The sequence below is a fragment of the Eleutherodactylus coqui genome, chromosome 8, assembly GCF_035609145.1.
Source record: "Eleutherodactylus coqui strain aEleCoq1 chromosome 8, aEleCoq1.hap1, whole genome shotgun sequence".
NCBI classification, from domain to species: Eukaryota; Metazoa; Chordata; class Amphibia; order Anura; family Eleutherodactylidae; genus Eleutherodactylus; species Eleutherodactylus coqui.
The window spans coordinates 163,912,788-163,984,876 of NC_089844.1; the positions used below are offsets into that span (position 1 = coordinate 163,912,788).

The 72,089-nt window shown below is 46.1% G+C and overlaps 1 protein-coding gene across 1 annotated transcript; it reads right to left on the reverse strand.

Annotated features, from left to right (window-relative positions):
• Nucleotides 1-10,843: 10,843 nt before the first annotated feature.
• Nucleotides 10,844-46,054, reverse strand: LOC136577989 (uncharacterized). Its single transcript, XM_066577900.1, has 9 exons — nt 46,015-46,054; nt 45,837-45,932; nt 45,004-45,032; nt 43,511-43,883; nt 41,422-41,727; nt 40,634-40,975; nt 35,681-35,989; nt 10,979-11,326; nt 10,844-10,893 (listed from the first exon to the last, which is right to left on the reverse strand). The coding sequence occupies exons 1-9, from the start codon at nt 46,052-46,054 to the stop codon at nt 10,844-10,846; spliced, it is 1,893 nt and encodes a 630-aa protein (XP_066433997.1).
• Between the last annotated feature and the right edge of the window lie 26,035 nt (nt 46,055-72,089).

The window sequence follows — 72,089 nt, forward strand, 5'->3', positions numbered from 1 at the left end:
CTAGTCCGGGTCCAGTGAGGGTGTGTGACTATGACTAGTCAGTGTGCTGTGAGGGTGTGTGACTATGACTAGTCCATGTCCAGTGAGGGGTGTGACTATGACTAGTCAGGGTCCAGTGAGGGGGTGTGACTATGACTAGTCAGTGTGCTGTGAGGGTGTGTGACTATGACTAGTCAGGGTCCAGTGAGGGGGTGTGACTATGACTAGTCAGGGTCCAGTGAGGGGGTGTGACTATGACTAGTCAGTGTCCAGTGAGGGGGTGTGACTATGACTAGTCCATGTCCAGTGAGGGGTGTGACTATGAATAGTCAGGGTCCAGTGAGGGGGTGTGACTATGACTAGTCAGTGTCCAGTGAGGGGGTGTGACTATGACTAGTCCGGGTCCAGTGAGGGTGTGTGACTATGACTAGTCAGTGTGCTGTGAGGGTGTGTGACTATGACTAGTCCATGTCCAGTGAGGGGTGTGACTATGACTAGTCAGGGTCCAGTGAGGGGGTGTGACTATGACTAGTCAGGGTCCAGTGAGGGGTGTGACTATGACTAGTCAGTGTGCTGTGAGGGTGTGTGACTATGACTAGTCCATGTCCAGTGAGGGGTGTGACTATGACTATTCAGGATCCAGTGAGGGGGTGTGACTATGACTAGTCCGGGTCCAGTGAGGGTGTGTGACTATGACTAGTCAGTGTGCTGTGAGGGTGTGTGACTATGACTAGTCCATGTCCAGTGAGGGGTGTGACTATGACTAGTCAGGGTCCAGTGAGGGGGTGTGACTATGACTAGTCAGTGTGCTGTGAGGGTGTGTGACTATGACTAGTCCATGTCCAGTGAGGGGGTGTGACTATGACTAGTCAGGTCCAGTGAGGGGGTGTGATTATGACTAGTCAGGGTCCAGTGAGGGGGTGTGACTATGACTAGTGAGGGTCCAGTGAGAGGGTGTGACTATGACTAGTCAGGGTCCAGTGAGGGGGTGTGACTATGACTAGTCAGTGTGCTGTGAGGGTGTGTGACTATGACTAGTCCATGTCCAGTGAGGGGGTGTGACTATGACTAGTCAGGGTCCAGTGAGGGGGTGTGACTATGACTAGTCAGTGTGCTGTGAGGGTGTGTGACTATGACTAGTCAGGGTCCAGTGAGGGGGTGTGACTATGACTAGTCCATGTCCAGTGAGGGGTGTGACTATGACTAGTCAGGGTCCAGTGAGGGGGTGTGACTATGACTAGTCAGGGTCCAGTGAGGGGGTGTGACTATGACTAGTCAGGGTCCAGTGAGGGGGTGTGACTATGACTAGTCCATGTCCAGTGAGGGGTGTGACTATGACTAGTCAGGGTCCAGTGAGGGGTGTGACTATGACTAGTCAGGGTCCAGTGAGGGGGTGTGACTATGACTAGTCATGGTCCAGTGAGGGGGTGTGACTATGACTAGTCATGGTCCAGTGAGGGGGTGTGACTATGACTAGTCATGGTCCAGTGAGGGGGTGTGACTATGACTAGTCCGGGTCCAGTGAGGGTGTGTGACTATGACTAGTCAGTGTGCTGTGAGGGTGTGTGACTATGACTAGTCCATGTCCAGTGAGGGGTGTGACTATGACTAGTCAGGGTCCAGTGAGGGGGTGTGACTATGACTAGTCAGTGTGCTGTGAGGGTGTGTGACTATGACTAGTCAGGGTCCAGTGAGGGGGTGTGACTATGACTAGTCAGGGTCCAGTGAGGGGGTGTGACTATGACTAGTCAGTGTCCAGTGAGGGGGTGTGACTATGACTAGTCCATGTCCAGTGAGGGGTGTGACTATGAATAGTCAGGGTCCAGTGAGGGGGTGTGACTATGACTAGTCAGTGTCCAGTGAGGGGGTGTGACTATGACTAGTCCGGGTCCAGTGAGGGTGTCTGACTATGACTAGTCAGTGTGCTGTGAGGGTGTGTGACTATGACTAGTCCATGTCCAGTGAGGGGTGTGACTATGACTAGTCAGGGTCCAGTGAGGGGGTGTGACTATGACTAGTCAGGGTCCAGTGAGGGGTGTGACTATGACTAGTCAGTGTGCTGTGAGGGTGTGTGACTATGACTAGTCCATGTCCAGTGAGGGGTGTGACTATGACTATTCAGGATCCAGTGAGGGGGTGTGACTATGACTAGTCCGGGTCCAGTGAGGGTGTGTGACTATGACTAGTCAGTGTGCTGTGAGGGTGTGTGACTATGACTAGTCCATGTCCAGTGAGGGGTGTGACTATGACTAGTCAGGGTCCAGTGAGGGGGTGTGACTATGACTAGTCAGTGTGCTGTGACGGTGTGTGACTATGACTAGTCCATGTCCAGTGAGGGGGTGTGACTATGACTAGTCAGGGTCCAGTGAGGGGGTGTGATTATGACTAGTCAGGGTCCAGTGAGGGGGTGTGACTATGACTAGTGAGGGTCCAGTGAGAGGGTGTGACTATGACTAGTCAGTGTGCTGTGAGGGTGTGTGACTATGACTAGTCCATGTCCAGTGAGGGGTGTGACTATGACTAGTCAGTGTGCTGTGAGGGTGTGTGACTATGACTAGTCAGTGTGCTGTGAGGGTGTGTGACTATGACTAGTCCATGTCCAGTGAGGGGGTGTGACTATGACTAGTCAGGGTCCAGTGAGGGGGTGTGACTATGACTAGTCAGGGTCCAGTGAGGGGGTGTGACTATGACTAGTCAGGGTCCAGTGAGGGGGTGTGACTATGACTAGTCAGTGTGCTGTGAGGGTGTGTGACTGACTAGTCCATGTCCAGTGAGGGGTGTGACTATGACTAGTCAGGGTCCAGTGAGGGGGTGTGACTATGACTAGTCAGTGTGCTGTGAGAGTGTGTGACTATGACTAGTCAGGGTCCAGTGAGGGGGTGTGACTATAACTAGTCCATGTCCAGTGAGGGGTGTGACTATGACTAGTCAGGGTCCAGTGAGGGGGTGTGACTATGACTAGTCCGGGTCCAGTGAGGGGGTGTGACTATGACTAGTCAGTGTGCTGTGAGGGTGTGTGACTATGACTAGTCCATGTCCAGTGAGGGGTGTGACTATGACTAGTCAGGGTCCAGTGAGGGGGTGTGACTATGACTAGTCAGTGTGCTGTGAGGGTGTGTGACTATGACTAGTCCATGTCCAGTGAGGATGTGTGACTATGACTAGTCCATGTCCAGTGAGGGGTGTGACTATGACTAGTCAGGGTCCAGTGAGGGGTGTGACTATGATTAGTCAGGGTCCAGGGAGGGGTGTGACTATGATTAGTCAGGGTCCAGAGAGGGGGTGTGACTATGACTAGTCCGGGTCCAGTGAGGGGGTGTGACTATGTCTAGTCCGGGTCCAGTGAGGGGGTGTGACTATGACTAGTCCGGGTCCAGTGAGGGGATGTGACTATGACTAGTCAGGGTCCAGTGAGGGGGTGTGACTATGACTAGTCAGTGTGCTGTGAGGGTGTGTGACTATGACTAGTCCATGTCCAGTGAGGGGTGTGACTATGATTAGTCAGGGTCCAGGGAGGGTGTGATTGTGACAAGTCAGGGTCAGTGTTTTTATCACTGTTAAAGACCCTAATAAAAAAAAGAACTTTTATTCAAAACCCACTAAAATCAATGACTCAAAAAATTACCCCATAAATAACAGGATAAAGGCTAAGCAATAGCGGAAGTCAGTGGTTAATTATGGGTAATTCCACACATCCGTGGGACACATGACATATATGATGCTCTTTACACCTGTGGTATTCCGAATTAACCAGTCACCTAGTTCACATTGCTGAACCCCGGGCCAGGTATGCCCAATGCCCCAGTGTAGGTTTTATTCTGAAACCCTGATGCATTTCAGAATAAGCACATTTTAGGGTGTGTTTACGGGTTGCAGAAATGCATAATTTCCACAGCAGATCCTCAGGTTAGCGGTACAGTATCGTTACAGCAGAAAATCTGCAGCACTTTTTTCCCTACTTATTAACGGGATTTGCTATAATTGCTCTCTTTGATAGGAAACTTTTCCGCTGTGGAAAATCCGCAGTGTTTCTGCAATGACTGAAGCCACCAGTAAAGTTTGACTCGCAAGAGAGCTCAAAGACAAAGAGGTGCCCACCGCCAGGCTCTTCCCACCCGCAGCATGCTGCCAGTCAGCTCCTCTCCATGCTTGTGTACAGGGAGAGAGCTGTCAGTCAACATGCTGCAGGTGGGGAGACGCTGGCGTGACCCACCTCTTCGGGAGGTCCGTTACGAGCCAAAATTTAATGTTTATTCTAAAATGTCGCAGCTCTTTAGAACCTATACCCGGGGACAATGGGTATAGCTGTCGGGGTTCCCTTTATCAGCGGACCCCTCTAGTATTTAGCTTTGACCCCTCTAATATTTAGCTTTGACCCCTCTAGTATTTAGCTTTGACCCCTCTAGTATTTAGCTTTGACCCCTCTAGTATTTAGCTTTGACACCTCTAGTATTTAGCTTTGACACCTCTAGTATTTAGCTTTGACCCCTCTAGTATTTAGCTTTGACACCTCTAGTATTTAGCTTTGACCCCTCTAGTATTTAGCTTTGACACCTCTAGTATTTAGCTTTGACCCCTCTAGTATTTAGCTTTGACCCCTCTAGTATTTAGCTTTGACACCTCTAGTATTTAGCTTTGACCCCTCTAGTATTTAGCTTTGACCCCTCTAGTATTTAGCTTTGACCCCTCTAATATTTAGCTTTGACCCCTCTAGTATTTAGCTTTGACCCCTCTAGTATTTAGCTTTGACCCCTCTAGTATTTAGCTTTGACACCTCTAGTATTTAGCTTTGACACCTCTAGTATTTAGCTTTGACCCCTCTAGTATTTAGCTTTGACACCTCTAGTATTTAGCTTTGACCCCTCTAGTATTTAGCTTTGACACCTCTAGTATTTAGCTTTGACACCTCTAGTATTTAGCTTTGACCCCTCTAGTATTTAGCTTTGACACCTCTAGTATTTAGCTTTGACCCCTCTAGTATTTAGCTTTGACCCCTCTAGTATTTAGCTTTGACACCTCTAGTATTTAGCTTTGACCCCTCTAGTATTTAGCTTTGACCCCTCTAGTATTTAGCTTTGACACCTCTAGTATTTAGCTTTGACCCCTCTAGTATTTAGCTTTGACCCCTCTAATATTCAGCTTTGACCCCTCTAGTATTTAGCTTTGACCCCTCTAGTATTTAGCTTTGACCCCTCTAGTATTTAGCTTTGACACCTCTAGTATTTAGCTTTGACCCCTCTAGTATTTAGCTTTGACACCTCTAGTATTTAGCTTTGACCCCTCTAGTATTTAGCTTTGACACCTCTAGTATTTAGCTTTGACACCTCTAGTATTTAGCTTTGACCCCTCTAGTATTTAGCTTTGACACCTCTAGTATTTAGCTTTGACCCCTCTAGTATTTAGCTTTGACCCCTCTAGTATTTAGCTTTGACCCCTCTAGTATTTAGCTTTGACCCCTCTAGTATTTAGCTTTGACCCCTCTAGTATTTAGCTTTGACACCTCTAGTATTTAGCTTTGACCCCTCTAGTATTTAGCTTTGACCCCTCTAATATTCAGCTTTGACCCCTCTAGTATTTAGCTTTGACCCCTCTAGTATTTAGCTTTGACCCCTCTAGTATTTAGCTTTGACCCCTCTAGTATTTAGCCCTTATCCTGGGATATGGTGTTTTATTTGTGCGGTTATTGTTACAAGTCGTTGATTTTAATGGGTTTTGAGTGAACGGTCTGCTTTATCATTAATTGTTTTTCCCGGTCTCCCCGCAGTGTTTTACCGCTGTTTGAAAATACAGAAAACACGTATGGCTGCTAGTGAACTGCGCATGCCTGCGTCTTACACACTGGCGGTCGTGCGCTGTATGACTCTTTTATTTTAAATGTCCTGCTCTATTTCATAGCGTGGTTGCGTCTAATACGCTGCCCATACAAATGTATAAATGTATAAGGGCTCACGCTGCGCGGTACCTGCAGAAATAGAGCATGCTGGGATCTATATCTCATGTGTACCTACCGGCACATGTACATGGATCAATGAAAGTTCACTGACTTTCATTGACTCCATTCATTGCGTATCACGCAGCCGTGCATCACATGCGTAATACGCGGTGAAAACACGATCGTGGACAGTAGATTTGTTATGGATTTCATTTGCAGATTATCGTCATTTTCACAACAGAATTGAAAAACTGCAGCTGATTTAGGGCTTTTACCCGCTAGCGTTTTTTTCAATGGGGTTTTCTCATGTTAAAATCGCATTGCCTGCTCCATCGTCTGTATCGGCGTGGACAACGCCGTCAAGGGGATCAACTAGCAGGGACAGCACTCCATGCGGAAGCTCGGCTGGGGTGACTAGTGTGGAACAAGCGGCTGGCAAGACGGTGGCAGGTCAGACGGAAAAGGATGCTGACGGGGTACGTTTGGTTGACAGGGCAAAAAGGGCAGGTTTACGTTTGCTTTGAGGGGCCGTTAGGGGCAAAAAAAGAGTTGTAGGAGAAAATATGTCAGGACGAGTATAAGGAAATATTCTCTCTTCTGCCTTTAGAAAAATTTAATTTGGACAAAGGAAAGAGGCTGAATATAAAAAAGAGGAAGAAGACTTCCGGTTCCGGTGCCATGGGATAAGCAGCAGAGCAGAAGAGCCTCTGCTCCAGAAATCACCCTCCACACAGCTGCTGTCGGCTACCCGCACCGTTCAGCTGCTCCGCTAACTCAGCGGGGATCTGAGAGGCTTCGGTGTAGAGAAAGTGACAGCGGCGCTAACCCCTTCAGCCCTGCTGACTGACAGCCGCCCGCGCGGCAACCCCGACGTACCGCCACTGCTCCTGCTCAGTAACTCCAGCAATAGAGCAATACAGTGTAGATTGCATGAGGAAAAATTGCAGGGCTTGAAAGAGGAGGAGGACAAGGCCTGGGGGGGATAAATTTTGCCAGTGGAGCACATTTTTTGTCGGTTGGCATCAGCTACGGCTGGGATACGTTCACACCACCATTTATTTGTCTGTGGATGTGTCACAAATGTGTTTTGGCGGTATGGCGACCTTTTTAAGAAAGTGTAATGGGAGATCGGTGATGATCGAGGAAGTCAGTGACACTTTTGATTGGCAGTTATTTACAGGCACGGCAGGGGGTACAGGTTTTGGGGCATATTTTCAGGGACAGTAGTGTGTGGGCAATTGCCAGGAGACTGGAAAACAACTGGTTTAGTGCGAAATTTGGTGTTATTGGAATTTTTTCCAATACTCGTAGCAATTGCAATCTGGAGAAGTCATTTTCGGAATAAAAAGGTACGGTTCCATTGCGATAACAAGGGGGTGGTGCAAACGATTAATAGTTTGACGGCATTCTCCCCTCAAGTGGTGAATTTGTTGCACCATCTGGTGCTGGAGGCATTGTCGTTAAATATGTGGCTGGTGGCGGTGCATGTTTTGGGGGTCGATAATTATCGGATAATTTGTGGATGCTCTCTCTCAATTTCAGTGGGAGTGTTACAGGCTGTTGGCCCTGCAGGCAGAAGAGGAAGGGAGGACATGCCTGTCTCAACTATGGAACGTGGTAAGCAAGCAGTGGGGCACTTGATTAGTGGGTCACTGGCTCCGGATACTATGGCAGCATATGAGACGGCATGGCTAGAATAAGAAAGGTGGTTATCGCAGTTCGGGGATGTTAGCTCGGAGGAGGATAGAGTTGGGGCGTTATTGGGGTGGTCAGGAGAGGGGTCAGTGGGCAAACTTTCTGTTGTTTGGATGAATCGTTTTATGGCAAGAGTAGCTTTTGGGTGCAAGTTGAGGGATATGGGGGATATATAAGAATTTTTTGGTTAGGCAAGTGCTAAGAGATTTTAGGAGGGGAAAAGGTCGGAAGGATACAGAGGCTGGTTTCGTTTAGGCTCCTGGAAAAATTGGGTTCAGCGGTGGGAATGGTCTGTGAAAATAATTTTGAAAGGGTTTTGTTCAAAGTTGCCTTTCCGTTGGCCTTTTTTGGAGCATTGAGCAGAGGATCTTATAATGGTAGGTAGGCATTTAGAGGTTTATATATGCCATTCTAAGATGGATCAGTGTGGTAAAGGAAAAAGGATAGAGCTAGGAGGGGTTGCGGGGATGGTGATGTGCCTTATAAAAGCTTAGGAGAACTACAAGAGGGTTATTGGGGGTGAGCACAGGGCCATTTTTTAGACATGAAGATGGGCAATTTGTCGAGGTTTTAGTCCACGGTGAAAACGGCTGGTAGGAGTATGAAAATAGAAGGGGTGAAGAGGATTGGTAGGTGGGAATGGGGGCGTTACAAGTCTTACGTGAGACCACATTTACTATGAAAAAAAAGGGGGGGTTTATTTGGATGGAGTGACTAATCATATGGTTTTGTTTTAATTACAGATCATAGCTCAGCTTTAGTTTGGATACTGGGACACTCTTATGTTTATTGGAGGGCAGTAAGGGCAAGGGTTTGGCCTGATGGGAGGCAGCTGAGGTTCAGGAGGGATACGGCGGTTATACGATGGATAGGCGTGAGAGGGATGGCTTGGTGCAAGGTCTTGCAGGATGTGCAGAGGTAGGTGAGCTTGGACAGGGTGCTGGACATTCCGGTTTTGCATGCTTGGGGTAACAATTTAGGCATGAGACCTTTTAAGGACTTGTCGTGAGATATTCAATATGACATTCTTAGATTGATGACGTCATATCGGGGTCTAATAATAGTATGGTTGGAGATAGTTCCTTGTAACATTTGGCAGTATGCTCAATCAATCAAGGGTTTGGACAAGGCCTATATAAAATTGAACAGAGGTGTCACGTTTTGTGGGACGAAATGGGGGAGTGGAAGTTAGGCACGTGGAGCTGGAATCAGGAAAAGGGAATTAATGGGGAAGTGATGAAGTCCATTTGCCCTCCTCTGGATCAACAAGAGGGGGTAAGGGGGGTTGAAACCGTCTGAACTAGATGGACATTGTCTTCATTCAGCCTGGAATACTATGTTACTATGACCTCGGCATAATTTTGTGATTATTGGTGATTCAGGAGGGGATTGAAAGTGCGCTAGTTTTGTGGGGTGCGGCGCCGGCTTGAGGGGGTCAAGCCAAGCTTACTTTGGCGGTTAAAGGGGGGTCCTTGGAGTAAGCAGAAAAGTGGGGTGGAGGGGAAGGCAGGGGCTGGATAGCTACCTTACCCCCTTTATTGTTGATTAGGTGGTTCTATAGCCTCTGGCTTTGACAGGGCTGAGCCCTGCAAAAGACGGTTGGTGTGTCTAGCCTGGGTATGGCTAGTGGGTCTCGGGAGGTAGGCAACGAGAGACAAGTTGGCGAGTTTTGGTTCTCCTGAGTCAGTTGGCTTCCGGCGGGAGACATTGTTTGGGAAATAGGGTCTCCCGAGTCAGTTGGCGAGTGGCGGGAGGGATTACAAATATTTTCCTGGTTGGTGAGGTGACAGAATTATCTGGGGTTCCAAAGATCTCCCTTCTTTTGGGGGTGATTTGGAATTGTTGTATTCGTGTTAATGTTATGTATGTAATAAAATGGCTGCTGTGGCCAATTAATCCAAAATAAGAAGTGTCTGTGGTTAATTAGTTAAGGTTAAAGGAGGGAGAGTTTAGTTGCAGTAGGGAGGACTCTGTTATACTCGAGTCATGATCTCATTGAGATTCCTCCCTGGTGGTTTTCTGAGAGCCCAATAAGGGTGCTTTAACACATAGTGAAAAAATCCACTATAGACAAATGTGCTGCACAAGTTGCATGTCTTACAAGTGGGTTTTGCATTGTAAAGGATGAAATCCACAGCAATGTTGCAACAATATCCACATATAGGACATGCAGATTGTTTCTGGCATGTGGGAAAACACCCTTAGGGGTGCGGCTACTTATGATAAGGGTTGTTAGGACATGACTATTAAAGATGTGTACATTCACTAGCGGATGATTTGTTGCAGACATTTCTCCCTGCAGTGCTGGCCCCATTGAAATCAATGAATGAAGATTGCAAAGCAGCCTAGGAATCCACCAGAGAGAGGAGAGGGGGCGGAGCAACAGGGGATCTCTTACATATCTTCCATATTTGGAGAGATAGGGGCGGGGGTTGAGGTCTTTCCCAGGGCTTCCTGTTGAATGGGGGCGAGGGAACGGGCCTTGAGAATGGGGCTCTATAGCCAAGTAAGGGGGCCGGGCTAGAGGGTGGGTCCCACTAGCCCAGCCCCTTCACTTGGCTATAGAGGGATCACTATGATAACCCCTCTAGCCCCACCCCTGCTCTCGGGGAAGCCCTTATGCCCTGCTCCCCATCTCTCCACCAACATGGGGAGATATGTAAGAGATTCCCTGTTGCTCCACCCCCCTCTCCTCTCAATTGGGGATTCCAAGGCTGCTTACGTGATAGTCTCCTATTGATTTCAATGGGGCTGGTTCTGCTGCCGCCGGCCCCGTTGACAGCGATGAGCAGTATCACAGATTTTTCTTACTGCTGGGAGGCTAAAGTGAATAAATCACAAATGAGAATGAAAATCATTGGTTTCATAATCATGCGTTTTCAATCGCTCTGGCATTGCATGAAAGTCTATTGCCAGTGGGTAAGAGCCCTCACAGATATTTCTGCAACAAGTCTGCCACGTGTGAACATACTCCTATAATCCTGTCCCAGTAAGGGTGACTACCCACTACAGTTCATTTTCACTGCAAAATTTGCAGCGTTTTTTTCTGCAGGGGTCTATGGGACTTGTTAATGTTAAAATCGCAATTTACCGTGAACTCGCGATTTTGCGCGATCACGATTTTAACATTAAAAGTCCCATAGACCCTTGGAGAAAGAAAAACGCTGCGAATTTCGCAGTGAAAAAAAACTGTAGTGGGTAGTCGCCCTTTTTAGGCTGCAGCTTCCTGACATTACATTATCCTGCTTTGTACATCATGATCACTACGTCAGAGAAATGCTGATGTTCTAGAATATATTCATAGATGGAAATAATCAGGATGATCCGGACTTCCATTTGACCTCCCTCTATGATGCAGTGTCTGATACTCACCAGCTATCTGCAGCGCTCCCGTACTCTTCTGCATCGGGTGCTCAAGACTCGGATGTTCCACCTGGAAGATGAATTCTGCACCCTGATGCGATTCCACAGAGGGGGTGAAGATCAGGCACGACTTATAGGAGTATGTATTATTGGGCTGTCTGCCTAACTCATGGTGGGAGATCCTGTACGCCCCATCTCCAGCTATGTGATGTGTGTCTCCGGATTGTCTGTCCTTCTTGATCCACGTCCCACTTATTACATCTGGAAAGCAGTTGGAGACGGTACATTCCAGCGAGGCCTCAGAGTTATTATATAGGCGTGGTACCTGTATGTTCACTACAGGACGATACGGGTAATCTGCAGGGAGTGAAGGATTCAGTGTTACATGATCTGGTCACAGATATATAATATAATATAATATATACAGAAATACTAATACATTGCACAGGAAATGATGAATTAAATCCACAAAATAACTATACAGTGGATCCACAGACAGAGGACAATGACTACAGTAGATTCCACATTGCTGCTCCCTCTCATCACAGGTTGTAGAAGATCAGAGAGGAGCAACCTGCACCCGGATATCAGGCTGAACCCCAAAAGGTAGGTGATTACCACACAGCCACATACTTTTGAACACTCCTTTACAGCGTGGCTACAAACCACTGACTACTCCTATACGGTACAGCCACATACCACTGAACACTCCTATACAGCACAGCTACATACCACTGAACACTCCTATACAGCACAGCTACATACCACTGAACACTCCTATACAGCACAGCTACATACCGCTGAACACTCCTATACAGCACAGCTACATACCGCTGAACACTCCAAACGGCACAGCTACATACTGCTGAACACTCCTACACAGCACAGCTACATACCACTGAACACTCCTATACAGCACAGCTACATACCACTGAACACTCCTATACAGCACAGCTACATACCGCTGAACACTCCTATACAGCAAGGCTACATGCCTCTGAACACTCCTATACAGCACAGCTACATACCACTGAACACTCCTATACAGCACAGCTACATACCGCTGAACACTCCTATACAGCAAGGCTACATGCCTCTGAACACTCCTATACAGCAAGGCTACATGCCTCTGAACACTCCTATATAGCACAGCTACATACCGCTGAACACTCCTATATAGCACAGCTACATACCGCTGAACACTCCAAACGGCACAGCTACAAGCCACTGAACACTCCTACAGCACAGCTACATACCACTGAACACTCCTATACAGCACAGCTACATACCACTGAACACTCCTATACAGCAAGGCTACATGCCTCTGAACACTCCTATACAGCAAGGCTACATGCCTCTGAACACTCCTATACAGCACGGCTACATGCCTCTGAACACTCCTATATAGCACAGCTACATACCGCTGAACACTCCAACCGGCACAGCTACAAGCCACTGAACACTCCTACAGCACAGCTACATACCACTGAACACTCCTATACAGCACAGCTACATACCACTGAACACTCCTATACAGCACAGCTACATACCGCTGAACACTCCTATACAGCAAGGCTACATGCCTCTGAACACTCCTATACAGCACAGCTACATACCACTAAACACTCCTATACAGCACAGCTACATACCACTGAACACTCCTATACAGCACAGCTACATACCACTGAACACTCCTATACAGCACAGCTACATACCGCTGAACACTCCTATACAGCAAGGCTACATGCCTCTGAACACTCCTATACAGCACAGCTACATACCACTAAACACTCCTATACAGCACAGCTACATACCACTGAACACTCCTATACAGCACAGCTACATGCCGCTGAACACTCCTATACAGCAAGGCTACATGCCTCTGAACACTCCTATACAGCACAGCTACATACCGCTGAAAACTCTTATACAGCACAGTTACATACAACTAAACTCTCCTATACAGCACAGCTACATACAACTGAACTCTCCTATACAGCACAGCTACATACCGCTGAACACTCCTATACAGCACAGCTACATACCACTGAACACTCCTATACAGCACAGCTACATACCGCTGAACACTCCTATACAGCAAGGCTACATGCCTCTGAACACTCCTATACAGCAAGGCTACATACCACTAAACACTCCTATACAGCACAGCTACATACCACTGAACACTCCTATACAGCACAGCTACATGCCGCTGAACACTCCTATACAGCAAGGCTACATGCCTCTGAACACTCCTATACAGCACAGCTACATACCGCTGAACACTCCTATACAGCACAGCTACATACCGCTGAACACTCCTATACAGCACAGCTACATACCTCTGAGCACTCCTATACAGCACAGCTACATACCATAGTAACATAGTATGTTAGGCCGAATGAAAACAATGTCCATCTAGTTCAGCCTGTTTCAACCCCTTCCTTGTTGGTCCATAGGCAGGCAATTCCATCCTGACTCCATAATGGCAGCCAGAGTCATCCCTGCATCAACATTTAAGATCATCAACCCCGCTGGTCACCTAATGTCTATATCCTGTAATATCATAGTGCTGTAGAAAGACATCTAGTTCCCTCTTAAACTCCTATGGATTTTGCCATTACCACGTCCTCAGGCAGAGAGTTCCACAGTCTCACTGCTCTTACAGTAAAGAACCCTTTTCTATGTTGGTGATGAAACCAGCTTTCTTCTAGACGTAGCGGATGTCCTCTTGTTACTGACGCAGTCCTGGTATAAACAGATCATGGGAGAGATCCTTGTATCGTCCCCTAATGTATTTATACAGGTTATGTGAGCGCCTCTTAACCATTTTTTTCCAGGGTGAATAATCCCAATTTGGATAGCCTCTCTGGGTATTCCAGCCCCGTCATTCCATGTATTAGTTTAGTTGCTCTTCTTTGAACCCCCTCCAGTACTGTAGCATCTTTCCTGAGCACCGGTGTTCAGAACTGTACGCAGTATTCCATGTGAGGCCTGACAAGTGCCTTATATAATGGGAGGATAATGTTCTCGTCCTTTGCCCCTAAACTTTTTTTAATGCACCCCAGGACTTTATTTGCTTTTGCGGCAGCTGACTGGCATTGGTTACTGCAGTTAAATCTACAGTCCACTAGTATCCCCAGGTCTTTTTCCATATCCCTTTTCCCTAGCGGTACCCCATTAAGTGTATATTGGTGACATCCGTTCCTCCTGCCCATGTGTATAATCTTACATTTATCAACATTGAACTTTATTTGCCATTTTTCTACCCAAGCCCCCAGCTTGTCCAGGTGCTTTTATAGCTGTACATTGTCCTTCTTTATATTATTTACCTTGTATACTTTTGTATCATGGAGCATAGAGCTCATCCTAATGGGGATGTACAATTTACTTCTGGAAGTAGTGAAGATTGACTAGATCACACTCCAAACACGCCTCCGCCCGTTCACAACTGCTTGCGCGCCACCGCCGTACGGCTGAACATTCCTATTCAGCACAGCGACATACCGTTAAACATTCTTATTCAGCACAGCTACATACCGCTGAACACGCCTATACAGCACAGCTACATACCACTAAACACTTCTATACAGCACAGCTACATACCGCTGAACGCTTCTATACAGCACAGCTACATACCGCTGAACACTTCTATACAGCACAGCTACATACCGCTGAACACTTCTATACAGCACAGCTACATACCGCTGAACACTTCTATACAGCACAGCTACATACCGCTGAACACTTCTATACAGCACAGCTACATACCGCTGAACACTTCTATACAGCACAGCTACATACCGCTGAACACTTCTATACAGCACAGCTACATACCGCTGAACACTTCTATACAGCACAGCTACATACCGCTGAACACTTCTATACAGCACAGCCACATACCGCTGAACACTCCTATACAACACAGCTATATACCACTAAAAACTTCTACACAGCACACTACATACCGCTGAACACTCCTATACAGCACAGCTACATACCGCTGAACACTCCTATACAGCACAGCTACATACCGCTGAACACTCCTATACAGCACAGCTACATACCACTGAACACTTCTATACAGCACAGCTACATACCGCTGAACGCTGCTATACAGCACAGCTACATACCGCTGAACACTTCTATACAGCACAGCTACATACCGCTGAACACTTCTATACAGCACAGCTACATACCGCTGAACACTTCTATACAGCACAGCTACATACCGCTGAACACTTCTATACAGCACAGCTACATACCGCTGAACACTCCTATACAGCACAGCTATATACCACTAAAAATGTAAACACAGCACAGCTACATACCGCTGAACACTCCTATACAGCACAGCTACATACCGCTGAACACTCCTATACAGCTTAGCTACAAACCACTGAACACTCCTATACAGCACAGCTACATACCGCTGAACGCTCCTATACAGAACAGCTATACACCGTTGAACACTCATATACAGCAGAGCCACATACCGCTGAACACTCCTATACAGCACAGCTACATACCGCTGAACACTTCTATACAGCACAGCTACATACCACTGAACACTTCTATACAGCACAGCTACATACCGCTGAACGCTTCTATACAGCACAGCTACATACCACTGAACACTTCTATACAGTACAGCTACATACCGCTGAACACTCCTATACAGCACAGCTACATACCGCTGAACACTTCTATACAGCACAGCTACATACCGCTGAACACTCCTATACAGCACAGCTACATACCACTAAACACTTCTATACAGCACAGCTACATACCGCTGAACACTTCTATACAGCACAGCTACATACCGCTGAACACTTCTATACAGCACAGCTACATACCGCTGAACACTCCTATATAGCACAGCTATAAACCACCAAAAACTTCTACATAGCACAGCTACATACCGCTGAACACTCCTACACAGCACAGCTACATACCGCTGAACACTCCTATACAGCACAGCTACAAACCGCTCAACACTCCTATACAGCACAGCCACATACCGCTAAACACTCCTATACAGCACAGCTACATACCGCTGAACACTCCTATACAGCACAGCTACATAAAGTTGAACACTCCTATACAGCACAGCTACATACCGCTAAACACTCGTATACAGCACAGCTACATACCGCTGAACACTCCTATACAGCACAGCCACATACCGCTAAACACTCCTATACAGCACAGATACATACCGCTGAACACTCCTATACAACACAGCTACATACCACTGAACACTCCTATACAACACAGCTACATACCACTGAACACTCGTATACAGCACAGCTAAATACCGCTGAACACTCCTATACAACACAGCTGCATACCGCTAAACACTCGTATACAGCACAGCTACATACCGCTGAACACTCCTATACAGCACAGCCACATACCGCTAAACACTCCTATACAGCACAGATACATACCGCTGAACACTCCTATACGGCACAGCTACATACCGCTGAACACTCCTATACAACACAGCTACATACCACTGAACACTCGTATACAGCACAGCTACATACCGCTGAACACTCCTATACAACACAGCTACATACCGCTAAACACTCGTATACAGCACAGCTACATACCGCTGAACACTCCTATACAGCACAGCCACATACTGCTAAACACTCCTATACAGCACAGATACATACCGCTGAACACTCCTATACGGCACAGCTACATACCGCTGAACACTCCTATACGGCACAGCTACATAAAGTTGAACACTCCTATACAGCACAGCTACATACCGCTGAACACTCCTATACAGCACAGCTACATACCGCTGAACACTCCTATACAGCACAGCTACATACCGCTGAACACTCCTATACAGCACAGCTACATACCACTGAACACTTCTATACAGCACAGCTACATACCGCTGAACGCTGCTATACAGCACAGCTACATACCGCTGAACACTTCTATACAGCACAGCTACATACCGCTGAACACTTCTATACAGCACAGCTACATACCGCTGAACACTTCTATACAGCACAGCTACATACCGCTGAACACTTCTATACAGCACAGCTACATACCGCTGAACACTCCTATACAGCACAGCTATATACCACTAAAAACTTAAACACAGCACAGCTACATACCGCTGAACACTCCTATACAGCACAGCTACATACCGCTGAACACTCCTATACAGCTTAGCTACAAACCACTGAACACTCCTATACAGCACAGCTACATACCGCTGAACGCTCCTATACAGAACAGCTATACACCGTTGAACACTCATATACAGCAGAGCCACATACCGCTGAACACTCCTATACAGCACAGCTACATACCGCTGAACACTTCTATACAGCACAGCTACATACCGCTGAACACTTCTATACAGCACAGCTACATACCGCTGAACGCTTCTATACAGCACAGCTACATACCACTGAACACTTCTATACAGTACAGCTACATACCGCTGAACACTCCTATACAGCACAGCTACATACCACTGAACACTTCTATACAGCACAGCTACATACCGCTGAACACTCCTATACAGCACAGCTACATACCACTGAACACTTCTATACAGCACAGCTACATACCGCTGAACACTTCTATACAGCACAGCTACATACCGCTGAACACTTCTATACAGCACAGCTACATACCGCTGAACACTCCTATATAGCACAGCTATAAACCACCAAAAACTTCTACATAGCACAGCTACATACCGCGAAACACTCCTACACGGCACAGCTACATACCGCTGAACACTCCTATACAGCACAGCTACAAACCGCTGAACACTCCTATACAGCACAGCCACATACCGCTAAACACTCCTATACAGCACAGCTACATACCGCTGAACACTCCTATACAGCACAGCTACATAAAGTTGAACACTCCTATACAGCACAGCTACATACCGCTAAACACTCCTATACAGCACAGCCACATACCGCTAAACACTCCTATACAGCACAGATACATACCGCTGAACACTCCTATACAGCACAGCTACATACCGCTGAACACTCCTATACAACACAGCTACATACCGCTAAACACTCGTATACAGCACAGCTACATACCGCTGAACACTCCTATACAGCACAGCCACATACTGCTAAACACTCCTATACAGCACAGATACATACCGCTGAACACTCCTATGCGGCACAGCTACATACCGCTGAACACTCCTATACGGCACAGCTACATAAAGTTGAACACTCCTATACAGCACAGCTACATACCGCTGAACACTCCTATACAGCACAGCCACATACCGCTAAACACTCCTATACAGCACAGCTACATACCGCTGAAGACTCCTATATAGCACAGCTACATAAAGTTGAACACTCCTATACGGCACAAGTAAATGCTGCTAAACACTCCTATACAGCACAGCTACATACCGCTAAACACTCCTATACAGTACAGCTACATACCGCTGAACACTCCAATACAGCACAGCCACATACCGCTAAACACTCCTATACAGCACAGGTACATACTGCTGAACACTCCTATACAGCACAGCTACAAACCGCTGAACACTCCTATACAGCATAGCTACAAACCGCTGAACACTCCTATACAGCACAGCTAAGTAAAAAGAGAGAAAAAGGCCCTCAGCGCTCACACCATAGACACTGAAGAGTATACATGTGAAATTCTCAAGAGTATTTATGGTGTGAGCGCTGAGGGCCTTTTTCTCTCTTTTTACCTACTTCTCCTCCTTCATGCTATGATTGGAGTACCCCTCTAGCCGCTTTCTCATATTTATATGAGATTGTCCTCAGCACCTACGAACTTCTGTCCTCCATCAGAGATTGGGATCATTCACCAACTATATCCCGGAGTATCCTTCAAGTGAGCGCTTTTCCTCTATCTTCCTATACAGCACAGCTACATACCGCTGAACACTCCTATACAGCACAGCCACATACCGCTAAGCACTCCTATACAGCACAGCTACATACCGCTAAGCACTCCTATACAACACAGCTACATACTGCTGAACACTTCTATACAGCACAGCTACATATCGCTGAACACTCCTATACAACACAGCTACATACCGCTGAACACTCCTATAAAGCACAGCCACATACCGCTAAGCACTCCTATACAGCACAGCTACATACCGCTAAACACTCCTATACAGCACAGCTACATACCGCTGAACACTCCTATACAGCACAGCTACATACCGCTAAACACTCCTATACAGCACAGCTACATACCGCTAAACACTCCTATACAACACAGCTACATACCGCTAAACACTCCTATACAACACAGCTACATACCGCTAAACACTCCTATACAGCACAGCTACATACCGCTGAACACTCCTATACAGCACAGCTACATACCGCTAAACACTCCTATACAGCACAGCTACATACCGCTGAACACTCCTATACAGCACAGCTACATACCGCTGAACACTCCTTTACAGCACAGCTACAAACCGCTGAACAATCCTTTACAGCACAGCTACATACCGCTGAACACTCTACAGCACAGCTACATACCTCTGAGCACTCCTATACAGCACAGCTACATACCTCTGAGCACTCCTATACAGCACAGCTACATGCCGCTGAAACCTCTTATATAGCACAGCTACATAAAACTGAACACTCCTATACAACACAGCTACATACAGCTGAACACTCCTATCTATACAGCACAGCTACATACTGCTGAACACTCCTATACAGCACAGCTACAGACTACTGAACACTCCTATACAGCACAGCTACAGACCACTGAACACTCCTATACAGCACAGCTATATACCGCTGAACACTCCTATACAGCACAGCTACATACCGCTGAACACTCCTATACAGCACAGCTACATACCACTGAACACTCCTATACAGCACAGCTACATACCGCTGAACGCTCCTATACAGCACAGCCACATACCGCTGAACACTCCTATACAACACAGCTACATACCGCTGAACACTCCTATACAGCACAGCTACATACCGCTGAACACTCCTATACATCACAGCTATATACCGCTGAACACTCCTATACAGCACAGCTACATACCGCTAAACACTCCTATACAGCACAGCTACATACCGCTGAACACTCCTATACAGCACAGCTAAGTAAAAAGAGAGAAAAAGGCCCTCAGCGCTCACACCATAGACACTGAAGAGTATACATGTGAAATTCTCAAGAGTATTTATGGTGTGAGCGCTGAGGGCCTTTTTCTCTCTTTTTACCTACTTCTCCTCCTTCATGCTATGATTGGAGTACCCCTCTAGCCGCTCTCTCATATTTATATGAGATTGTCCTCAGCACCTACGAACTTCTGTCCTCCATCAGAGATTGGGATCATTCACCAACTATATCCCGGAGTATCCTTCAAGTGAGCGCTTTTCCTCTATCTTCCTATACTGCACAGCTACATACCGCTGAACACTCCTATACAGCACAGCCACATACCGCTAAGCACTCCTATACAGCACAGCTACATACCGCTAAACACTCCTATACAGCACAGCTACATACCGCTGAACACTTCTATACAGCACAGCTACATACCGCTGAACACTCCTATACAGCACAGCTACATACTGCTGAACACTTCTATACAGCACAGCTACATACCGCTGAACACTCCTATACAGCACAGCTACATACCGCTGAACACTCCTATACAGCACAGCCACATACCGCTAAGCACTCCTATACAGCACAGCTACATACCGCTAAACACTCCTATACAGCACAGCTACATACCGCTGAACACTCCTATACAGCACAGCCACATACCGCTAAGCACTCCTATACAGCACAGCTACATACCGCTAAACACTCCTATACAGCACAGCTACATACCGCTGAACACTTGTATACAGCACAGCTACATACCGCTGAACACTCCTATACAGCACAGCCACATACCGCTAAGCACTCCTATACAGCACAGCTACATACCGCTAAACACTCCTATACAGCACAGCTACATACCGCTGAACACTTGTATACAGCACAGCTACATACCGCTGAACACTCCTATACAGCACAGCTACATACTGCTGAACACTTCTATACAGCACAGCTACATACCGCTGAACACTCCTATACAACACAGCTACATACTGCTGAACACTCCTATACAGCACAGCCACATACCGCTAAGCACTCCTATACAACACAGCTACATACTGCTGAACACTTCTATACAGCACAGCTACATACCGCTGAACACTCCTATACAACACAGCTACATACCGCTGAACACTCCTATACAGCACAGCCACATACCGCTAAGCACTCCTATACAGCACAGCTACATACCGCTAAACACTCCTATACAGCACAGCTACATACCGCTGAACACTCCTATACAGCACAGCTACATACCGCTAAACACTCCTATACAGCACAGCTACATACCGCTAAACACTCCTATACAACACAGCTACATACCGCTAAACACTCCTATACAGCACAGCTACATACCGCTGAACACTCCTATACAGCACAGCTACATACCGCTAAACACTCCTATACAGCACAGCTACATACCGCTAAACACTCCTATACAACACAGCTACATACCGCTAAACACTCCTATACAGCACAGCTACATACCGCTGAACACTCCTATACAGCACAGCTACATACTGCTGAACACTCCTTTACAGCACAGATACATACCGCTAAACACTCCTATACAGCACAGCCACATACCGCTAAACACTCCTATACAGTACAGCTACATACCGCTGAACACTCCTATACAGCACAGCTACATACCGCTAAACACTTCTATACAGCACAGCTACATACCGCTGAACACTCCTATACAGCACAGCTACCTACCGCTGAACACTCCTATACAGCACAGCTACATACCGCTGAACACTCCTTTACAGCACAGCTACAAACCGCTGAACACTCCTTTACAGCACAGCTACATACCGCTGAACACTCTACAGCACAGCTACATACCTCTGAGCACTCCTATACAGCACAGCTACATGCCGCTGAAACCTCTTATATAGCACAGCTACATAAAACTGAACACTCCTATACAACACAGCTACATACAGCTGAACACTCCTATACAGCACAGCTACAGACTACTGAACACTCCTATACAGCACAGCTACAGACCACTGAACACTCCTATACAGCACAGCTACATACCGCTGAACACTCCTATACAGCACAGCTACATACCGCTGAACACTCCTATACAGCACAGCTACATACCGCTGAACACTCCTATACAGCACAGCTACATACCGCTGAACACTCCTATACAGCACAGCTACATACCGCTGAACGCTCCTATACAGCACAGCCACATACCGCTGAACACTCCTATACAACACAGCTACATACCGCTGAACACTCCTATACAGCACAGCTACATACCGCTGAACACTCCTATACATCACAGCTATATACCGCTGAACACTCCTATACAGCACAGCTACATACCGCTAAACACTCCTATACAGCACAGGTACATACCGCTGAACACTCCTATACAGCACAGCTAAGTAAAAAGAGAGAAAAAGGCCCTCAGCGCTCACACCATAGACACTGAAGAGTATACATGTGAAATTCTCAAGAGTATTTATGGTGTGAGCGCTGAGGGCCTTTTTCTCTCTTTTTACCTACTTCTCCTCCTTCATGCTATGATTGGAGTACCCCTCTAGCCGCTCTCTCATATTTATATGAGATTGTCCTCAGCACCTACGAACTTCTGTCCTCCATCAGAGATTGGGATCATTCACCAACTATATCCCGGAGTATCCTTCAAGTGAGCGCTTTTCCTCTATCTTCCTATACTGCACAGCTACATACCGCTGAACACTCCTATACAGCACAGCCACATACCGCTAAGCACTCCTATACAGCACAGCTACATACCGCTAAACACTCCTATACAGCACAGCTACATACCGCTGAACACTTCTATACAGCACAGCTACATACCGCTGAACACTCCTATACAGCACAGCTACATACTGCTGAACACTTCTATACAGCACAGCTACATACCGCTGAACACTCCTATACAGCACAGCTACATACCGCTGAACACTCCTATACAGCACAGCCACATACCGCTAAGCACTCCTATACAGCACAGCTACATACCGCTAAACACTCCTATACAGCACAGCTACATACCGCTGAACACTCCTATACAGCACAGCCACATACCGCTAAGCACTCCTATACAGCACAGCTACATACCGCTAAACACTCCTATACAGCACAGCTACATACCGCTGAACACTTGTATACAGCACAGCTACAAACCGCTGAACACTCCTATACAGCACAGCTACATACCGCTAAACACTCCTATACAGCACAGCTACATACCGCTGAACACTTGTATACAGCACAGCTACATACCGCTGAACACTCCTATACAGCACAGCTACATACTGCTGAACACTTCTATACAGCACAGCTACATACCGCTGAACACTCCTATACAACACAGCTACATACTGCTGAACACTCCTATACAGCACAGCCACATACCGCTAAGCACTCCTATACAACACAGCTACATACTGCTGAACACTTCTATACAGCACAGCTACATACCGCTGAACACTCCTATACAACACAGCTACATACCGCTGAACACTCCTATACAGCACAGCCACATACAGCTAAGCACTCCTATACAGCACAGCTACATACCGCTAAACACTCCTATACAGCACAGCTACATACCGCTGAACACTCCTATACAGCACAGCTACATACCGCTAAACACTCCTATACAGCACAGCTACATACTGCTGAACACTCCTTTACAGCACAGCCACATACCGCTAAACACTCCTATACAGTACAGCTACATACCGCTGAACACTCCTATACAGCACAGCTACATACCGCTAAACACTCCTATACAGCACAGCTACATACCGCTGAACACTCCTATACAGCACAGCTACCTACCGCTGAACACTCCTATACAGCACAGCTACATACCGCTGAACACTCCTTTACAGCACAGCTACAAACCGCTGAACACTCCTTTACAGCACAGCTACATACCGCTGAACACTCTACAGCACAGCTACATACCTCTGAGCACTCCTATACAGCACAGCTACATACCGCTAAGCACTCCTATACAGCACAGCTACATACCGCTAAGCACTCCTATACAACACAGCTACATACCGCTCTCTCATATTTATATGAGATTGTCCTCAGCACCTACGAACTTCTGTCCTCCATCAGAGATTGGGATCATTCACCAACTATATCCCGGAGTATCCTTCAAGTGAGCGCTTTTCCTCTATCTTCCTATACAGCACAGCTACATACCGCTGAACACTCCTATACAGCACAGCCACATACCGCTAAGCACTCCTATACAGCACAGCTACATACCGCTAAGCACTCCTATACAGCACAGCTACATACCGCTGAACACTTCTATACAGCACAGCTACATACCGCTGAACACTCCTATACAGCACAGCTACATACCGCTGAACACTTCTATACAGCACAGCTACATACCGCTGAACACTCCTATACAGCACAGCTACATACCGCTGAACACTCCTATACAGCACAGCCACATACCGCTAAGCACTCCTATACAGCACAGCTACATACCGCTAAACACTCCTATACAGCACAGCTACATACCGCTGAACACTCCTATACAGCACAGCCACATACCGCTAAGCACTCCTATACAGCACAGCTACATACCGCTAAACACTCCTATACAGCACAGCTACATACCGCTGAACACTTGTATACAGCACAGCTACATACCGCTGAACACTCCTATACAGCACAGCCACATACCGCTAAGCACTCCTATACAGCACAGCTACATACCGCTAAACACTCCTATACAGCACAGCTACATACCGCTGAACACTCCTATACAGCACAGCTACATACCGCTGAACACTCCTATACAGCACAGCTACATACTGCTGAACACTTCTATACAGCACAGCTACATACCGCTGAACACTCCTATACAGCACAGCCACATACCGCTAAGCACTCCTATACAGCACAGCTACATACCGCTAAACACTCCTATACAGCACAGCTACATACCGCTGAACACTCCTATACAGCACAGCCACATACCGCTAAGCACTCCTATACAGCACAGCTACATACCGCTAAACACTCCTATACAGCACAGCTACATACCGCTGAACACTTGTATACAGCACAGCTACATACCGCTGAACACTCCTATACAGCACAGCCACATACCGCTAAGCACTCCTATACAGCACAGCTACATACCGCTAAACACTCCTATACAGCACAGCTACATACCGCTGAACACTTGTATACAGCACAGCTACATACCGCTGAACACTCCTATACAGCACAGCTACATACTGCTGAACACTTCTATACAGCACAGCTACATACCGCTGAACACTCCTATACAACACAGCTACATACTGCTGAACACTCCTATACAGCACAGCCACATACCGCTAAGCACTCCTATACAACACAGCTACATACTGCTGAACAGTTCTATACAGCACAGCTACATACCGCTGAACACTCCTATACAGCACAGCCACATACCGCTAAGCACTCCTATACAGCACAGCTACATACCGCTAAACACTCCTATACAGCACAGCTACATACCGCTGAACACTTGTATACAGCACAGCTACATACCGCTGAACACTCCTATACAGCACAGCTACATACTGCTGAACACTTCTATACAGCACAGCTACATACCGCTGAACACTCCTATACAACACAGCTACATACTGCTGAACACTCCTATACAGCACAGCCACATACCGCTAAGCACTCCTATACAACACAGCTACATACTGCTGAACACTTCTATACAGCACAGCTACATACCGCTGAACACTCCTATACAACACAGCTACATACCGCTGAACACTCCTATACAGCACAGCCACATACAGCTAAGCACTCCTATACAGCACAGCTACATACCGCTAAACACTCCTATACAGCACAGCTACATACCGCTGAACACTCCTATACAGCACAGCTACATACCGCTAAACACTCCTATACAGCACAGCTACATACTGCTGAACACTCCTTTACAGCACAGCCACATACCGCTAAACACTCCTATACAGTACAGCTACATACCGCTGAACACTCCTATACAGCACAGCTACATACCGCTAAACACTCCTATACAGCACAGCTACATACCGCTGAACACTCCTATACAGCACAGCTACCTACCGCTGAACACTCCTATACAGCACAGCTACATACCGCTGAACACTCCTTTACAGCACAGCTACAAACCGCTGAACACTCCTTTACAGCACAGCTACATACCGCTGAACACTCTACAGCACAGCTACATACCTCTGAGCACTCCTATACAGCACAGCTACATACCGCTAAGCACTCCTATACAGCACAGCTACATACCGCTAAGCACTCCTATACAACACAGCTACATACCGCTCTCTCATATTTATATGAGATTGTCCTCAGCACCTACGAACTTCTGTCCTCCATCAGAGATTGGGATCATTCACCAACTATATCCCGGAGTATCCTTCAAGTGAGCGCTTTTCCTCTATCTTCCTATACAGCACAGCTACATACCGCTGAACACTCCTATACAGCACAGCCACATACCGCTAAGCACTCCTATACAGCACAGCTACATACCGCTAAGCACTCCTATACAACACAGCTACATACCGCTGAACACTCCTATACAGCACAGCTACATACCGCTGAACACTCCTATACAGCACAGCTACATACTGCTGAACACTCCTATACAGCACAGCTACATACCGCTAAACACTCCTATACAGCACAGCCACATACCGCTAAACACTCCTATACAGTACAGCTACATACCGCTGAACACTCCTATACAGCACAGCTACATACCGCTAAACACTCCTATACAGCACAGCTACATACCGCTGAACACTCCTATACAGCACAGCTACATACCGCTGAACACTCCTATACAGCACAGCTACATACCGCTGAACACTCCTATACAGCACAGCTACATACCGCTGAACACTCCTTTACAGCACAGCTACATACCGCTGAACACTCCTTTACAGCACAGCTACAAACCGCTGAACACTCCTTTACAGCACAGCTACATACCGCTGAACACTCTACAGCACAGCTACATACCTCTGAGCACTCCTATACAGCACAGCTACATGCCGCTGAAACCTCTTATATAGCACAGCTACATAAAACTGAACACTCCTATACAACACAGCTACATACAGCTGAACACTCCTATACAGCACAGCCACATACCGCTAAGCACTCCTATACAGCACAGCTACATACCGCTGAACACTCCTATACAGCACAGCTACATACTGCTGAACACTCCTATACAGCACAGCTACATACCGCTAAACACTCCTATACAGCACAGCCACATACCGCTAAACACTCCTATACAGTACAGCTACATACCGCTGAACACTCCTATACAGCACAGCTACATACCGCTAAACACTCCTATACAGCACAGCTACATACCGCTGAACACTCCTATACAGCACAGCTACATACCGCTGAACACTCCTATACAGCACAGCTACATACCGCTGAACACTCCTATACAGCACAGCTACATACCGCTGAACACTCCTTTACAGCACAGCTACATACCGCTGAACACTCCTTTACAGCACAGCTACAAACCGCTGAACACTCCTTTACAGCACAGCTACATACCGCTGAACACTCTACAGCACAGCTACATACCTCTGAGCACTCCTATACAGCACAGCTACATGCCGCTGAAACCTCTTATATAGCACAGCTACATAAAACTGAACACTCCTATACAACACAGCTACATACCGCTGATCACTCCTATACAGCACAGCTACAGACTACTGAACACTCCTATACAGCACAGCTACAGACCACTGAACACTCCTATACAACACAGCTACATACCGCTGAACACTCCTATACAGCACAGCTACATACCGCTAAACACTCCTATACAACACAGCTACATACCGCTGAACACTCCTATACAGGACAGCTACATACTGCTGAACACCCCAATACAACCTGCTGAGGAATATTAACAGTTTACATCCCAGGATAAGTATTAGCTGAGCGGTTCAGGATGATTACATCAGTTCGGTCATTAATACAGCCCTGATGGGGTTCTGTGCAAAGGAATGGACCATTTACCACAAGGACGGACCAGGATCTTGTAGCATATTGGCCTGCTACAACAGGTAATAGCGATATACATGCAACACAACCTGATTACCTGTGTGATAGTAAGCAGGTACTATATAATATTTCTAGTCTCCCTTGATCAGCTGATCATGGATTGCCTTGGTTGTTCTGGTGCTGTACTCCTGTATCCCACATGATACTGTGATACTAGAGCACCACCAGTCTAGTTATAGCAGTTATTCTCGCCACACTGACGAATTTATTGTTATAGCTCATCTAGTAATATACTTGTGGGAGGAAACCTGTTTTTTCGGGTCCAATCCCTTTCGCTCTGGCATTATCTTGTGTGGACGCTTCATTAACGATCTCTTACTAATTTGGGATCGTGGCAGGGGCGTCCTTGCCGGATTTGCTAGAATATGTTAATAACTCCTACAACCTGAAATTTAAGGACAGTTGTAGTGGCCCGGGAGGTCCTACAGGATGGTCACATAGTCACTGGTCCTTAAACTCCCGTTTATGTACTCCTTAGGAGATACGAGTAATTATTAGGAAATTATAGTACCAGTGTCTCTGGTGTTGCAATGCGCCACACAGCTTTGCTACATGCACGTCACACACACAGCTGTGGTACATGGGTGTGTGACAGAGACACACACAGGTATGCTACATGCCATGCGCCTGACAGACACAGCTCTGCTACATGACATGACTATCACATACACAGCTTTGGTACATGACATGTGCATGGTACAATCACAGCTCTGCTACTTTATATGCGCATGACAGATACAGCTGTGCCACAGTACATGCGCATGTTACAAACTCAGCTCTGCTACATGACATCCATCCATGCTGACTATACACATTACACACACAGCACATTAGACGAACAGCCACTCACAGCTCTACTACATTTATGCTGACTGCACACATGACACTCACAGCTCTGGGAATACAGTGATGAGCCTCTCGTCATGTGATCCCTGACTCCACCCACACAGGTGATCACATGGCGGTGATGTCATTACAGGTCCTGTACTTTCTGTTGACTTATCCAGTATACAGTACGCATATTAACACATTCTGCCGCAGTTCTCCGGCGCGGCCGATTCACCCAATCAGCTGGCTGGAATCGGCACACGTGACTACACAGCGTGCACGCGGATTGCCTGCAGCAGCCGTGTGCACTACACAGTACAGTTTAGCAGCCGTGCACTACACACTACACTTAAGCAGCACGGGGTTAGGGTTTAGGGTTAGGTTTAGGGTTAGGTTTACGGTTAGGTTTAGGGTTAGTGTTTAGGGTTAGGGTTGGGGTTAGGGTTAAGCTTTAGGGTTAAGGTTTAGGGTTAGTGTTTAGGGTTAGGTTTAGGGTTGGGGTTAGGGTTAGGTTTAGTGAACCCTAACCCTAAACCTAACCCCGTGCTGCTTAAGTGGAGTGTGTAGTGCACGGCTGCTTAACTGTACTGTGTAGTGCACACGGCTGCTGCAGGCAATCCGCGTGCACGCTGTGTAGTCACGTGTGCCGATTCCAGCCAGCTGATTGGGTGAATCGGCCGCACCGGAGAACTGCGGCAGAATGTGTTAATATGCATACAGTACTACCAAACTCCAGAATGGCTCCTCCCACAGCAGTGAGGTCACTGCAGGTCTTTCAGCCTGCCGGATCTCTGTGGAGATGGTAGGTCAGTGTCTCCTGTCAGTTCAGCAAATCCAGCAACCGGATTGGTTCTAATTCACAATTCCAGCAACCTGATTGGTGAATAGTGCTGAAGTGGTGCTGAAAATAAATATATGCTGTCAGGACTGCTGAGGTGTGTCTGACAATAAAGATTTAGTTGTATTCTCAGTGTTAGGACCTGCCATAACAGTGAGACAGGGTGGGGCTAAGATGGCACCAGGGGTGGGGCTATGACATCACTGGGGCGGGGCTATGACTGCATGGGGGTGGGGGGGCGAGCTAGGAGACTCACTAACTCATAAACAGACAAGTGGCTGTTAGTAGTTTGATTTCTGGTATTGCCTGCCAGAAAGACTGTCTTTCCCCTTTCTTCTCAGACAATAACCTATTCTACCCGGCAACATCTGTCTCCGGATTGGTTGCTGTCATTAGAAACCCCTGATTGGTAGAGGGGGATGCAAGCCGGGGAAGAAGAGCAGGGCGAGGCAGGATGTTAGGAGGAGTTACAGAGTGAGCGCGGGGAAAATAGACAGGAAGAGAAGTTGTTAGTGTTAGGAGGAGGCAGACAGTAGTCGTCTGAAGGTAGATGAGGAGGGAGATGTACAGCCGAGCTGCAGGATCCAACGCTGATCGGAGAGGAGGAGGAGCGCTTACAAGCTTCTAAAGACAGGTGCAGTGTAGAGGAGAGGAACTTGGCATCTTTACTACACAACAGTGACTGTTACTGGCTCCTGTTAAACCAAAGTCAGGGAAAGTACAGTTGACCCAGGTCTCAATTATTACCGAGCCTGCATAATAATAACCCTTAGGGAAAACAACCCTCAGATAACTTAGCCTGATGGGATTCGGTTCTAGAGTAACCTTAAACAGAGAGAGAGAGCTTTGAAGAGAATACTGCTTTCTTTCTTGAACAACATCCAATTGTCCAATTTCTGATTGGCTCCTTGTTGTTTTAAATAGTGGGCATAACTCTACCCCTCCATCACAGCCTCCATATACTGTTCTCCCTGTGTGCTGTCCTCCCAATCCTGCATTACATATTTGTCCTTTCCTCTTCACCGTGCTGTGTAATACTAGGTTAGTTAGCAGAGGCCACCATGACAGGGTTAACGGGAAAGTGCAAGGAAAGGGTTAACAAAGGACAGGGAGAGGGGTGGAGCTACATAGTGTGGGGGAGGGGGGACACTGGGGGTGGAATTTTCAAAAGTGCAGGAACCACAGTCTGAAGACAGGAGTGAAAAAGAGGACACAGAAAGGAGAAGGAAAAGAGACTATTATACTTACCATGGAGATGGAGGCCTTGATGGATCAGTTGCGGGCAGCAGCAGCAGAGCATGGAGTTGGATGGCTGTAGAGGACCATAGAGGAGGCGCTGGGGATAACCGCTAAGTAGCCCTCCGGCATTCAGTTAGCCTTTCTCAAGGCCTCTCCGGGCTGGTTCTCCCCTGCACCACCTGCGAGGAGGATAGCAGGCCTGGGAGGAATTTCATGAGATGGCGCGATGTAGCGTCGAGCACTAGGCCCAACACCGTAAAAAGGGTGGGGCCTAGGGTTCGGAAAACAGCAGGTAGCAGGGGAAGCGTGATGGGTTGCTTACCTGGCGATCCAGTCGGGGTGTAACCCTGTCAAAGGACTGGACCATGGATTGAAGAGGATGCCAGGAGTACAGAGGTTCATTGGGTCCAGTGGTCAGACGTCAGTAACGGTAGATGACAGTCGGCTGGTCCAGTGACACAGGGGAAGGTGTCATCTGCTAGATTGTCAGTGCTGGCTGCAGGAGCAGCGGAATGGCCGCAGTCGGTACGGATTTCAGAGATTTGGCAGGGACGCTGTGTGGAAGAGGAGATGACCCATCGGGGGCAGGGATGGCGGCTGGTGGGATCACAGCTCCTGCACCGCCTGGTGAGTGTAATTCAATGTCTTGTCCGTTTCATTTAGACAGTCGGTTGGTGCTTGCTGGAGATAGTTTAAGTGAGGGTTTTAGAAATAATAGGGCAGGTTTGAACACACGCGGTGTGGGGAATGATTTTAGGGCAGTTTTGGGGTGTATGTGGGAACTGTTGGACAGGCAGGAGATGGGACCTGTCCCACCTCCTATTTCCGAGTGGACATCTACGTTACGTCCTACGTCAAGTAGGGGTAGCATTCCTTATGGAAGTGCGGCGGTGACAACAGAGGGGCTGCAGACACGGGGGGTGTTGGTCGCGGTGCATATGGAAAAAGATGGGGAGGAGTTCTGGTTAGGCGACAGAGCAAAGGGAGAGGTTTATGTGTGTTTTGAGGTTCCGATGGGAGAACATTTAAAAAAGGAGATGAAGGATAATATACATCGAGATGAATACATGGAGGTATTCTCTCTGCTCCCTTTGGAAAAATTCAAGTTAGACAAAGGGAAGAGGACGGAATATAAAAAGAAAGAGGAGGAGAAGACAAGATGGAGCTTGATTCCACAGATGTTTACTAATTGGCTGCAGGCTATCGCCATCTTAGCCAGCATGATCGTCAAAAAGGCGCTGGAAAATTGTTCCCTTCTTTGTTGCTACATGGATTCAATCAGCAAGGCTTATAGAGTGTAGGGGGGGACAGACCTGGCTGCAGCACGACGAGCAGTTCAGGCAGGTGATCAGATGGGATCACAAGGATATAGGCCTTTAGTTGAACCAAGATTGTGTTGGCAGTTTAACGAGAGTCAGTGTGAATTTGGGGGAGGGGGTAAGATTTAAGCACCTTCTCACAATGTAATGCAAGATCACATGGAGCAAACAAATGTCTTACAAAAGGAAAGGTACTAGCCAGCTTTTGAAAAAGGGATGTAGCCGGTGAAGCTAGCAGAGATGAAGACGTTTCTAAATCGATACCCCAATAAAGTTAAAGCAGAGTTAGTGTGGCGAGGTTTCCGTGACGGTTTTAAAATTCCTGCCTCGGGTCATTTCATCCTGTTTTCTACAAAAAACATTCAGTTAGCCCTCAGGTATTCAACAGTCGTTACTGAAAAACTAGGGAAGGAGGTTCTTTTGGGCCGCATGGTGAACCTTTTACGGAATCTCCTCTTTTGGATTTTATAGTTTGACTGTCAGGAGTAGTCCCCAAAAAAGAACCAAATAAGTTTTGGTTGATTCACCATTTATCCTACCCACAGGGGGCATCTGTCAATGACGGTATAGTTCCTGAGCTTCGTTTGGTGGTTTATACCTCATTTGATGCGGCGGTATGTTGGGTAAGAAAATATGGTAGGTAGGCACTGTTGGCAAAAACAGATGTTGAATCATCTTTTCGTTTTTTCCCGTTACACCTCGAGAGTATTCGTTTGTTGGGGAGTTTTTGGGAAGGGAGATAGTTTGCAAACAGATGTCTGACCATGCGTTGTTCTATTTCATGCACATATTTTGAGGCGTTTCGTTTTTTCATGGAATGGATGGTAAAAGACTCAGCAGGGATCGGTTCGATGATCTATTGTTTGGACGATTTTCTATGCATAGGGGCAGCGATTTGTGTGACTCTTCTTGGGACGGTTCAGTGGGTGGCACATCGTTTTGGGGTGCCATTGACACCTGAGAAGACAGAGGATCCTCCCAAATGTCTTAATTTTCTGATTACTATTGATACAGAGATTATGGAAAGCAGGCTGCCAGTGGACAAATTGCAGGCCTTGCAGCAGTAGGTGCTTAGGGCACGGCGGGCTAAAAAGATCACGCTGCGTGACCTGCAATTATTTTTGGGGAAGTTCAATTTTGCCTATCAGAAAATGCCCTTGGGAAGAGTTTTTTGGTAGGCGGTTCATGTATTGGCCAAGCCCCCCCCTCCCATGTTTTATTCTTTTTCACATCATCACCCGGCTTTGGTGTGGATTATGGGCCATTTATACTTTTATTGGGTCGTGGAGAGGACTGATATCCAGCCTAATGGATGACAGTTAGATTTTGCTAGGGGTACGGCAGTTTTAAGGTGGATAGGTATGTGGGGAATGGCGTGGTGTAGGGTGTTGCCAGATTTTTAGCATTTCATTAGTTTTGCCAACGCTCCAAATATTTTGGTATTGCACGTGGGAGGGAACAATTTGGGTAGGAAGCCTTTTCAGGATCTGTCGCGGGACATTCAGTATGATCTAATGCGACTTTTGACATCCTATCCGGGGTTGATAGTCGTGTGGTCAGAGATTGTGCCGCATGAGGTGTGGCACAATGCAAGGTCAATGGGAAGTTTGAACAAAGCCCGGGATGAAGTTAAATCGGGAGGTGTCAAGATTTGTGACTCGGAATAGGGGTGTGGCTGTGTGGCATTTGCAACTGGGATCTCGGCACAGGAATTTTTGGAGGGGTGACAGTGTGCATTTGAATGATGTGGGAATTGACATGTGGTCATTGGTGATCTAAGAGGGGATTGAGAGAGCGGTGGTTTTGTGTGGTGTGGCACAGGCTTGAGGTGGTCAAGTTGTGCTTGCTGTGGCGGGTGGGGGGAGGTCCTTGGAGTTGGCATAAAAGTGGGTTGGGGGTAAGGTGGGGGGGTATCCCCCTCCACTCCGCCTCTTTGATTAATGATTATGGTGGGTCTATCGCCTCTTGGCTCTGACAGGGGGGAGTCCTTGAAGAAATGGTGGAGTCTCTAGTCTTGTAAGGGCTAGTGAGTCTCAGAGTCGGGAGGTGGGCACCTGGAGGCATTTGAGAAATTGGGTCTCCTGAGTCAGTTGGAGTTCGGATGGAGGCATTTCGGATATTTCCCTTAAATGGTGAGGCGACAGATTTTTGGGGGGGCACCAAAGATTTCCCTTCTTTGATGGGGAATGTAAATTATTAATAGTTGGATTGGCTTAATTATATGCTGATTTTTGGAATTTGTTTATTTCAATAAAATGGCTTAGTCTTCATAGAGAAGACTAGCAGATCTCAAGGAATGGGCTATCCGAAGAGGTAATACAACAATCAGCAAAGTTTGGGCACGTGGACACTGTCACAGAAGTCTCAATTAAAGGGATATCCTGGGACTTTGTTAACTATTTCTATTCAACAGGTAATCAATACGTGAATGGCAGGAACCCGCCGCTCAGATCCCTGGCGCCAATCAGCTGATTCCTTGTGCTGCTGTTGCTGTGGTCAGTGGAGGAAGCAGAAATGCTGATCATAGCACAGCGGTTCAGGTTGGTATTGCAGTGCAGCTCCCATTGAATTTAACCGAGCTAGTGTATAAGAAGGAAGCCACATCAGCTGACTGAACAGGATTACTGCACAACACAGGCGGCAAACTCCAATCAGAATAGGAAGCAAGCGTCAGCAGAGACTTTATCTAGAAAGCTGGCAAGAAGCTTTCCCTGTAATGGTGCAGATCCTTCACCCATGACCACTATGGCCCAAGTAGCAACACAATAAGTGTTAGCATGTAGTGGCTCCTAGCTGACCGTGCAGGAATGAAGCATAGCGCTAACGGGCCTAGCCTACGCCAAATCGGTGGTAGGCTTATATATTGCATTGCATTGTCTCCAGGCTCCTTAGCGTCCACCCGGCTTCTTTGACACGGGTTGTTTCTCCCTCTTCCCCTCAGCCAGATATGATCCCCTCCTAAGCTGGATATGATCCCCTCCCGCATGAGTCAGGGCTAAAATCCATTTCATGATTGTAGCGAAAGTCAAAAATGTGCCTCAGCAAAAAGGTGAAGTAATTAAGTTAATTCAATCATTCAATTCTAACTGTGAGTAATACTGAATCTATTTAGCTGCAGTGTAAGCATCTTGTTCTCCATCTGTAATGCGTTATTACACTATGGATAGATATTCCCCATTGTTCCCTTCTCACCTTCATCTCTTATAGCCATCTCTCTTCTCCCAAGATCATCCATGGACTCATGACTCCACATCACTAACACTTTGACGTTCGGGTTTTTCAGATCCTTTCCAGGAATCCTACAATCACTGGTAACGTTGTACGATTCATCCATATTAGTAGTAAATCTTTCTGTTGATGGACAGCGCTGTGTCTCTTGGTCTGATACACAATGCCACATAATCTGGATATCCCGGGGATAGAACCACTCTAGAACCACAGAACATTTCACCTCCTCTTTGTCCAAAGTTACTCTAATAGGTTTTCTGCTCTTTGGTTTACCTAGAAAATAATGGAGATTCCAGAAAACAAAATAAAGTGAAAACACATGAAGTGAGCGCCCGTCATGGACGCCATGTTGTCTTATAATGTTTGTAGGTTAACCCCTTAACAGTCACATTAAGAGTATGCTCACACAACAGAAATGCTGAGGATTTTCCGCTGCAGAAAACTCTATGGAAAAATCCTGCAGCATTTTGGCAAAAGAAACAGAGTCAAAATCCACCATTGGCACCACTTCTGCATCACCTGACCAGCAGCGCTGCGCCAACCAGAGGCCATGTTCTGGGTGAAGGGGTGCACTGACAGCACAAATAATTCCAAGGTGAAGGAGAGCACTGTGGCTGCTGAAATGAGCTGTGATTGCACCACTGATTTAGGCCGGTCTCACGTGACTGGATTTTAATTGCGGATTCCGCCAGTGTATGATCTGCGGTAATCCACTGTTCAATCAAATACATTGAATTACACATTTCCTGCAGAAGCAGAAATCGTCCTAAACTGCTGGGGAAGGTTAAACATTTTGTGCAGATTCATGTCATAATCAGGGCCAGCCTCAGGTAGGACACCTGTGTGGTGACTCCAATAAATGGCACCTCACAAATTTACACATACCAAGAGCAGGCCTTTGTGGAGAGGCAGCGGGGAATAGTACAGAATACACTGATGGTGCAGATTTTGACTGTTTCTTTTGCAGAAATGTTGCAGATTTTTACTGTGAAATCTTCCCCTATGGCAAATCTGCAGCATTTCTGCTACATGTTAACACACCCTTCGGCTGGATTCAGACGAACGTATATCTGCTCGGTTTTCACGCCCAGCCGATATACGTCGTCTCTCTCTGCAGGGGGGAGCCTGTAAGAGCCAGGAGCAGTGCTCTGAGCTCCCACCCCCTCTCTGCCTCCTCTCCGCCCCTCTGCACTATTTGCAATGAGGAGAGGTGGGACGGGGGCGGGGCTAATTCTCGCCACTATGCCCCACCCCCCTCCCGTCTCCTTTCATTGCAAATAGTGCAGAGGGGCGGAGAGGAGGCAGAGAGGGGGTGGGAGCTCAGTTCCTGCTCCTGGCTCTTCCATCCTCCCCCCCCCCCCCCCCCCCTGCAGATGAGAACGACGTATATCGGCTCGGCGTGAAAACCGAGCCGATATACATTCGTGTGAATCCAGCCTACAATTGGAAAAAAAAACACCCAAAAATGTCACTGTTTTATGGTAGATCTTAAATTTATGTCTCAGTAGCCTTAAGTACAGTTTTACCACTTAAGGCCGCCTGCAGACGGCCGGAAATTCCGCAGCGGGATTCCCCACAGAATTTCCGCCCCTGGACGCCTGCATAGGATTGCATTACAATACGCAATCCTATGCAGACGGCCGCGGTTTGTCTGCGCGAAATCACATGCAGCAAACAAACTGCGGCATGCTCTGATTCTGTGCGGGGCTCGCAGAGCCCCGCCCAGAAACCTCACTCACCGGCCGCCGGCTCCGCTTTGCGCTTGCAGAGTCCGCGGTGAGTCCGTGGTGCTTTCTGCAGGCACTCGGGTCGGGTCCTGCTGCGAGAATTCTCGCAGCCGGATCCGACCCGGCCATCTTCAGGCAGCCTAAGCTGGTGGCACACAAACAGATTTGCATTGCGGAATCTAAGGTCGGCGTCCGCGCCGAGGATTTGCAGCTAATATTGTTCAGAACATTCTATGCAAAATTCTTTTTCCTACACATGCGCAGAAATAAATTGTGATTTCCGTGAGCGGAGGAAAAATTGTAGAATGTTCTATTTTCATGTCGGCTTCACACAGATGGCTTCCATTGAAGTCAATGGAAGCTGTCCGACCCGCAACCCATCCGCAATTGACATTGATAGGTCGCTGGTGCCCGCGTCATCTACTAGCGACGGCGTGGGAAAAAGAGAGATTTAAAAAAAGAACCCTGTACTGTATGACCAACGGCGAGCCGCCGAGGCCATTGGCTATACAGAAGATACAAGGTATGCACAGTTACGGCTGGCCTTAGTGACATGACTAATTTTAGACTTAAGACCCAGTAAATCGTATCCTTTTTGTTTTCAGCGGTCATAAAGTTGTTTTTTTCCGGCAGTGTAGCTGTAGGACAGCTTGTAGTTTGCAGGACAAGTTCTAGTTTTTATGGGAACTGATTTCGGGTAGATATAATGTATTGGATACATTTTTGTTTTTTGCTGGAGGCATTGGAAAAAAAACAAAAAACTATTTGATGCTTGTTTTATGGAATTTATTTATATAGCTTTTAAAGTGTGGTATAAGTTTTCTGTCACCTTTATTCTACATTCCATTACAATTATGGCAATACCAGATTTATAGAGTTGAATTATCTTTTACCACTTTTGCACAAAATAAATGCACAAAAAATGATTTTGTGGTTCATCACATTCCAGGACCAGAGGATTTTTATTTTTCAGTCAGTAGGGCAGTATCAGGCCTGTTTTTTGTAGATCAACTTGTAGTTTTTATTGGTACCATTTTGAGGTGGGGTGTGAAGGGTAAAAAGATTTTATTTATTTCTCCTGTAAAAACGTTTAGATGCCACAGTCAGCAATAGATGCAGCATCTGTGGGGTTAAATGGGGTAGAGGAGTGATTAGATGAGTAAGTCCTCGTCATTTCACTTCTTTTCTGGGAAAAAAGCATATCCGACTACCAGAGAGCAAATATGCTCTCCGACTGAAGGGGGCTGAAAACATGAACCAACCTTCCCCTTGAACAGGGGAATATACAGGAGAATCCCATATCTTCAGTGCTGCCTGCTCATCCCACATCTCCCTCCCTCTTTTCTCTGCACACACTGACTGAATAGTGACAGCTGTAAATTCAGTGCTCCTCACTGCACTTCCAGTTGTGTAAGAGAAGAATTTTACCTTTAAAATCACACTAAAAACATATTGATAGAACTGATAAAACCGGAGCTACAGGTGTTTAAATTAGAAGGGGCTCTGCTCATTCATAACTGTAATCTTCTTGTCCTACAGAAGCAGAAATCGCCCTAAACTGCTGGGTGGCGCTAAACATTCTGTGCGGATTAATGTCATAATCAGGGCTGACCTCAGGTAGGATGGTCTATGGATGGTCTCTCCACATAGTTGGAACCTCCTCTTGAGTACTGACAAGTGATGCATTCTGTGAGACGGCACAAGTCGTCAGACTCTAAGGGCCCTTTTCACGGGATGACTGTGGGGTGCAGACTCGCCCAACTGGTCGTCCCAGCGATAATTGCTTCTGTGCTTTTACAGTGATCATCACTAAGTGAATGGAGGCGGAGTGGGCCAGGGATCATTTCAGCCCGCCGCCTCCTTTCACAGTAAACAGGCAGTCATTCATATATGATTGATATGTTTACATCGGCCAATCATCGCTCAGTTTGTATGCGTGCATTAACTTAATAAAGAACGATAAGCGAACAAGTTATTATTCGTTGTTCAGTCAGTGTATGCATTTACATTGAACAATCATCGTTTAGATTCCCGCGAACCAACAAGAATGTAAATGATGATCGGCCCGTGTAAAAGGGCCCTACGGCCAAGTCATAATACAGGGTGAGGCAAAAGGGGTGTAAAAATTAACTGATGCAATAATGAGAAAATTGACTTCCAATATGTGAAAGCATGAATTGGGAGGAAAGAGGAGACATTTTCGGTGGCCATTTTGTACTCTGCCATATTGAATTTAGCGCAAGTTTTTCAAATGGGAATGGGGTCAAGGGCTATATCAGTCTTAGCTAAAATTTACTCATTGGAAGTGTCAGTTTTGCCCCATCTTTACATGTTTGAAGTTAAGTGAGGGCAAAGTTGGTAAACTGTGTCTGACATCCAGGACCTTCTTTCATTGACAGATGATTTACGGTGAGAAGTACCTGCAGATGTTATAGGATCCCATATTCCCATTTGTGCCCACGGAGATCAGCGAGTTCCCACGTTACTTTCAACAGGACCTTTGCACTTTGCAATTGCTGTATGCAAATGGCTGGATGTACAATTCACAGGGCATAGAGGCCTGGGAGAATGGCTGCCAAGGTCACCGGACTTAAGGTCTTTAGACTTTTATCTCTGCGGCCATTTAAAGTCCCTTGTGTATGCAGAAAAAATACGCAGTATGGTCTTAAACAAGCAACGATAGGGCAAAACTAACACTTCCAGTGTGTTTCTGAGCTAAATTCAATATTGCAGAGTTCCAAATGCCTGCCGAAAACATCTTCTCCACCAAAAAATGCAGCCTCCCTCCCAATTCATATTTTCACACATTAGAAGTCACTTTTCTCATTATTACACCAGTTAGGGGCGTGTTCAGACTTTTGCCTCACCCTTTATTTCTTTATAGTGATTTGAGCTCTCTTCTATTATACAAAGCTCAAAATCCTCTGCATAGACCTAGAGGATCAAATAACAAAATTCTGTCTGCATGGACTACAGTGAGCTCCCCCTAGTGGTGACTGCCTGGACTACATAAAGTAGTCTGCAGTAAGCTCCCCCTAGTGGTGACTGCTTGGACTACATAATAAAATAGTCTGCAGGAAGTGCCCCCAAGTGGTGGCTGCAGGAAGACAGCATTTTAGCAATTAATTCTCTCCACAGAATATCAGACCCAAAAAGATTTTTCAAAGTTGACTTTAAGGCTCCCACTCACCCTGCACACGTAAGGGTCTGGTGCTCCTCTCTAATGGTCTCTCCAGGCTGGGATGGTCCAGTCTGCAGATGACTTCTGATTCCCCATCTTTTAGCGTCGGGGTGAACAGCAGACTGGCCGTGCAGGAGTACGTGGAGTCAGGCTGTCTCTGGGACTCGGTGACTGATGTCTTATACTTATCATGTACAGGAACAGATGCCAGAGCTCCTTTGTCCTTCTTATACCAGCTCACAGTCAGCGCATCCGGGAAATATCCGGAGAGGTTGTACTGGAGGGTGTTTGCTTGTCCCATCAGTACATGAGGTATGGGAACTTCCTGGATGACAGGACGCCATGGAAAACCTTCAGAAATAAAGTGATTAGGTAAAACCATGTATTCATGCCACATAGAGACATGGATGTGCAGATTACAGGGTGGGTGGGGCAGACATATCAAATACTACCATAGGAATAATTCTATGGTTGGCTTATTCTGCCCAAACTGGCAAGTTTAACTGATATACATCTAATATGTATGGCCAGCTGAGGTGTTCTGTACATGGCTGTGTTACTGCTTCATGTTGTTAGGGCGGTAAAAGGGCTTTTCAGTCGGATGCTGAATGTACTTCTTCTCTAGAAGCAAAGTCTTGGAGGAGACAGAAGGGTCTGGGGGGCTACTGTTTGTCTGTCTTCACTTCCCCCACTAGCAGAGATAAATGACAGAATTACACGACACATGGGCTTGTGGACTACATTGTGTGATAAACAGCCGTCTGCCATGTAACTATACGGAGGGTAAAGTGTCTTACTGTTATCCTCATCTCTCCAGGACAGGACTCTCCTCCCTTCTTCCTTCATACTTTTGTGCCTCCAGGTCACAGTCAGTTTAAAGTTGGGATCCTTAAGGAGACTTCGCTGGACGGGGCACCGGCTGCAGACATTATATGTGTGATCGGTATTTTCTTGAAGCTCTTCTTTGGATTTCAGTGGATTTTGCTCGTTTGTCCATCTGACAGTAATGTGCTTTGGATAAAAGTTCTGTAGAGTCAGAGAGCAGATCACATCCCCGGAGTCAGTCAGAGAGGCCTCTACAGGACCCGACACTTGTGGTGTAGCTGGAAGAGAACAGATATGTAAGAGCCTGTACCGGCGTGAATAAGAGGAGGCTGTTCATCACCGGCCAGTGTAAGCAACTGAAAAAAATAACGGCATCACAGAGGAAAATATTCACACGATCAGACAAGAATGGCTTCTCACAATAATGATGGCTTTAGCTACTGATCTTCAGATAGATCAAGTCTAGGGAGCCACAACATATGGGCTTGAGGCCGCTGCTGTTACGATTGTGTGGGCAAACTAAGCAAGGGGCCCACACGATCATGACCAAGGGAGTGATGCACGCACACGGGTTTCTGAAACTGACCCTATGCTACAAGGAGGGGAAGACATCGCCCCAATAAAGGGCGGCCCAGCGGTCTTCGGATCTGGGCCCTAGTTGCTCCTAGGAACCACGCACCAGAACAGGATACATACACATGCCACATGACAGGGACAGAATACAGAGCCAGAAAACACAGCATACAGTAGCCAAAATGCAACCACTAATAGAAGATAGTAAGCGATATATAAATACCAGGTATTAGTTGACATTTTGATCAGTCCAGCAGCACCAGAAACAGATCACACCCCAACACACTAGGGTTAGGATGCAAGACACCCGACCACATTGAACAGGGCAATTCACTCCTCAGGTCTAGCCACCTGCTCAGACATACAGAACTTGATACTGTTAAGCCTGGGCCTGTTCTTCCCAGGAGTTCTGTTAAGAAAGAAACCACTTAACAGCGAGAAAATAGAGAACGTCAGTGTAAGTGTGTTTCCGGTGAAGAAAGCGATTACCGAGAGCGAAAGAACCTTCAGATAACTTGACCTGTGGATTGTTCATTACCCCGTGAGCTTCACCATGAGATAACTTTTTGTACACTGTGATTTACCGCAACTGTATAGAATGTTTTCTAAGAAGTTAAGTAAATGGGCAAAACCGACCGTTCCCGATTTTGTTCCAAAACTATTCTTCTGGTGTTAGACTATTTGATTCATCCCCGAGATCCATTCCAGGAGAAGGAACGGTGGCGTCACGCGTGATAACTGGACTTAAAGCATCACCGGGTTACTATTTGAAAAGGTTCCCTAGCTGGTCGCGAGGTAGCGTTCCTTAGTTTCCTTATGAGAGGGAGACAGTAGAGCCCATGACTAGTCTTAACATCTCTACCCCGCTGTCTACCCGGCTGAGGGCCCGCTTCCTGGACACAGCAAGAGTAGCAGTTGAACATATGTGCGGATATTCCATTGATTTCAATAGAACTGCCTGATATACTTGAGTGCTTTAACTCTGTTATCTTTGGGGGTCACACTGCAATGAATAGAGTGGCAGTGCAAATTGGCAACTGCAGCTCTTTTCATTCGGGAACCTTTGGAACCCCTGTTTGCAAGATTGGTGGGGATTCCAGCAGTCAAACCCCAGCAATCAGTAAGTATCCCCCATCCTGTGGGGATAACTTGTTTTGGTGGAACAACCCCTTTAAGAACCATCAGCAGATAACACAAGTGTTAATTTCCCTCTTATCTTTTCTTCTTGACTGACAGGTGACTTTGTGGCTCAGGATCAAGAGAGGAGAGAATGCTGGGATTTGTGTTTTTGTGAAGTTTCTAAATTCAGTTTTTTAAATAACAAGTCTTTAGGATAGGTCATCAGTATCACATCTGTGGGGGCCGACTCTTGGCATGCCTGCAGATTAGCTGTGTGAAGGGGCCATGGCAATAAAGCCTAAGGTTGGACCACCAGACCTGGCTAACCCCTTTAATACATACATTTCAATCACTTGTAGAACATTTTACCATGAAGTGATTTCGTCTGGAATGTCTTGGCCTTGGTTTCACCATCAGAGGTAACTGTGCAGGTAATGAGGCATCCATAATGTTTGATCACTGTTGGTATAAATGTCAGTATACTGGTGGTATTATATAGTCCTTCCACATCAGACTCATCAGTCTCTTGTACAAGATAATAACCAGAAGTCTTCAGAGCTTCTCTTTCCTTGTGTGACTGTGCTGCATCAGCAGATATTTCCTGGACATTACCATCTCCTTCAGTCACCGACCATAAGACTGTAACATCCTCAGGACAATAAGACACCGGACACTGAAGGGTCATCTTCCTCCCGTGTGTCCACAGATCACGCCCTCTAATGTCCCCAACAATGAACCTCTGGTAATCTGAGGGAATGAGACAGAAATGAGAGAATATAAACATTATTCTCCTCCTAGTACATAATCTAAACCTTATTCAAATCTCATCAAAATATTGTAGTCAGACTCAGTGTTGATAGCTAACACAAAGGTAGACGGACATTGATAACAAAAACATCTATTGTCCTCTTCTATCCCCTCAGTCATGCACTATAAGAAACAATAGACTGAAGGGAGAGAAGGTAATCGTATCAAAGCAAAAATAGGAACAATTCCTCTTCTACCGCCCCAATCGTCACTAGTTAAAAGTCCATCATTGGGGAAGGAGAAGGTACTGGAAAAAACTAATATTGACCCTGTGATTAACCCAATGCGTTTCTACCAAGATTGGTTTCATCAGGGCTCTCAGTTTAGGATCTATCAAATCACTTATTAACTGTTTAAAAGATGTTTTTGGATCCCCAGAAATGTTTGTTTGTTAGAGTCCATATTAGGGAGCAGCAATGTTTTCTCACATCAAGTCAAGGACTGACCATCATGTATAGGCCACATGAATTTCTTAGTATATTGATAATATGCCAATAACACAGTATGTATTGTCTAGATCCAAGTCTCAAAGCCCGCTGTTCAGGGAACCATTGGTGGTTTTTACAAGATCATTTGCAGTGAACACTGTAAGAAGGGTAAATATATTGCACACTGATCTCTCCCTGTTACTCCATGCAAATAATACCCTATTAATTGATCTTTCTAATGTACAACATATATTACACATACACACACACACAGTATATATATATATATATATATATATATATATATATATATATATATATATATTATTTATTTAATTCTGTAAGTATCCTTATGGCCGATTTATAGGTGTGTAATTAAATTCCCCCCCTGGGTTGTTGTCTCAGATAGGGAAATAAGATTATGACCCCCTTTGGGAACTCATTGTACAGATGTCTCTGTACAACACTGTGCTGGCTCTATATCTCTATATAAGCTATGGGAAATAAAGGGCAACTGATCACATACATTGTAACAAAACCACTAGTGCTGCAACATTCCCTGATATTACATATAGAATAAAACATATATGTGTGTGGCTCAGTGCATTTACCACAAGCCATCTGTATCAGAAGCTTCTCACGTGCTTTCTTACAAAAAAATAGTCAACAAATGCCTTAAAACCAACCATAGAAGAGCAGACAACTCACCGACACTGACCTGACAATCAGTGAGACCTCTGCTTGCCCCCGGACCCCAGCTGGGCCAGCATGACTGTCCATACACCAGGATCTGATTCTATCCTTATATAAGATCTGGCTGAACATCTCTACAAGGATGCTTCCAAGGTAGAGTAATTCACATGTGGCTCTACAATACCACAGGAACAGGTCATAAAATCAGAACAGACTCCCTCTATGTAGACCCAGCCGTCCAGCCACAACTCTGAGCCCTCAAGAAAGTCATAGTCATCATGGCTCTAATCCAGCGATAACCACAGAGAGGAAGATGTAAAATCATGGAAAGATCTGCACAAACTATTTGTGATACGGGTCATATACAAATCATTTACAATCTTCTCTGTGGAGACAGAACTCCAAGCCAGCTCCACTACCGCATTATAATCGGTAGTTCATGGGGCAAACCCCTTACAGGAGAGCAGTCAGTGATAATTCAGGCTCCAAAATATGTTATATTAATAGTTTTGTCTGGTCTAAAAGACTCCATTCTAAATGTTGTATTAGGGAATTGTGAGTTAACAGAGGGAGTCCCCGGTCTCTATATATGGAGGACCCGGCATGTTGGTTACAACAGACACTTCAATGCTGCGCTCCTCTGTGGTGATGCCGCACAGGAACGGATCTACTGCTGCCGAGATCCCCAGCTGATTACCACAGATTGATGGTGATCTCAGCCTTGTGATCCACTCATTCACAAAACAATAGATTGTACAGAAACTCACTTTTCTGTGGTCTTGTGGCTGCCAGGTCCTCGATTTCCTCCTGCGGAGCAACATGTGTGTTACTCTTTTGCTGAGATGGATATGAGCTGCTGAGATCTGTAAAACACATCACATTACTTCTTACAGCGCTGAGCGGTTCATGTCGCTGAGTTTACCGTTACATTTATAAACAATCTACCAAACAGCTGGCAACAAGGCGTCTCTCTGTTGTGGTTCATGTTCAACCCCCAGCATGGTATGGCGAGATAAAAAGAACCACAGTGACAACGGTTACTTTTGTTCATGCGACGTGAAAGGGTATAATTCCAAATAAAAGCATTCCATTTCATACCCCAATCTTCACTCAGCAATTCGTCCTATCCCCCATGGCACAGATATACCAGTACACAAGCTCCCTGCTACCTTGCAGGAGATACCAAGCTCTGGTGATGGTGAAGTCATACCTGAATCAGATGACGAATCAAGTTCTGACTTTAAAGAAGATACAAGACCAAAATTTTTTTCCCAGGAGGAGATGAATGATTTGGTAGGAGACTTGAATCTTCCCAAAGATGCCGCTGAGTTACTCGCTTCAAGGCTCAAAAGCAGGAATTTATTATTGCCAGGAGTGTCTTTTTCATGGTTTAGACATCGTGAAAAGGAGTTCGTTCCTTACTTTTCCCAGGAAGACAAGTTGGTTTATTGCATCGATGTTGAAGGTTTGATGGGTCAATTCAAAATCCAATATGATTCAACGCAATGGCGTCTTTTCATAGATTCTTCAAAAAGAAGTCTCAAAGCAGTTTTGCTCCACAACTGCGGTTTTTATGCTTCCATCCCTGAAGGTCATTCCATACACCCGAAGGAAACCTATGAGAACTTGGAATTGGTTCTTCGTAACTTAAATATGAAGACCACGGTTGGCAAGTGTGTGGAGATTTAAAGGTCTTGATGCATGCTGCTCGGGCAACAAACTGGATATACCAAATACCCTTGCTTTCTGTGCCTATGGGACAGTCAAGACCGACAAAATCACTGGACCAAAAAGAGTTGCCAGCCGAGGGTGCTCACAGTCTGTCAAAAATAATGTCCTCCGAGAAACTTTGGTACCTGTACATAAAGTTCTTCTACCACCTCTCCATATAAAATTGGGATTGATGAAGCAATTTGTGAAATCACTTACAAGAGATGGAGAATGCTTCAAATATTTGGTCACCAAGTTTCCAGGCCTCTCGGAGGCAAAATTGAAGGAAGGTGTGTTCGTCGGACCAGACATTAGAAGGCTTATAGCTGATCAAGAGTTTGTCGATACCATGACGGATTCTCAAAAAGAAGGGTGGACTGCATTTAAAGAGGTCGTAGAGAAATTTTTAGGCAATAAGAAAGATCCTGACTACAAAAAGATCGTCGGACGAACGCTGAAAGCATTTCAAGCTTTAGGTTGCCTGATGAGTGTGAAAGTGCATTTCCTCCAATCCCATCTTGACTACATTCCTGTAAATTTGGGAGCTATGAGTGAAGATTAAGGTGAACGATTTCATGAGGACATTAAAGAGATGGAAGGAGGATACCAGGGAAAATGGAACATTCCACTAATGGCAGCCTACTGCTGGATGCTTCAGAGAGACATTCCAGATGCTACTCACAAGCGTAAATGTACCAAGAGGAGCCTTACAGGGAAGAAGAAACCATTTTAGTGTGTTTTAGTGGCTCATTTCAGCTCAAAGATGATTTTCGTGTAAAATATGTAATTAAAAAGTAATTTTATAAGTTTATTTTCGTTTATTTTGAGGTATTGCCTTATTAAACATAGATAACTGAATTGTCAGGAAATGTTATGTCCTATGACAAAACGGAGGTCATTTCCGGATTCAGCGTACCGAAAAATATAAAGATTATGTAGAATAACCAAAACAGCTCTTAAGAATTTTTTTTATTGCAGACCTGAGTAATTGTTCACTACACCACACATCACACACTAGACCACCAAAGCCGATGTGGAGCGGATACATAAGGGGGCACCCTGCTGAAATATTAGAGACTTTTAGCTCAACAGATGCCTTTTTTTGTACTAACACAGAGGCACAGCCAGCTTGATGGCTACTGTCACTACAAGTAGTGTGTGGGTTAGTACTTTTTGAAGAGCTCCGTAACACCAACTTCAACTTCTCTTCCGTTCTCTTCTGTAAAGGGTGTTGTCACTCTGGTTGTGTTTTATTGTATGCCTTATGTCTTAGAAAATTTGATAACATCTTTGCGGAAACATGATGCAATAATGTTTGACTAACAACGCTTATGAAGATATAAAGTAACAGTTTCTGTAAGTTGAATACCTGCTGACATATAGCATGGTGATGTGAAAAGGCAATGGGGTGGAGTTCTCAGTTGCTAGGCAACTGAAAATGTTAGTTGTAGGTGTGTGACGCAGCAGAGATGAGTGCTGTGAGAGTATGCTGCCTATGACAGGTTGCTGAGCACCATATCTGCTGATAGTTGCAGAAGACAGATGTCTCGCTTGTCCGAGAGTGTTGTCGAAACTATAGTGAGCAAGGTACCGGAGCAATCAGGACAGGCATGTGCACACGAGACTAAAGGTGGTTAAGACGCAGGAGCAGACCAAACAAAAGGGTACAGATCTGAGCAGGACACCTTGAACCTCTCCAATAGGGATCGCCTCTAAGTGTTGCACCCGTCCTGAAAGGACACATGTCCTGTCCTGTAGCATCTGTCCCGAAACCCCCATTGCTTGAATAAGGCAAGGTCCTAAGTCATAGAGGAGCTGGGCAACCGAACCGGGGACTACTGAAGGACTGAACATAAAACACTGAACATCAAAGAAACTGACAATAAGCAAACTGCAGACAATATACAAAAATTCAGGGAATACAAGACTGACAGAAATGCAGAGTTTAACTGGCACCTCAAGCCAGGAAGAGATGGATTTTATATATCTAAAGGGAAGGTGCTGGTTGGCTGACAGAGCTGTCAATCCTCAGAAAGTACAATTACTCACATAATTAATGAGAATACTTATTAGCTGACAGAGCTATAAATCACCAGCTAGAACTTCAGCAGGGAGATATTTAACTCTAACTAGTCAGGACTTACTGAAGTATGTTTCAGGACTCGAACTGGGAACCTCCTGTACTCCAAGCAGTAGCCCTTCTTATTGAAGCATCAGCTCTTCGGACAGATCCCTTGCATACCTGTTGCCTTGTTCCCAGATCCTGTTAACGCAGCCCAACTCTTGATTAGAGTTCCTATAAAAGTTTGGCCCTGCCACTAAACCAGAACGTGAATAATCTTATTCACAGTACGGTTTAATCCAGCTCCACATTGCCTGCTTCTCCGCTATTTCTGCAAAACCTCCTGATATTGACTTCTGGCTTTCTCTCTGTCCTTGTTACCTGCCTCATCCATTTGTACTGCAACCGAAATTTCCCAATAACGACTCCTGGCTATCCTGACTACTCACTTGCATGGCTACTACACTCATGGCTCCTATGCAGTTCTGGTAAGGCATTATAAATGAATTACACCCAAACATGAAGCCCATGGTGACTGCCCAGTGGAAGCAAGTTACAAAGCTTCAGGAATTTTGTACCTCCTATTAAAAGAAGTTCGCTGGATTAAAGGCATTGGTGCTAGATCAACAAAAGGAAATCAGTCTACACAGGCAACTGCTGGATTTGCATCACTCAGGGTCTGATGTCCGCATGTTACTGCCCGCAAAATTCAGTGGGGATCGTTGGCAGTATAGAGGCTTTCTTAATCAATGCATTTCCAGATGCAGCCCACCGTGTTTACCAGCAACAGGAAGAAAGTGTTTTTCATCATTAAAGGGGTTGTCCCGCGAAACAAAGTGGGGGTAAGCACTTCTGTATGGCCATATTAATGCACTTTGTAATGTACATTGTGCATTAATTATGAGCCATACAGAAGTTATCAGAAGTTATTCACTTACCTGTTCCGTTGCTAGCGTCCTCGTCTCCATGGTGCCGTCTAATTTTCAGCGTCTAATCGCCGGATTAGACGCGCTTGCGCAGTCCGGTCTTCTTCTTTTCTGAATGGGGCCGCTCGTGCCGGAGAGCGGCTCCTCGTAGCTCCGCCCTGTCACGTGCCGATTCCAGCCAATCAGGAGGCTGGAATCGGCAATGGACCGCACAGAAGCCCTGCGGTCCACCGAGGGTGAAGATCCCAGCGGCCATCTTCACCAGGTAAGTAAGAAGTCACCGGAGCGCGGGGATTCAGGTAAGCACTGTCCGGGTTTCTTTTTTAACCCCTGCATCGGGTTGTCTCGCGCCGAACGGGGGGGCTATTGAAAAAAAAAAAAAACCGTTTCGGTGCGGGACAACCCCTTTAACTTCCTCACTGTTCAGGTGTTTGCATAGGCCTCGTTGTACATAGAGACCAAGAGTAATCTCCTTAACAGCCTTGATACCTTCACAATCGCTATGGGTCAAATTTTTGATGATCTGAACCATTGTGCTGAAGGGAGGTTGCATTACCTACGACAAGGATGACGTTCCGTTGCAGAGTATACAGCATAATTTCGTTGCTGGGTGAAGTATACCAGTGATGTCAGCATACAACAAGCTTTTCCACAGCTTCCACTATACACCATAGCCAGTTTAGGACAAAGTGCTGTAAATATATGGAACTTGGTCCCGGGCTTTAGACTCGTCCAATAGTAAAAATACGGAACCCAGCTGCACAACAAAGCCAATTCCGTCGGGGATTATCTGAGTGGGTAAAGGATGAACTTGCCAGAGTAGAGACCCCTGATAACGTGGAAGACTTCATTCAGCTGTGCATTCGAATTGACCAGAGACTTTCCAAGCGGCAAAGAGAGAGACTGCGGGGTTTGGGCACCAACACCCCTTACTCCTTCAGTCAATCCACATTGAATCCCCCGCCGAGGACTGAAGCTGCACCAGAACTGATGCAGGTTGATGTCATCCGCAAACCCCTTTACCCACGGAAAAAGAACAGTGCCGTGTGGAAAATCTGTGCCTTTATTGTGGGAGCTCAGGACATTATGCCTTAAACTGTTAGTTCCAAAGTACTGTCACCTTAGCCAACGTCAAGACCACGACCAATCCAGCCATCATGAAACAAAGGGATGACCCCAAATACACCTTTGCACCGGTCGTCCAAGATAATGTGAAAACCCTATCCTTTGCTCTACCATTTTGTCTTCCCAATAGAGATCTTAACGGGTAATCAGAAGACGACATGCTCAGCGATGTTGAACTTAGGAGCGGGAGGAAACTTCATGGACTTAGGATCCACTTCTGACAAAAACATTGTAACCAGACTTAAGCCCATAACGATCGATATGGAAACCTTGGATGGATCACCCTTGTCCTCGGGACCCATCACACAGGAGATCATCAAACTGGAGCTCCTTATGAAACTTGACCATCAAAAAAACAAACAGCTTCCAGCTCATCTTGTCCCCTAAATTTCTTGTGATTCTCAGGATTCCAGGTTCTCTACCCATAATCCCTCTATTAACTGGGAATCAAGGACCATTGCCTTCCCTTCAGAATACTATAAAGAGAACTGCAAAATAGCACTATCCACCCCTAAACCAGTGCAAGACTTTGAGGATGGTCAACAGGATTTTGAGAAATTACTCGTTCAATACCATATGTTCAGTGATGTCTGCAGCAATAAGAAAGCTGACAAGCTGCTGTATAAATGTTCTTTTGAGCTGCTCCCTGGATCTTCTATTCCAGTGGTCCCCAACCTTTTTGGCACCAGGGAACGGCTTCAAGCAAGAACATTTTTACAAGGCCCGGCAGGGTTGGGAGGGACATGGGCGGGGCTTTGGTTCTATGGGGTGGGGTTATGAAGGGGGTTGGGGTTTAGTGCATACTTATTCAATTATGACATTTAGAATGTCCTGGCAGTACACACATAGGGCAGTATAATATATCCCACCACCCTGCTTGGCAGCACACACATAGGGCAGTATATAATCTATTCCCCCCCAGCACACACATAGGGAAGCATATAATTTATCTCCCCCCCAGCACACACATAGGGCAGCATAGCATTTATCTCCCCCCCCCCAGTAATAGACAGCCCTCCCCAGTAATAAGCAGCCTCCCCCCAGTAATTAGCTGCCCCCCCAGTAATTAGCAGCCCCCCCAGTAATTAGCAGCCCCTCCCCCTGTAATAAGTAGCCCCCCCCCAAGTAATAGGCAGGCCCTCCACCAGTAATAAGCAGCCCCCCCAGTAATAGGCCTCCCCCCCTGTAATTGGCATCCCCCCAGTAATAAGCAGCCCCCCCAGTAGTAAGCAGCCCTCCCAGTAATAAGCAGCCCTCCCAGTAATAAGCAGCCCCCCCAGTGATAAGCAGCCACCCCCCGTAATAAGCAGCCCCCAGTAGTAAGCAGCCGCCCCAGTAATAAGCAGCCCCCCCCCCCCAGTTGTAAGCATCCCCCCAGTAGTAAGCAGCCCCCCAGTAGTAAGCAGCCCCCCCAGTAGTAAGCAGCCCCCCCAGTTGTAAGCAGCCCCCCCAGTAACAGGCAGCCCCCCCAGTAACAGGCAGCCCCCCCCCAGTAACAAGCAGCCCCCTCCCCAGGTTGTAATCAGCCCCCCCCCCAGTAACAGGCAGTCCCCACAGTAATAAGCAGCCCCCCTCAGTAGTAAGCAGCTCCCCCAGTTGTAAGCCGCCCCCCCCCAGTAACAGGCAGCCCCCCCAGTTGTAAGCAGGCCCCCCAGTAACAGGCAGCCCCCACCCCTCAGTAATAGGCCGTCCCCCCCAGTAATAACCAGCCCCCTCCAGTAATTAGAAGCCCCCCAGTAGTAAACAGCCCCCCCAGAAATAAACAGCCCCCCCCAACCCATATACTTACCTCCTCCCTGCTGTCAGCGTCGCTCTCTCTCTGCTTGCCCTGACGTAAGTGTGCAGCCTGGCACACTTCATCCCTGAGTCCTCTCCTGCGGAACTAATGAGCAGGGGACTCGGGGAGGAGGATCCTGGCTGCACACTGACGTCAGTGTGCGCCGGGATCAGCGCGATTACCAGCTGGGAGCTGCGGCGCCCCCGCTGGTAATTGCCTCAGTGGTCAGCGGTGTCGGCACGCCGCGGGCCACATAACACGAGGCAACAGGCCGGATTCGGCCCACGGGCCTTGTGTTTAGAAGAAAAGAAGAAAAGTTCCGGCGGTGCCGCAGACCGACGCTAACCACCTAACGGCCCGGTCCGCGGACCGGTGGTTGGGGACCCTTGTTCTATTCCGCTTAGGTGTAGCTACAATCTCTCAGAACCAGAGTTAAAGACTCTTTGGAAAAATTTGGATGAAAATCTAAAGAAGGGCTTCATCCGGCTTCTTCCTTCCCGCTGGAAGCTCCCATTTTCTTTGTTGAAGAGAAAGATTCTACTCTTTGACCGTTCATTGATTACGGGGAACGTAACAAGATTACTGTCAAGAATCGCTATCCTCTTCCGTTAATCCCAGAACTGTTGGAGAGGTTTCAGGCAGCCAGGGTCTTTACTAAACTGGATCTCAAAGGAGCATATAATCTGGTACGAATCTACCCCAGAGATGAATAGAACATTGCTTTCAGAACAAGATATGGACACTTCGAATCTCTATTGATGCCGTTCGGTCTCTGTAATGCTTCCACTTCCAGCACTTTATCAATTACGTATTTTGAGACTTGTACAAGAAGGCTTGTGGCAGCATAAATTGGTGCAAAAAATCTTCAAAATTTATTCCTCCATATCAAAAAAATCCTATGTTTCGACCATAGCATAGGTCTTTGTCAAGCATAAAGTGTTACCATCGACATCCACAGTATTTATAACAAGACATACAAATAAGTATGTCAATCACATTAGAGCTAAAACACATGTGATGAATCCTCACAATTACACAGCTGTAAACACACATACAAAATGTTTAAAACATATCTCAAAACAGTTTAGAAGGTATGCCTTCATGTGTGTCTCGTCCACATGCCATCTCCGTGAGTCATCCACCGGCGTCTTACATCCTTTCAATGTGCTGGATAACCAACAATGCATAGCGTCGCTTGGGTCCACTGTGCATGTGCATTTTCAAGTCCCTTCCTGGTTGGGTTCAATAGAGTTCTGCTGGTAACCCTGCTCCTCTCTATTGGTATTTTGAGACCTGTTGAATCCACTTGTAGTGGCATATCTCAACGACATCCTCATCTTCTCTGACAATTTGGAGGAACATTGCAGGCCCATTCAGGTGGTCTTGGAACAACTCCAAAAGAATAACCTCTACATCAAGTTAGAGAAGTGTGAGTTTGAACAGACCCAAATGAATTTCTTGGGATACATTACCTCTCCAAACGTCTTAAGCATGGATCCCAACAAGATTAAAGCCATCCTGGACTGGCCCATTCCAAGAAATTTGAAGGAAGTATAGTGCCTGATTGGTTTAGCGAACTTCTACAGAACATTTATCAAGGACTTCTCAAAAGTCATCTCTCCCATCACCTCCCTCACAAAGAAAGTGCACACGTTTTCCTGGTCCCCGGAGACACAAGTCACTTTGGAGAAACTAAAGACTCTGTTTACTTCAGCACCAGTACTGATCCACCCAAGACCAGAAGTGCCTTTTGTTGTGTAGGTGGATGCCTCCAACTCCACTGTGGGAGCTATCCTATCACAACGAGTCAGAGATAAGATGCAACTACATCCTTGTGCATCTCTGTCCTACACCTTCTCTCCCATGAAGAAAAACTATGATGTCAGGTACAAGGAACTTCTAGCCATCAAGCTGGCTTCCAGCGAATTGAGACACCTCTTGGAAGGAGCCAATCATTCAGTAACGGTTCTTACTGACCACCAAAATTTAGAATTTCTTCATAATGCCAAGAAGTTATCTGGGAAACAAATATGATGGGCCCTGTTCTTCTCCAGGTTCAACTTTGTTGTGTCCTACCGCCCCAGTTTCTGAAATGGCAAGGCAGATGCATTCTCCAGGATATTTTTAGAGCCTGAAAAGTAGTTAAATACAGACCATACAATTCTCCCCCCCCCCCCCCCCCCACACACAATTTTTTTTAGGTATCCTGCCTTCTGAAGACTTCCTAAAAAAGCTTAAAGGGGTTGTCCCGCGCCGAAACGTTTTTTTTTTTTTTTCCAATAGCCCCCCCGTTCGGCACGAGACAAACCCGATGCAGGGGCTTAAAAAAAAAACCGCACAGTACTTACCCGAATCCCCGCGCTCCGGTGACTTCTTACTTACCTTGTGAAGATGGCCGCCGGGATCTTCACCCTCGGTGGACCGCAGGGCTTCTGTGCGGTCCATTGCCGATTCCAGCCTCCTGATTGGCTGGAATCGGCACATGTGATGGGGCGGAGCTACGAGGGCAGCTCTCCAGCACGAGCAGCCCCATTCAAAACGGAGAAGACCGGACTGCGCAAGCGCATCTAATCGGGCGATTAGACGCTGAAAATTAGACGGCACCATGGAGACGGGGACGCTAGCAACGGAACAGGTAAGTGAATAACTTCTGTTTGGCTCATATTTAATGCACGATGTATATTACAAAGTGCATTAATATGGCCATACAGAAGTGTATACCCCCACTTGCTTTCGCGGGACAACCCCTTTAAGGGAGGCTACAAAAGTGATACTTTCCTGAGTCATCCTTCTAAGGATGTAAAGCTCTTTTCCAAGAATGGACTTTTAGAGGCAAGAACACTAACTATACGTTTCTGAGGCTGGTCGACTCAAAGTTCTTAAACTGGTCTACGATTACAAGCTGGCCAGTAACCTTGGGATCACAAAGATTCTGTTACTCCTGCTTTGTTCCTTCTGGTGGCCCAACTGCAGAACAAGACACCACGAGCTTGCCCTCTGCGTTTCCTATAATCTCTGCCAATCCCATCCAGGCTTTGGGGATCTATATCGATGGACTTTATAGTGGACCTGCCCCCCTCAAAAGCAACGACTACCATCCTGGTTGTTGTGGACCGACTTACGAAGATGGCTCACTTTGCCCCCATAGAAAAGATTCCCATCACCGAGCACACCAAGGAGTTGATGATCTGGGAGGTTTTCAGACTGCATGGATTACCAGGTGAAGTAGTTTTGGACAGGGAGGTTCAATTCCCATCTAAGTTCTGGAAGGGTTTTTGCATGGCTCTGGGCATCATTATTAACTTGTCTTCTGCTTTTCACCCCCAGTCCAATGGTCAGACCGAGAGAATGAATCAGAGTTTGGAACAATATCTCTGATGTTTTATTTCACCATCTCCAGGACGACTGGGTGAAGTATCTATCAACAGCACAGTTTACGAATAATAATGCTCAGCATAATTCTACCGCCCAGAGACCATTCTATGTCAACTACAGGACGCACCCGTTTTTCATTCCTGGCCTTCCTGCCAACACTCCCGTTCCGATGGTCAACCACACATTGGCACAAACTCAAAAGGAATTAAAAGAGGCCTTGTGGGAAGCTCAGGAGGCCTACACAGAAGTGGCAGACTGACATCGTCAAGCGGCTCTCCCTTTCTGGGTTGGAGAGAAGGTATGGTTATCCACCAGAAATCTGAAAATCCAAATACCTTCTCCCAAACTTGGGCAAAGGTTTATTTCCAATTACAGCGAAGGTCGGCCAGGCGGATTTCCACTTGAAGCTCCTGGGCAGCCTAAAAATTCACCCAATCTTCCTTGTATCCCTACTGAAGCCATTCCAAGAGAATACCTTCCCTTGAGTCAGCAACTGCCTCCCCCTCCTGTGCAGGTTTGGGGGCATTATGAGTACATCGTAGAAAGGATCTTGGACTCCCGAACATACAAGGTAAAACTGTAGTACCTGGTGCAGTGGCGGAGATATGGGCCGAAGAAAAACCCGTGGGAGCCAAAAGGGAACATGCATACACCGAGACTACCATCGAAGGTACCTAGGAAAGCTAGCCTCTGGGATGTGCAGGGGGGCTACTGTCAGGACTTGAGTCGGGAACCCCCTGTACTTCCAGCAGCAGCCCTTCTTATTGAGGCCTCAGCTCTTTGGACAGTTCCCTTGCATATCTGTTGCCTTGATCCCAGATCCTGTTAACTCAGCCCATGTCCTAGCTCTGCTCTTGATTAGACTTCCTATAAAAGCCTGGCCCTGCCACTGCACAGTTTCATCCAGCTCCACATTGCCTGCTTCTCCGCTATTTCTGCAAAATCTCCTAATATTGACTTCTGGCTTCCTCTCTGACTAAGTTACCCGCCGCATCCATTTATATTGCAAACCAAGACTTCCCAATGATGATTTCTGGCTTCCACTCTGACACACAATTTCCCCATTGCTGCTCCTTGCTGGGTAGAATGCCCCCTGAGGCCTCCCCTGTGGTTAGTCTATTCCCCAACCTACCAAATGTCTTACCTGCTGGACAGGCCTCTTCATTACCAGAATCTACAGGACTATATACCACACCACTCATCCAGCAGAGGCTTATGTTGCGCCCAAGATGGCTGCCAACTTTCACCTGAATCTTCTGCGCTGCTGTAGGTCTCTGAGGTTAGCGCCTACTACCTCCTGCCTAACAAACCCGCAGTTTCATTTGTTGCATCAACCACTTATGTACAATTGCCCAGTGCCTCCATGTATCCTTGTGATTACTAGGCTATTACAATTTTACAGGATCGTGCACTACACCACACCACTAGTTCACCAGAGGGCAATGCTGTACCCAAGATGGCTGCCAATTTTCACCTGAATCTTCCGTGTTGCTGTGGGTCTCTGTGATGTTAGCCAATCCTCCGTAACTTGTCTCCTTGGCTTTTCTCGGTGACACTTTGGAGGGCTTATTGTGCTTTCCTATCATCTCCCTGAACCCACTGGTACTGATGTCAGCATACAACAACATTTTCCACAGCTCCCACTATACGTCATAACCAGTTTAGAACAAAGGCTGTAAATATATTGAACTTGGTCTCCGGCTTTAAACTCGTCCGACAGCAAAAATATGGCACGGCATTAAAGTTCCTGCAATGGAACAGGAGCAGGTTGGGTGCTCGGTTGTCGAGGCCACCAAGAATCTGGTTGAGAACGGCTTTCAACAGCTTCTGCCTTAAATTTGCAGGATACATAACGTTCAATGAGCCACATGCAGAAAATAGAGGAATGAGTTTCCTCCATTGGACTCGGCAATCAGTCCCCATCATGGTAGATCTGCCAGTGACTGTTGACACACTATTTTTTCCTGTAACTACAGCTCCTATGGAAGCCCCAGCTACTGTAGAAAACTGTCAAGTTAAAAAAAAAAAAGAAATACAGCGTGAATGTCCCACGGATGTCTTATATGATGTCATGGAGGACACAGATGTTAATAAATAGTTACAAAAATAAATTAAAAATTACAGAATACAATACAAATACACAACTGTATGTAGACAACGACCCACCTCCGACACCAACCTAAAGTGTTGGCACATCTGTGCTGTAATCTGAGACTATATAAATTATATACCAAAACATCTGAAACAAAGCAGAAAAATGCAGCACTGTTTACACTGTTTACCTTTACAATTACCAAGAAAATTGCCAGAGGCAGGAGAATATCCTGATGGTTATAACCTCCCAAAGACTAAATAATAAATTGTATACTTTATTAATATATATGCGCTCAAAAAAGGACAAAGACACGTTAAAATAAAGAAGTAGGTGGCTGAACTAGATCTTGACTATGTCGATAGAGGAACTAAATGTATGTTAGCTAGGCAAGCTGAAAGGGCAATCATTTATATCCACTATCATATTCACACAGCATACAGTCAGGGAAACAATATAACTGTAGACAGCCAATACTGGGATGCACAGGGTGTTAGTTGATAGAGGTGCAGCCAAAATATAAGATTCAGTACATTGCTATGCTAATGTGTCTTAATCACAGTTGTAAGAAATTTGTTAGAAAAAAAACCTATTTGGACTCATTGGTGAAAAATACAAGGAGATTATTTCACCACTGGCCCAAGGAATCTGTTGGTGATCCAGGTAAAAATTTCTAGATGCTCTTTATTTTCAAATAAGATGATAACAGCAGGTACAGAACGCGTTTTGGCGTAAACATACGCCTTTATCAAGCATATAATAACATGATGGGTAATAGGTGACGTGATGACATCTCCCTTATATCGCACGAGGTCACATGCCCTCTTTCAATAAACTTTATCAAAAAAACATGTATAAGGAGAGATACCATTCCAAAATAGCATAAAGAAGGTATAAAATCACTAGACTGTCTAGTAACTACAAGCCTAAATCCCGAGTGGAACACATTTGCATTCCAAATTGCAGACATGTTTGGTCTGCTAGTCATGTTTGACGCTGGGGTGACATCATCCCGGCCAACGGGGATTCCGGCAGATGGGGAACTGACTTGTGAAACATTTCAGGTGAACCCCTGAACAACTTATACTAAAAAATTCTTTTGACCATCATGTTATTATATGCTTGACAAAGGCGTATGTTTACGCCGAAACGCGTTGCATTTGGAACCTGTTGTTATCATCTTATTTGAAAATGAAGAGCATATAGAAACTTTTACCTGGATCACCAACAGATTCCTTGGGCTAGAGGGAGTGGGTTCTTTCTTAACTTGAGTTTGAGGAGATTCCCTCCCCCCTTTTCCAAGTAGGTGGCATTATAATTTCCTTGTATTTTTTACCGCATGAGCGCAAAAATGTTTTTTTTCTTACAAATTTCTTATATTTTCACTCCTATCTTTTACAATTTTGGGGGGCTTACGTTTCTTTTGCTGCTCTCCACACTCATGCATTTTCTGTGGATTTAAAAGAACACCCTGTCAAAATTATGACTATATCATTAGACTATTACAGTCATCTACTGCATTACATCGAGGCGTTGTCCTTCTCCCACTTTAATTACAGTTGTGACATTGGCTAGAAATGTCAGAGAGATCTCTGGATATTCATATAGCATATGAGCTGCTGTGCTGGTATGCTGCACTGCTGTGTTATCCAGTAAACTGCTATGCTGATTGTGCATTGAACACAGTTGTGATAGAGATTAGCCATGTCACAGTGGTCTCTAGTACACACATACAGCATGCAGTGTTTTGGGAAATGGTGTGACTTTTGGCAGTCAGAGAAGTCTCTATTAAACCACAAAGGGACTGCCTAGATGTATGGCTATCTATAAACATATATTGTATAGTGGAGCCATCTTTAAATCCAATCTAAAAAACATATAACACATGCCCTGGGAGGGCAAGTGTTATATGTTTATGGCTCCACTATACAATATATGGTTATAGATAGCAATATTGAACCTGGGTTAACTGAAAATCCGAAACTAAAAACCTCAAAACAATGCACCAGACTCATCTCCACCCCTCGCACCCTTCTTAAAATGATTCTTGCTTCCCTTTCACACTGGTCTGTTTTTGACCATTTTAACCAAATCTCCAAACGGCCATCTGCCATTGTCACATCAGATCCCAATAATCCCCTCCTACTTTTGCACTAGGGGCAACCAACTCCCTAATCCAGAAAGCCTTGAAAAAGGCCAATGACAAAGCCAACTAAAATAAAACCACTTCTGGACCATTATAACAAACTTTCTCCACTGCCCTACCCAGCTGCCCCAACAACACGAAAATAAATTGGTCTCGTTTATTCTTCAACTTCCTACCCTTCCTAAAACCTTTAAGGGCCTGTTTAACCATGAAGGTTTTTGTCACCTCCTGTAGCCCCCGGAATCTGAAACCAAAGGCCAACGCCGTCAACTCACGGTTAACCTTTGCCGCAGACCAACCTCCCTCAGAAGCTTCTCCCAATAAGCTTCTCACAATAATGCCCGGTCCTCAACTCGTCTGAACTTACATCCCCTATGCTTTCTACCCATTGCTACCACTCACGACACGCTGCCTCATATGCTGTCCATGTACCCATCACCAGTAACCCTTGAATCAGGTGACCCACCACATGTCAACGAGCCTCCAAAGTTGCAGAGGGGATTGTCTCCCTTCCAATTCCGCTTCCGGCACCTGCAATCGGCAAACTATCCCACTGAAAGTGAGTCAGCAATATCATTCTCAACACCAGGAACATGTCTCGCCAGCACCCACGCATTTAATGACAAACATGACAACACCAAGTGGCGCAAAAAAAATCTATCACTGGAGGACAATGAGCGGTCATTGAATTAATGGCTTGTAGCACGCCCATGTTGTCACAGTAAATATTTACCTTCTTGTTCCTGAATCAATCTCCCCATATCGTCACTGCCACCACAATCGGAAAAAGCTCCAACACTGCCAAATTTTTTACCAACCCAGCCTCGGTGGGCCAAGCAGCCGCGCAACACTTACTTCTGAAAAACGCCCTGATTTCTGTGCTTCCAGCTACATACATAAAAAGCTTGCACTCAACATAGCCCACCCCTCGGACATAAACATGGACCTCCCATTGTATTTTTTGAGAAATATGAGCCATACTTCCAAATCAGCCTTCAATCCCCTCATGACCCTGATAAAATAATGTGCCGATTTCACACCAGCTGTAGCCTGAGCCAATTTTCGACAGAAAATGCGGTCCATGGGCATAATTCTGCACGCAAAGTTTAATTTCCCCAACTAAGATTGCAAATTCCGAAGGGAAATTTTTCTGATAGCTTACGTCTTCTCAAGGTCCTGTTTTAGCGATTCTAATTTATTTTGAGGCAACCGGTATTCCATTTCTTCCGAATCAATAGTGATATCTAAAAAACTCAGGCATGTCGCTGACCCTTGAGTTTTTTCAGGGGTCAATGGAACAACAAAATGTCTGGCCACTCATTGCACCGTAGTTAACAAAGAGACGCAAATGGATGAATTAGCCGTGCTAAGGGATAAAAAATCATCTAAATAGTGGATAACCGACTAAACTCCTGCTATATCGCAAATTACCCATTCTGTAAATGAACTAAAAGTCTCAAAATACGTACAAGAAATAGAACAGACCATTGGCAAACACCTGTTCATAAAAGTCGAACCATTCAAATAACATCCCAACAAGCAACTACTGTCAGTATGAATTGGCAGCAAACAAAAAGTTGATTCATTGCTGTTTTTTGCCAACATCACTCTGGCCCGTAAATATGCACCCATTTCACTGCCACGTTGAATGACATATAAACCACCAAACGAAGATCAGGGTCTATACCATCGTTCACTGATTAACCTTTTGAGTACGACAAATAGTGAATCAGACAAAACTTATTCAGCTCTTTTTTGGGTACCACTCCAAGGCGGGATCGCTTCACAGAAGGATAATGAAGAACCCACCATTCAACCTTAACTAACCTCCTTTTGCAATTTTTTTCCTCACTACGCCGATCTCAAAAAGGGAACATGGTGCACTGAATGACAGATATGAAAACCTTCCGTAAAACCCTTAAGCAACATCTGCACTTTTTCCTGATTTGGGTATCTATTTATATAAGGGAACATCCTTTGAAGATTAACCAGCATCGTCCCTTTTTCCACTACCCCCACCTCCCTTTCCTAAAGCAACGGGACGAACCATGCGACGTACCATTGCACACCAAGCAGATGTACTTGAATCTATATGTAGATCCAAATTTGCATTTCTCACCTTTTGAACTACCAACATACTCCCGTCTTCTTACCTCCCAACTGTCCCATTTGTTTTCCAACCTCACTATGGTGATGCGTACATCGGCGCGGGCCTAGCCGGTATCCATATGTGATGGCTATGTGGGCGGTGATGGGTCCCGTGCATGCCTGATGGATGCGTCAGACTCCAGAGCATTGTGACGTCTCGCGATATCCCGGCAGCTCACGTGCATGCGCATTGAATAGGATCAGACACTGGTGATTTAGATATGAAGGAGATGACGGAGGTGTGATATGAGTTACCTTTTATGTATGTAATTAAGTTATTATACACAGTTGTGTGTTCTATGCACTCATTGGTTGATGTCTATGTTAGGTGTTATTTATACCATGTATTATCACATTGGCTGGTTATGCTTGACAAAGACCGGTAGCAGACTGATCGAAACATTGCAGCCAATTCTCATGACGGAGGAATAAAGTTTGTTACACTTTTTATTGCATCTGAGTACTGCCTCTGCATTATACTCTCGTTTTCCAACCCCAGTATGGCTACTAGAGCCAGCGGAACCCTGAAAGGAATGCACATAACGATCTGTCGCCATCACCTTCAGCCATAGCCCAATTTCCTTATCATTCCACCTAATGTTAGGCATAACTGCTTTCTGCTGCCGAAATTGCTTGCCATACCGGAGCCACGTCTGGCCCCTATATGTACGATACGCCTCACCTATTGCATTCAAATAACAAAACAACCCCGAACAATTCTCCAGCGCTTTTTCCCCGATAATGCTGGCCAAAATTGCAAAAGCCTGCAACCAATTATAAAAATTCTACAGAATCAAACACCAAGATTTTTTTTCTTCCTCCTCCTTTTTTGTATCCGTCCTTTTTCCATATTGAATTTTTCCAAAGGAAGAAGGCAAAAAAGCTTCACATAATCATCACGCCATATTTTTTTTCACTTCCTTCTTTAAATGCACCTTCAACAGTCCCTGAAAGCACACGTAAACCTCCCCTTTTACCTTGTCATCTAAACAAATCGTATCTCAGTCCTTCTCAGTTTGTATCGCTACCATCACCCGTGAAGTCCCCGAAGTGGTTGTCACCCACTGACTCCCCAGTACAGTCCTCCCATCCTGTAAATTAGCTGACATCCCTGGAGACAACCAGGCCGCAACTGGCGATGGATAAACCTGTCGCCCAAGCCCCATCCCTTGTTCGCATCGGGTCAATAACTCACGCATATTACCCAAAAACAATTGCAAATTCCCCTCACGATGCCCAACCATATCTCCTTCCTTGGTAACCCCCTAACTGTACCACTATCTTCTTCCCTAGCATGATTAGCATTAATAGTGTTCGACAAACGCAACATGAAATTTTGCTTACCCTGCTGCATGGGAGCTGTGAGCCTACTAGCCGTCCACAGCTGATCCAGCCAACCCACGTCATTCCTTGACGTTTCTGTTGTATATTCCTCCCACCACCACTGAACATTCCCGACTTGACCAGGGCCACTTTGTTGCCCGTCCATCTGCGGCACGAACATCACTGACCTTTTGACCACTCTCCCTCACCTCCTCTTCCTCTACTCCGATTACCGATGCACTTAGCCGAGCTCACTGTAGCCCTAGGCGGTACTTCTGGCCCTTTACTTTTCTAATCTCTGTCCCAACTGTGTTTACTGCACAATCAACATAGCAGTGTACTGGATAACATAGAATAACAGCATACTAGCATAGCAGCTCATATGCTATGTGAATATACAGAGATCTTTCACCTGAGTATTGCATGCTGTCTTAATATGATACTGGATATAAATGATTGCTCTTTCAGCTTGCCTAGCTAACATACGCTTAGTTCCTCTATGGACATAGTCAAGATCTAGTTCAGCCACCTAGTCCTTTATTTAAAAGTTCTTTGTTCTTTTTTGAGCGCATATATATTAATAAAGTATACAATTTATTATTTTGTATTTGGGAGGGTATAACCATCAGGCTATTCTCTTGCCTCTGGCAATTTTCTTGGTAATTGTTTGATTAGCCAAGTATACCCTAAAGCTGCATCCGGTACTGGTGTATCTTGACGCCACCGGAAAGTAGGGGTGTGGCAGGCCTCACATAGAGGGATGGCAGTGTCACACCCCTACCTCCGGATTGGTTGTCATTCAGTGTGCTGTGCTGTCCCCCCGCAGCAGTGTCACTCACCAGCCGGCTGCCTCATCTGCTCTACCTCTGGCCGCCAGATACCTGTCCCTCCCTGCATTCTCCAGCCGTAGGCACTCCCACAGTCCCAGCTGTCATCTCTGCCGGGCTGACAGCAGTGTGACCAGCTCCTGCTGTCCACGCCGCTTGCTTCCCCGCGACTTCCCTCAGTGGTGGTGCTGCTCTCTCTTCCTTGACACAGCAGCCGGTGGTGTGCTCCTCAATCTGGTTGCATGTCCGTGCCGGCCATTGGGGGAGTGCAACACTGACTGCAGAGCCGGCACGGCCACTGAACAGCCGCCTTCACAGAGCACTTCACACTGAAAGTGCACCAGGGAGCGCAAATTGTCCACAGCTGCCGGCCTGATGTGGATCAGACTCTCCCTGCCGCTGTGCCAAGAAGCTCTGCGGAATACTGCCTGCAGCAGGGATCAGAACGTTTGGACAGCAGGCGCAGATTCCATCATAACGGCCACAGCACACGTACACCTTTGGCCTCCTGGGACAGCGCCCTGAAGATCCACACTTTGATCTCCAGTGAGCCGGATGAGCCAGCAGAGGCACAGGGGACATGCAACACGCTGCTAAAGGACCTTCAAGGACCTGGGAGAATCCCGCCAATCGGGAGCTAGGGGTGTGACGGGGGCGTTCCTGCATCCAAGCCCTGTTAAACCCCTAGCTTCTGGTGGCGTCAAGATACACCAGTACTGCTGCCTCCTTCCCCTAACAACAATGGCCCTGCAGACTCCAGTGCTACTTTTCTTCTTGTTGTACAACCAACACCCATTTACCTGCACCAGCTCCTGTTACATACAGGGTCCAGCAGTACCATTTTGTCATGTGGACCGTCTCCACTGCTCAATGTCAGTGGATGGCGTCATATTTTGTTGAGACTATCTGGTGGGGAATGCCTATTGGACAGTATTGGTGCCAAGCTCCTAAAAATAATTGAAAAATCCTAATTGTATAATTGCTTGACCTGTAATACTTTATAACTTACACCAGAGGTATATCACCACCTATTCCATAACTGCACCACATACCATACCAAGTGAGCAGCCTGAATTTGAGCCATGTACATTAATTATTGTAAATTTATACATTCAGCAGCTATTTATACTGGATATACATTACTATAAAGACCTTATGGATGTACTATTAGATCTTCACTCACCTTGTATATAGAGGGGGCCGGTGCTCTTCTCTGCTGCTCTTCCTAAACTGGGATGCTCCACTCTGAAGATAAACTCTGCTCCTTGGTCCTCGCTGACTGATGGAGTGAACATTATACATCCTCTATATATAAATGTGTTGTCCTTCTGGCGCTCTGCTGTAAGGTCTGAAATCCTGTATTTATCACCATGAACCAGCGGGAACAGATCCTGACGGTCCTTCTCCTTCTTCAGCCACCTCACACTCAGCACATCGGGGAACACGTTGGACACCTCACACTTCAGGATGGCTGCGATCCCCGCAAGAAGGTTGGGAACAGGAATCTCTCGCAATTCTGGCCTCCATGGAAAATCTAAAAGGAACACAATAAAGGAAGAGAATGTTATACAATGTGTTATAGCTAAACACGGGTCCACGAAAAGTCTTCCACCAAGGCTGTTCCAGACCCGCGTATTGTCACACACCCATCATACGGATATGTATTTACGGTCATTGCTTTTATTTTCTATTGAGTTAATATGGATCTGTATTTGCCCAAGAGAAAATACCAATGAATACAAATAAGGAGGCAAATACAGACAAAAACAGGTCAGGCTGCATTAACACAGCTGTGGCAAATATGGCCGTGTGAATAAGTAGATTTACATTAACTCCATATCATTGATCACACAAGGACCAAATATACTTATCAAAAAGTGGCCTAACTCTTACTAACAGTGGAGTCCATGACATTCCCAACTGCTGCATCTATTTACAAGTCTTACATCCAGAGCAGCGGCCATGCATGAAATAAAGCACAAATCATTAGTGAAATCCTGTGTAATTATCACTGATCACTACAGACGAGGCTCGTTACACCTTTACCTTTATCCCCAGCAGACATCTGCCTCCACTCCCAGCCGTCCATGGACTCATGCTTCCAGGAGACCTTCACCCAGGACTGCGGGCCTTTGAAGAAGCTTCCAGGAAGTTTATACTCGCTGTGTACGCTGTAAGTGCCGTCAGCATTTTTAACTGTTTTATCCAATATCGGGTTTTCTTTATCGTTCCATCTTATCTGGATATCAGCAGGATAAAATTCCTCTATGTCCAAAGTACACAGGACATCACCCGAATTAGTCAGGGACAGTTTTATAGGGCTCCGCACTTTGGGCTTTGCTGCAAAACAATGCAAAACTACAAGTCAGATGTCTACTTCCATAATATGTATTAATAGGAATATCTGTATTTAGACACGAGATATCGCTGTAAGGAGGAATTCAATTATTAGGAGGGAGAAGATTTTTAAATATGGGGTGGAGGTGACAGGAGGAGGTAAATACAGTGTAATGCTGACTCTCTGGGGGATGATGGGCATACAGATAGTAAGAACCTCTCCATCCATCGCCTTCGGTGGTCTATGCATAGATTTCCTCTTTCTCACTTTGGTTCTTCTTTCACATGAGCGCATATCGACCTCCGTTTTCACGGCCAAGCTGATACGCGCTATGTTGGGGGAGAAAAAGCTGGAGAACGGGTGCACAAATCAAACGTTTGTGCACCCATTCAGATGGCCTGGTGAGCCCGGCGATCTCACCAGGCCATCTCCCATTTCCCCTCCCTTCCCATCGCAGGCTCACCTTTCTTCCTTCCCGCTCGTTCTGTGCAATGGGAGGGGGTGGAGCTAAGCACTCATCTGCCCCGCCTCCTCCTATTGACGGCTATGGACAAGGGGCGAGGAGAGGGCAGGTGCTTAACTCTGCCCCGTCCTGACCCCTCCCATTGCACAAAACGAGCGGGGAACAAGAGAGGTGAGCCTGCACAGGGGGAGGAGAACAGAGAGAGGGAGTTTAGCAGCCACGCTGCTAAACTCCCTCCCACCTACGGCTGCTGCCATGGGCTCCCATAGGAGCCCAAGCAGCGGCCGACGTATTCTGGCCCAAAACATAGTTCCAGGACTATGTTTTGGGTCCAACGTAAAAATGCCCGGCGCTATATTGGGTTGGCCAGGCGTTTTTACGTCTCGCAAATATGCCAATGTGATCTGATGCATTGGAATTCAATGCATCAGATCACAGCGCATATCGGCCGGCCGTGAAATGGCCGGCCGATATGCGCTCATGTGAAAGAAGCCTACAATTAAGACCTTTAAACCTCATGTCCACGGGCAAAAGAAGAATTAAAATCCGCAGCGGATTTTAACTCTTCTCCTGCCCGCGGATCCGCACCCCATAGGGATGCATTGACCACCCGCGGGTAGATAAATACCCGCGGATGGTCAATAAAAGTGATTTTAAAAAAAATGGAGCATGAAAAAATCTGGACCATGCTCCATTTACGTGCGGGTCTCCCACGGGGACGGCTCCCGCCGGCTTCTATTGAAGCCTATGGAAGCCGCCCGGATCCGCGGGAGACCAAAATCGGAATTTACTCACCTGCTCCGGATCTTCCCTTCGCCGCGGCTTCATCTTTTTTCCGTCGCGGCCGGATCTTTTTTTCTTCGGGCCGGCGCATGCGCGGGGCACGCAACCGACGTGCCCTGCGCATCCGCCGGGCCGAAGAAAGAAGATCCGGCCGCGACGGAGAGAAGATGAAGCCGCGGCAAAGGGAAGGTCTGGAGCGGGCGAGAAGTGACTTAATTCTTATTTTAATGCCTCATGTCCGCGGGGCAGGAGGGACCCGCTACGGATTCTCCACGGAGAATCTGTAGCGGGCTTGATTTTCCCCGTGGACATGAGGCCTAAGTCAATTGCTAGTCAGGACTGGGTGAGTAATCCAATTAATTTGGTTAATTTGCCATTTCATGTGAACACGATTCTGAATTTCCTGGAAATAGATGACGCCAATCCCCAGCAGCATAAAGGAGAATAATGATCATAGCAAACAGATGCGCTATTCACTATGTGCATCTACAAGAGCAGCAGGGCAAAATGGAGCAGCGGGATGGAAACAAGAAGCAGCTTCTACTTGTGGAGGGGCTCCCTCACCCCACCGCTGGTTAGTCCAAGTACAGGAAAGATGTGGAGTTCTGCATGGAAGGCTTGTTTGTCAAGGAGATGAAGACACGGTAGGTTGGGAGGAAGCTGCCGAGGAGCCTGGCACCGCTGTCATCTCCAGCTATCTAGCACCCAGCTGCCTGACAGTCATCCAAACATATAGGCTATAGGAATATGCAAGATAAAGAATTTAACACCTAAAATAACAAACATACATGAGGTAATTATATTTTGCCTGTTTCCGAATCACATTCCCTATGGGGATTACAATGAGCTACCTAATAAGATAGTACACAATATGTGAGATAAGACAGTAGAAAATTGGGCCAGAGCTATGCTCTTCCTTTTGAGATGTCCTAGATCACACAGTAATATTCATGCTAATTTGGGTTACCGCATAATGGTCTGTCATAAATGGTGACTTCTAAATGCACACTTTTCCAGGAAAGCTGCAGATAATTGACTGAGGACAATAGTAAGCCTCATGTAATGTTTATGGGCACGGCCTGCTAAATGATTTTATTTGTTCAATCTTACTACAGATGAGGGAGTAGTTAGTGCAAGCTATGGATTGTCTAGATTATCAATTTTTTCCAGTATTAGGGCGAGCTAACCAACTAATAACCCAGCCGTGTAGGAGTCATCCATATACGCTGGTCAAAAGATTCTCTAAATGCTACTGGGGAGGAGCAAGGTCTGAGTACAAGTAGTTGACACGACTGGGGGTAAGCCCTCGGGAAGTCCAGCTGCTGATGCACCTCATGATGAAAGGAAAGGACTGCGCTGTACCAAAGCTCACATATTAGCAACATGGACTGTGCGTGCCATGAGTCTAGGGACATGTGACATTGTGAAATGACAAGACTTAACATTGATATTCTTGGAATTAGCGAATTGCACTGGACGGGTAATGGATATTATCAGGTGGCTGGCAAGAAAGACGAAGTTCGGAAACTAAATGATCATTTTCAGCAAGTGCAAGGAAAGATAGGGAAATGGGCTGGAATGAGCAATGCAAACATCTCCAAGCAGAAACCACGAAAGGCCATATGCGAGGCCTATTCTCACAGGTCAAGATGGCCCGCAAACCTTTCTTGGCACGCAACAGCACAATCAAAGGCAAACATGGGAAGGAACTGAATACAGAGTATCAAGGATAGGTGGAGGAAATACACAGAGGTACTATATACCTACAACCACACACCTGGACCATTGCATGAGGTGGAGCCTGTGGACTTGGAGTCCCCCGTTATGAAGCCAGAAGTGGTTGTGGCAATGAAACAACTAGTGAAAAATAAAGCAACAAGCATAGACAACATACTGGCAGAGCTATTGCTGGCAGTACCAGTGAAAACCATCACAGTGCTGTGCCAGGCAATATGGGCATCCACACAATGGCCCACAGGACTGGAAAAGATCTGTCTTCATCCCTTTACCAAAGAAAGGCGACTCCCAGAATTGCTCTAACTACCGAACAATAGCCCTCATTCTGCATGCAAGCAAGATCCTTCTAAAAATTTTACAGGGAAGACTAAGATCAGTAGTTGAAGTAGCGCTCCCTGATGCGCAGGCAGGATTCTGACGAGGGCGCGGCACCCACAATCATATTGCAAACCTGCGATGAATCATGGAAAAAGCTTTTGACAAACCAAGAAGTCCTGAATCATATAAGACCCGATATATAACTGGAGGGCAAGATGACCAGTCTAAGACTCGTGTGTTTTGGCCATGTAATACGAGCAGTCATTAGAAAGTTCTATAATGCATGGACCGATCAGTGGCAAAAGAAGACCTGGCCTACAAAGGACACAATGGCTTGATACTGTCAAAGCTGATACTGACATGGATATCACACAACTGAAAGAAGCAGTGCAAAAACAAAAAACATGGAGGGAACTCGGCTTTCGGGTCGCTAAGGGTCATGAACAGCTAAATGGATAACAACAACAACCAACTAATGCAATTTAAGACTATTTCATTTTTGCTGTTACTAACCAATACACAATAGTGCTAGATTACCTTACTGCTGCCTGAAGAGTGGTATACGTTAGTATGTTTTGCATTTTTGTCACACTTAGGTATTCTCATGCATCAAACACCTGACTACAATTTAGAACTAAAGGGAATCCTGTATACTGGTTGAAGCCTGTGATAGACCTTCCACATTGCTGAGTAATAGTAAGACAATAGCTCTGGGAGCATCACTAGTGGGGGTCTGTGGACTAGCAATAACTAGTGGCCGAGTAATATATGATATAGCATGTGATATGGAAAGAGCACTTAATGTTACCTCATGGGCTTTTGACTTATTACTGGTGGATGTAGAGGGTACTTAGGAAGCTGTTCTACAGAGCAGAGCTACAATTGATGGTATTTGATCATAGATGTAAGAAATTTTAGTGTATACGTTGTTTCACCCTAACTGATAGCTTCAGTTAGACTTCCCGGTTCCTGGTTCAGTACATTTTTACTTTTCTCTTATTTTTCTGCATACTTTGTAGTAGATTGTAAAGAATATATACTCCTTGCTGTTTCATACCAGATTTAGTAGGTTATATAATAATTGGCTCACAGGTCCATTAATACACAGATGCGTAATTTATGTTGGTCAAAGGACTTCCGACTAGATACGACTAAATGGATGTGTCATGCTTTGTCATCTATCCCAGTATGCTGCAGATATGAATCCTCTGCTCTCAGACCCAGAGTTAGAATAGGGGCTTTAGGGACAAGCTGGGACCACCCTATGTGGGTGTAACCAGAGGACCATGGGCCCATCCTAGGAACCTCTATCTTCTTGGTTAGGTGAGGCAACACATTCCCTAGTGGTTAGCTCAGGTTTTTGAGATGAGAACAGAGGTCATGTTGTCGGTATGGGGAAGGGGCTGTGTAGCATGATGAAGCAGCCGCAAAAGGGAGGACTGTTAGTGAAATGAATGAATATGACTCCATGTTCTATCCTAGGCGTAGCCATTTTGTATTGGGTACCATCTTGCATGGCTGTTTCATTTACATTAATTTTTCCTTTAAAATGAGACTAATTACTGATTTTTGATTGTTGCTCAAAAAGCCTTGATTGAACAGCAGAGGACAGAGCTACCAGGAGATAGCTATGAAGCATCCAGACTGACCGGTGTGTCAAGATGACTTGTTCCTCGCTGTTCATGCAGGTTTCTAAATATTTATACTAAACATTTTATTGTTATATATTCCTGTACGCGTGTTCCGATCCCACTGCGCCAGCGTGTGTTTGTCATTTTAGATGTTGAATTCTTTATTTTGCATATTCATGTTTATGTTTATGTTTTATGAACCGATGGTTATAAATGAAATATAGTAAATTAGAATTAGT

Excerpts from the sequence above, each read along its gene's own strand:
- LOC136577989 (XM_066577900.1), bottom strand. The coding sequence starts at position 46,054 with ATGAACCACAACAGAGAGACGCCTTGTTGCCAGCTGTTTG. Across the intron at positions 45,033-45,836 it reads AGCCACAAGACCACAGAAAA|TTTGTAAGAAAGCACGTGAG; the intron begins GTGAGTTTCTGT and ends GTTGACTATTTT. Across the intron at positions 10,894-10,978 it reads GGGAGCGCTGCAGATAGCTG|AACATCAGCATTTCTCTGAC; the intron begins GTGAGTATCAGA and ends AATATATTCTAG.